The following is a 72,089-nucleotide window of genomic DNA, read 5'->3' on the forward strand; positions in this document are numbered from 1 at the left end:
TTAGGATATTTTAAATATCATCAGATAAAAAAAGAAAGCTTTGGAGCACTGCCAGGCTTTCAACACACTATGACTTTGTTTGGGCATCGTTAATGGGTTGAATGTAAACGGGTGAGGGGTGTTCAGGTCAAACAGACCTAAAAAGCCAGGCTAAAACCACACCTATTTCCTAAAGGTTGTAGCTGTTATTTTGCTGTTATTTTTCAATGTGTCTGGAAGAACAATGATTAACTGATTGCTGCAACGATAATAGACTGGCAGTTCCTTCATGTGGTGCAACCCACTTGCACTCCACACAATTGAATTTTATCTAAAAGCCCAATCATGTGTTTTGTGTGCATTACAGGAAAATCAATGAGGTCCTCGTGCACACAGCCAGTGTAACACAGTGCGGTTGCCAGGAATGTGTATGGTATGAGCACGTCGCCAGCAGAGTGCAGGCTATGGCTTTTCTCACACAAAATTCATTTGCATCTTCGAAGCCTGGGAACGATGCAGATAACTCACACCAAAGCCAGTCTTATCTGGACAGTCTGAAGAAGTATCGCAACACGAAACATCACCTATCCATGTTCTCCAGTGATGCTGCCTGACCTGCTCAGTTACTCCGGGACATTTGTGTCCTAATCTGGGCAGTCGAGGCTTACTTTGTCAATCATTAAAGAGAGTGACTTTACCTGGGTTGGTGCCAGAGGGGTTTTGAGGGATTGGCCTTCATTGAGGAAAGACCTTCTTTTGCAACATGTTTGATTTTACTTCTGCATTTGCTCATTGACTCCTTGGACAATTGCTAATAACTATCAACAACAGGTGGTCCATACCCTCTGCTTACCACCATTCCAATGTACCAGTTAAGGCACAGACAAATTTTGAGGCCATTAACTTCTAATGGGACGGCACAATGAGACCCGGGTTTGAATCTGACCACGAGTGTTTGGAGTGTAAGGATTTGTACATTCTCCTTGTGACTGCCTGGGCTTTCTCTGGGTGCACTAGTTTCTTCCCACAATCCAAAGACATCCAGGTTAATTGGCATCAGTAAAATTGTAAATTGTCCCTCGTGTGCAGGAGAGTACTAGAGTGTGGGGATCGCTTGTCGGCGCAGACTCGAGGGCCAAAGGACCTGTTTCCATGCTGTGTCTGTAATGTCTTTGGTGGCACAATGCTACAGCAGACTGTGCTGCTGCCTCACAGTGACATAGGTTCATCCATGACACCTGATGCTGTTACACATTGTCCTTGTGACTCCTTGGGTTTCCACAGTGCTCCAGTGTTCACACACATCTCAAAGACATGCAGGTTGGTAGGCTAGTTGGAGATGTGAAATTACCCCAAGTTTAAGTGGGTAGTTGGAGTGTTAGCGAGGAGCTCTTTGGCATATGAGAGAGAATAAGTTGCAGGAAAATAAATAGAGGAACAGAATTGCTCTGAGGATCAATTTTTACTTGATGGGTTGAATGACCTATCTTCTGAGAAATATGAGAATACATTTATTGCTCATTATTTCCATTTGAATTTGAAATGATTTATAATTTTAAGTTTACAGCTTAGAAATGGACCCCATTGGACCACTAAGTCCATGCTGACAATTTGACCATCTATTCCAATCGCATTAGGTTCGTACATGCCTTTAAATGATAGCTCACTCTTAAACATAGCAATGGCATTTGATTCCACCCTCTCCGGGTGCTCCGATTTCCTCCCCACTCCAAACACGTAGAGGTTTGTGGGTTAATTGGCTTTGGTAACAATTGTAAATTGTCCTTCATATGTAGGGCGGTGCTAGTGCACAGGGACCATTGGTCTGCACGGACTTGGTGGGTCAAATGGCCTGTTTTCACGTTGCATCTGCAGTCTTTTGTGTCTCTGTGCCTTTAATTATTATTTTCCTGGAAGACACTTTTACACAGATTTTTTTTTTACAATAATCCATTAGAATTCATCATTACTATATCCAATTTATTTGTTCCAAACTTGTTCCTTGAGATTAATTTCCTCATAATTCAAACTGATATTGCTAGATCAGTGGTCCAGGCCTAGAGGTATGAAACAAGTAAGTTAATCAGAATACTGTCTTTACGCGAGGTAGCACATAAATCTGCATATTTCCCTTTAATTTTTGTTATAAAATCCTCTAATTGCTCTGAGGTGATACAGGCCAATCGTGGTACAGAAATAGGTTGACAGAATGGGAGAAAGTATTTGAGAGTCTGAAGAAGGCTTCCAACTCGAAACTTCACCTGTGAACTTCTGTCCACCAATGCTGCCTGACCTGATCTTCAGCATTTTGGAGGTTTTCTGGCAAAAGGATTTGAATGTGTGTTAAATAGTCATGTACTAATATGGCTGTGGCAAATTATGCTGAGTAGGGGGCACTGCAGTGGCAGCAGCCAGTCAGCAGCGCGTTAGTTTTTTTTCAATTTTTTAATTTTTTTTTAGTATGTTTTAATGTATGTTTTTTTGTGTTTCTTTGTGTGCCTTGTGTGTGGGGGGGGGGGTGATGTGTGTGTGGGGGAGGGGTAAGGGGGAAAATATTTTGGCCGCCTCCTCCACAGAGAGGCGACTTTTTCCAGGTCGCCTCCCCCGTGGCCTAACAGCAAGGATCGGCGCGGCCTTTCCCGGAGACGCGCCCTGGGCTTCAGTGGCGGGCGCAGCATGGACTCTCGGCTTGGAGCAGGTGAGCCCTCGCTGGGGCTCGCTGGAGGGAAGCGCTCCATTTCGCTGGCCCGGGGCAGCCGGCAGCCTAAAGCCGCGGTCTGCACAGCTCCAGCTGGCACGGCGTCTACAGCCCGGGATCCCTCGTGGGGGACCCGGGGGAAGAAGAAGCCATCACTGCCGGCCCACGGCCAACATCTACCGTGGGTCCAGCATGAACTTACCATCACCCCTGGAGGGGAGCTTCGACCATCGGGTCTGCGGTCTGTGGTGCTTCTGGCTGCGGCGCGGCGGGAACCTTAAATCTTCGACCGCCGGCCTGCGGCCTGCACCAGCCTGAAGCCGCGGTCTCCGGTGGGGAAGAGCCGATCCTGGACTTACCTTGCCTTTGACTTTGTCCCTTACCATCTGGACACCCGCAGCAACGGCTGCGGAGGGTGGAGGTCCCGACCACGGGGGAAAATGGAGGAGGTCTGGCTAAGTTCTGTGCCTTCCACCACAGTGGATGTTTGTGTTACATTTTTATTGTTGTGTGTTCTTTATTATTGTACCACTGCTGACAACCCAAAATTCTACCGACCCTGGTTGTGTGGCAATAAATTCTATCAATCATGCCTTGGTGAATAAACCAACTCCTTTAATCTATGTGCTTTCCTGTGGTACAGAGTTTTAATTGATTTGATCGATGCTACACTTTGTTCTTCATCAGGCTGTATGCCAATTAAATTGGATAATGTGACTAATCTTCGTTCCCATCTCAGTATAAGTTTGACGATTTGTATCACAAATGAGAACGTAGCTCATAAGTAACTAGGCACTCACTGTATTTCTATGTTTGATGTTTGACAGGATTCTCTATTTTTATTCAACAAAGTTTCACTGTTAAAACCTATCTGTAGTCAGTAGGAACCTTGAAATAAATCCACAAAATTACCTAAATCATGCACACACATATTTAATATATCTCAAATCAGTCATACAATACCATTAAAATCAGCAAACATGCATAAACTCTGCATGAGATTACCAGAATAATACTTTAAATCTGTGATAACTAGAGCTAATGCAAGAATTGGATAATACATAAGTTTGGCCAACTGGATAATACAAGATCTTAACCAATACATTATGATGGAGCTATAAATTCCGGCACATTTGGAGGCCATTTGGAGGCCATTTGGACATCAAACTTACATTCACTTTCAGTGAAATTGATCAATGGCTCTTTCCACATAACCCAGCAAATTATTCCCTCTTAAGTCTCCAATTTTTTGAAGGCACCAATTACTTCTGTTTACATCACCTTTACAAGCAGTAAATTCCAGTTCACAACTGTTCTCTGAATAAACAAGCAGGCCCTCCAAATTGACTTGTTTCTTCTGCCCTTGAATCCAATTTACTGAGAATCAATACAATAGAGTTAATGATGCTAAACCGTGCACTTTGAAATTTTAAAACAAATTGTACAACTTTCTTAGCAGGAAATTGTAGATACAAGGACCTGCAGATACCGGTTTATAAAACAAAACCGAAGTGCCGGAGTAACTCAGCATCTATGGGGAACATGGATAGGTGATATTTTAGGTCGGGATCCTTCTTGAAGAAGATGTTGCCTGACCCGTTGAGTTACTCCAGCACTTTCTTATAAAAAGGCAGTTTGAAATATCCTGAGAAACTAAGAGACTGGGGTGCAGTTTTAGACACTAGTGCATTCGCTGTCGCTCCTGAAAACTTGCTGTATTTAGACAGTGTGGATTTCACATGCACTAAAATGAAATTGTCTATGATAATTTCATATCATAGATAATATTGGACTCAAGAGCCAGAATCCAAAACCTGAACAGCTGGTGGTAAATTGTAGTTAAAACATAGATTTTGCCTCTTAAGTTATTAGAATCATGATCAATGATAAATCTGTTGGAACATTTAATAATTCCATTTCCATATTGGATTCTTGAATACTCTTATTATTTGTTTCGGAGAAAACCAATGAAATACAAAAGAGAAATGGATTTTAAACATTTCTGACTTCTTGTTTTCTCAAAATCAAGCCAAGTTTATATTCTGGAATTGAATAATAAACTTTTTCCAAACATTTTGGTTGAATGACATATTAGGCATAACATTTGCACCATTGCTGATTAAAAAAAAAAACTCACATATTGTTTGAAATCCCCCAGAGCAGACAATACTTGACAGTATTTTCAGCCGACTTTCAAAAACTTGTGAGAAATAGTCAGAACCAGTGCCAAATGTTGTGTTTTTTTAATTTATCAAAGTGATCAAAATTCCTGTACACTGACATCTAAGGAAAGAGTGACGGAAAGACCTGAATGTTTTTAACATCATTCATGTCCCTATATGCTGTATATATGCTGTACAAACTTCAAAATACTTTTTAAGTGTAAAAATACAGGAAATGTGACTGCCAATTGGCACTTCACCAACCTCCATGAATGAACCCAAGGCCCAACCTTGACCCATAGCCCAAACTATTTCACTATTTCTAATCCTCAGCAATTAATCATAACCCTCTCACTTTCCACTCCATGCTTCATTGATTTACATTCTGGTGGCTTAGGCTTTTGACTGCCTGCAGTACAGTAAATTGTACTCATACTTCTTCACCTTTTCCCATTAATTTATTTAGTTAAAGACATGTGAAGGATAGAAAAAGTACTGAAATCCAAAATGCTGGTCATCCAGCCCTTTCTTTTATCTTGCCATGGGATCTTCTTTGAATATGGGGCAGGACACCACGATTGTTAGGCTCAACCTTAAAGTTGTGACAGTAATGAAAGAGAAGAGATGTATCTTGACTTCTACCTAAGCTCCGTAAATATTTAGCAATGGTGCCTTCAGACAAACAAAAAATCTGTGAGAAGCTGGAGGTGAGGCCACCTCAGATAAGAGCCAGCTGAATCTAGCAGTAATCGGGAGGAAAACTTTGAAGTAAGTGGGATGAGTATTGTTTTGCCCATATGATCATCAGGCCTTGGAATTTTCTTTTTGCTGTTCAAGGTGGCACAACAAAGAAACTGGACGCTTGTAATGTTGGGTATGGATTTTAACCCCAAGGAAAAAAAAGAGACTGGGATTTGAATACCAGATCCAGCAAATGAAGACTTGCAAGAATCTGAAAGTGGACCAGAAACAAACATTATTTGCCACAAATAGTCTGAGGAGGATCTAACTAGTTGGAAATGCTACCTTGATTGTACAGAGCAATAACTCTACTTGGAGAACAGCTGAAAACTGTACTTATCTATCTGGGCTGACATGACTGCATTGTATGAAATTATTCTACTGGTACCTACTGAATTATTTTTTTTGTGGTTTTTACTTTTTATGATTAGCACTAACGACAATAAACTGCAAAATTGAAAGTCGTCCATTGCATTAAATATCCTTCTGAATGTTCTGTAATCAAGAGATTTGAAATTCTAGTGCAACTATGTGACATGTAAACACAAATTAGTACTTAAAATAACGTTACCAGATGGGTTGTGATAACTATCATGTTGAAACGAGTCATTTTGTTTGTGAAGCTGTAAATAATACATTAATTCACTAAAAAAGTGATTTTCTTAGGATATATATAATAAAATGAGTTAAAATAAACTTCAGACACAATTATGATTTGTTAGTCTTTACCTAACTTTTTTGTTGGCGGATTCATAAATCATTGAAATTATAGATTAATTAGCGTCTGGTTTTCCATTTGATCTCAATTTTATCGCTTCATTATTTTCATCCTCTTAATTGCTTTTCGTTTTTTCTCTCTCCGACAAGCTTAATTAAGCATCTGCTAAGGCAATCCAATTGTTTCTGTAATAAACAGACTTTAACAAATGTAAATGAGTACTATGAAACATATGCTGTTTACTCTAAGTTAGAGGTTCACAATCTTCATCAACCACGTTTTTTTTAATAGTCTCGGCACAAATAAATAGTTTTGCAATCTCGATTAATCCATTGAGTTTCAGTTCATATAAGTTTCTAAAATCTCAATTTTGTGTTGGGATTTAATGCCCTATTCAATTTTCAAAAGAGAGTAGGATTGTATAATGTCTGACAGACTGATTAGTGAATAACATTTAAAAAAAAACTTAAATAATCCATCCTAATTTCAGTTTAGAGAATTGAAAATGACATTATTCAAAAAAGATAATTTATTTTGCACGCCTTGCTGATTTTGGCTTGTACTTCTGACTCAGAGTTTGAGCATGCCAGCAGGGCATTAGTTTCAGTCTTCACCCTGCGGATTCTGTACTCTCAGCAAGTAATTGATGGAGCAGTGTGAAATGATTGCATCCCTATTTCCCAAATGATCTGATGATCTTTTCAGCAGGGTATTTGTGTGAGCTCAGGTTGATGGTTCCTGCTTTTCTTGGTCTGACTAAGACTTTAGCCTTTACTTTTAGACTTTACTTTGGCTGCCTTTTTGAGGCAGTGACTTTTGTGGATCCATTTGATGGTGGGAATGACAGTACCTGTGATGGGATGAGCAGTGTTCCCCACTTTTTGCAATCTTTTTCGTTCCTGGGCATTCAAGTTGCTGAACCAGGCCGTGATGCAACCAGTCAGTGTGGTGTCTACAGTACACCTATGGAATTTCAAATGTATTTATCAACCTACCAAATCTCTTCAATCTTCTAAGGCGTTGATGGACTTTCTTTATGATTGCATCAATGTGCTAGGTTCAGGACAGATCTTCAGAGATATGCACGCTAAGGAATTTGAGGTTTTCCACTGACAATCTTACCTAAGATTACAGTCCTTTCCCACAAAACTCTGTGTTGTCTACATTATGATTTAATGTGTCCCTTAGAACATACTCAAAAATTGGTTATCAAACATTAGTTATCTGGTTGCAGCAGAATTAAGATTGGTTAAGCAGGTGGGTTGAGAAATGGTTAGTGGAGTTTAATAATGATAAGTGTGGGATGATGGAGTTTGGGAAGCCAAACCAGGGCAGGTCCTTCACTGTGAATGGCAGGGCTCTGGGAGAGTTGGAGAGCAGAGGGATCTCAGAGTGCAGGTACATAGTTCCTTGAAAGTGGTGTCACAGGTAGACAGGGTAGTCAAGAAGGCTTCAGCTCGTTGGCCTTCATCAATCAGAGTAATGAATATAGAAGTTGGGAGGTTATGTTACAATTGTACAAGACATTGGTGAGTCCACATTTTGAGTGCTGTGTTCCGATTTGGTCACCCTGTTATAGGAAAGATGTTGTTAAGTTGGAAAGGGCAGAGAAGATTTTCAAGATGTTGCCAAGACTCGAGGGCCTGAGCTACGGGGAGAGGTTGAGCAGGGTAGGAGTTTATTCCTTGGAGCGCAGGAGGATGAGGGGATGTCTTATAGTGGTTTAGAAGATAATGAGGGGATTAAACAGGGGAATTGTACAGTGTACTTTAACTAGAGTCAGGGAATCAAGAACCAAAGGTAATAGGTTTAAGGTGAAGGGAGAAAGGTTTAAAAGGAACCTGAATGGCAATTTTTTTTTCTAAACACAAAGGGTGGTGGGTGTATGGAATGAGGTGCCAGAGGAGGTAGTTGAGGCAGGTATTACCACAAAGATAGACACAAAATGCTGGTCTCGACCCGAAACGTCACCCATTCCTTCCCTCCACAGATGCTGCCTGTCCTGCTGAGTTACTCCAGTATTTTGTGTCTATCTTCAGTTTAAGCCAGCATCTGCAGTTCATTCCTACACATTATCACAATGTTTAATAAACATTTGGACAGATGCATGGATAGAATAGGTTTAGAAGGATTTCAGATAAACACAGGTAAGTGAGACTAGAGTCGATGGGGTTTGTTGGTCGGCATGGTAATAAACTAAACTAAACATCGGACAATCTGGAGATGTGTTAATCGTTTATGTATTATGAATTATGTATTTACGTGACAGATCCATGCAGCCCATTCATAATCCCATGTTTTTAAGAAGGAACTGCAGATGCTGGAAAATTGAAGGTAGACTACCTCCTCTGGCAGCTCATTCCATACACCCACCACCTTTTGTGTTTAGAAAATAAAATCTGCACCCTAGCGGCATAAACATTGAATTCTCCAATTTCCGGTAGCCCTTGCTGTCTCCTCCCCCTCTCAGCTCTCCCTCAGCCCTCGGGTTCCTCCTCTTCCTTTTTCCATTCTTCTCCCCACCCTACATCTGAAGAAAGGTTTCGGCCCGAAACGTTGCCTATTTCCTTCGCTCCATAGATGCTGCTGCACCCGCTGAGTTTCTCCAGCACTTTTGTTTACCTTCGATAATCCCATGTTTATTCTCGTGTTGGAAAAAAATCAACACATTCTTTGTGAAACCCCAGTATTTTATTCCTGGAGTAACTCAGCAGGGCAGGCAGCATTTCTGGAGAGAAGAAATGGGTGATGTTTCGGGTCGAGACCCTTCATCAGACTGGTTAGGGATAAGGGAAATGAGAGATTATAGATGGTGACGTGGGGAGATAATGAACAATGAATGATAGATATGCAAAAAAGTAACAATGATAAAGGAAACAGGCCATTGTTAGCTGTTTGTGGGGTGAAGATGCTAGTGCAACTTGGTTGGGGGAGGGATAGAGAGAAATGGAATGCCGGGGCTACCTCAAGTAAGAAAAATCAAAATTCATACCACTAGGCTGCAAAATGCACAGAGGCCAATTCTAGTTACAGTCCACAACTGTTGGATAAAAGAAGCAGGAAAATTATTTGTCTGCACAATGTTTTGAATTGAATTATGGTGTTCATAAAATCAAATTATAGATGAAAATGAAAAATGTTATTTGGGATATCTAACTTAGCCACCCAGCCAAGTCTAATGTGCCCTTTAACAATACATGGTGTTTTTTTAAGCAGTTTTGAAGTTGTTCTTTACTTGCAGGAATCTATTGTAAGTTTCATTCCAAACAATGTTCACTTCATGGGCAAAGATGAACTTTCTGATATGAGAGTTACATTTTCCTTTCTTGTGTGTCTCACTGACCTAAGTCACAATTTAGTTCAATTTTTTTCTGGGTTTACTAACAAGATTGTATTGTTATAATGTTGATTATAATCTTTTGCCTTTAAATGGATTCCCCGTGGAAAAATCTAAATCACTGTTTCTGTGGCATGAGAATGATTATGGCATGAGGTACTGCCTCAAAGTAAGCTTTTTTGAGATAAGACAACCCAGATCCCCATGACTTGGAAAGGACAAAAAGTGCTGGAACAACTTAACAGGTCTGGATAATATGGATAGGTGACATTTCGGGTCAAGATCCTTCTTCAGACACGGGTGAACACAAGAAAAGCTGCAGGCCCCGATGGCATCTCGGGGCGAGTACTCAAGTCCTGTGCTACGCAGCTAGCTCCAGTGCTCACTACATTATTCAACCTCTCCCTGGACAAGTCCGTGGTCCCTGCCTGCTTCAAAAAATCCATCATTGTACCGGCACCAAAAAATGCCTCCCCAGCCTGCCTGAATGACTACCGTCCGGTGGCCCTTACCTCGGTAGTCATGAAATGCTTTGAGAGGCTGGTGAAGAATCACATCTGCGCCTTCCTCCCTCGGAACATGGACCCGTTGCAGTTTGCATACCGTCCGAACAGGTCCACGGACGATGCGGTCTCCCAGGTCTTGCACACCGCTCTCTCCCATCTGGACAGCCAGAAGGGGGGCTACGTGAGGATGCTGTTCATAGACTACAGTTCAGCCTTCAACACGATAGTCCCCACCAGACTGGCCGGGAAGCTACTGGAATTGGGGCTCAACACCTCCCTGTGTGCCTGGGTCCTGGACTTTCTCACCGCCAGGCCCCAGGTAGTCAAGATGGGAGGGAATACATCGAAGTCCCTCACCCTGAGCACAGGATCGCCCCAGGGTTGCGTCCTCAGCCCCCTATTGTACTCCCTGTGACACACATGACTGTGTGGCTAGGTTCAGCTCCAATTCAATAATTAAGTTGATCATAATAATCAGCCCACCGAGTCTACACCGACCAGAGATCCCCACACATTAACACTATCCTTCACACTTGGGGCAATTTTTACACAAATATCAAGCCAATTTCCCACATACTTGTACATCTTGGAGTGTGGGAAGAAACGGAAGATCTCCGAAAAAACCCACGTGGTCATGGGGAGAATGTACAAACTCCGTACAGTCGGGATCGCATCCGATGCTTTAAGGCTCTACTGCTTTACTGCTCTAATGCTCTACTGTAATGCACTGTAAGGCTCTACTGCTGCGCCACCATGCCGCTTTCTTCAATATCATAAGAAAACTGATATTTTCTTTCAAAGATAATTCCCTTCATGATTTTATTCTTAGATTAGATCCTTTTAGCGTGCTGTGGCTTTTCAGAAACCTTATGTCTTGAGCCACCTAGTGGTGTTAATGTCAGTACTGGAGTATTTCCTTAATATCTTTGTTTATATACAACATGTTTTTCTTAAGTTAATCAATTGCAAACAGAAAGGTTGCAATTCCACTGACTGTGAATATTGAACTAATTCATGAAATAAAATCTTGACTCAAATATAAAGATTTGAACAATTTATTATTTTCCAATGTTGTTTCACATATGGGAATTGGGGGATGAATGCAAAACATTGCTAATCTTCAATGTGCCGAGGACACAAAATGCTGGAATAACTCAATGGGACAGGCAGCATCTCTGGATAGAAAGAATGGGTGACGTTTCGGGTCGAGACCCTTCTTCAGTCATTTTGCATCTAAAATTGAAACTAGCAGAACATTAAATTACAACTATATTTTTAAAAATGTCACATATCTGTTCAAATACAAAATTATGCCGGCTAGTTGCTATTATTGACAATGCAGCATTGCTTATTTGTAAGAGGTTGCAGAGGTCCATGTGTTGTGTAAACACTTTGTTTTTATTTAACAGATACAGCCCCGTTGCACACGCGTGCATCAAGTTAATATTTAACTACTAGAGTAAGTGGGACCTGTTGGGTCCCATGTTCACACGGGAGGGCTGGTCCCCCAATGCAATATTCCTCCTCTCCACCAATTCCACTTTTGTTGGCCAGTGGGGAGGGGGAGCTTTCTGGAGGGCTAGTATGGATATTGTGGGCTGAAGGGACTGATTTCCAGAGGGCTAGTATGAACATTATGGGCCAAACGGATTCTTGCGGTGGCAGCTCAGTCACTCAAGCCTGATGTGCTGGCAGCTCACTCACGGCTGGTGGGCTGGCAGTTGACTCACGGCTATTCTTTGAAATTCCATTTCAAGCAGGGTGCAAGGCCACCAAATTTGAATGCAGTTTCCTACCATTTCAAGTAGGGTGCAAGGCCACCAAATTCAAGTGCAGTTTCTTACCACTTCATGCAGGGTGCAAGGCCACCAAATTCAAGTGCAGTTTCATACCATTTCATGCAGGGCACAAGGCCACCAAATTCAAATGCAGTTTCATACCATTTCATGCAGGGTGCAAGGCCGCCACATTCAAATGCATTTTCATACCATTTCAAGCACCATAAAACCACACAAAACACCACATAAACACCACACTCACAGTTCTGTAGACATTCAGTGTGTACAGTTGATTGACAGCTCAGACACTCATGACATCTCCCTCCCCCATCTGGCAGAGACTGAGCCACATACACACTTCCGGGTTTTATAATCCCTTGCCCTTCCCACCGGAAGGGGCATAGCCTTCATGGTGTGATTGATAGGAGAGAGATTCTCAACATTTTTTTTAACACTAATAATACTTTTATTTTTCATTTATGGGAAGAATCCCCTGCACCTGATGAGCAGAAGGGGACTGAGTAAGATGGCCAAAAATCACAGCCGTAAGTGATAGTGTTTGAACTAAAACCAATATACAGTGCAAACAGGAAGTAGTCAAGTTTAGACCAACAACCAGTTGCAGTACAGTGTTTCACAGCAACCCTCACCAACAACCATTTGCAGTGCAGCATTTCAAAGCAACCCCCACTAACAACCATTTGCAGTGCAGCGTTTCACAGCAACCCCACCAACAACTATTTGCTGTGCAGCGTTTCAAAGCAACCCCCACCAACAACCATTTGCAGTGCAGCATTTCAAAGCAACCCCCACCAACAACCATTTGCAGTGCAGCATTTCAATGCAACCCCCAACAACAACCATTTGCAGTGCAGCATTTTAAAGCATTCCCCACCAACAACCATTTACAGTGCAGCGTTTCAAAGCAACCCCCCACCAACAACCATTTGCAATGCAGCATATCAAAGCAACCACATTTTCATTTTCAAACCACATTAAGGGCACTCACAGTTGAGTAGACAGTGTTATTCACAGATCCTAGAGATGTGACCCTCTCACTTCCTCCATCTTGCAGAGACTGAGTGAGGCACAACACTTCCGGGGTTTATAGTCCCTCCCCCTCCCACCAACAGGGGCAGCAGAGAGAATCTCAACATTCTTTAAACATTAATAACTCTTTCATTTTTCATCGATGGGAACAACACTCTTGTCCTGCACAGCGGAGGGGGACTCTGATTAAGATGGCCAAAAATCACAGCCGTAAGTGGCAGCGTTTTTTCTAAAATTATGAAACAGAAAAAAAACAGGAAGTGGTCAAGAACTTACTTTTAGTAATATGGATAACCATGCCGTTACTCTTGAGCACACACGAGTTAACCTCCAACTGCCAATTCCTTTGTTCTCAAACCCCAACGACGGCCCATCCCCCTGACCGCATGATTGGTCAGTCCAAATCACGCCTGGTCAACGTGAGAGTTCGAGCCCGACCAACGATGGTTCAATACCAAAATGGCTCCACCCACCACAAAGTAACTATTGATATATTTGGTTATTATAACAGTTGGAAAAATTATCTACTGACCTTACAGTAGACATCCCAAAGCTACACCAAAAAATAAATTCAGATTTACAACATAAACCAAAATCAACTGTAGTTGCAAAGGCTTTGCCAATTTTTTATTCACTCAATGTGGTCATACTGAGTGCCATTTCCGAGGCAGATTAAAGTTAATCAAGAAGTGATATAAATTGGTTCCCCTTTTCAAAAGGTGATATAATCAAATAAACTGTATTTGAAATTACACAATCAATAAATTACACTAATACACAGCAGTAAATTCAACCTGCTATGAATTCATGCAAACTATTACTCTTTTCCGCCATTAAACTGTTCACTGAAATCTCCATTCAACATATCTGGTCGCTATTCCAGTCATCAGCATTTTCAAGTACGCATCAAAGACATTTAGTCTCACGTTTCATTCCAAGCTGTTGCCAGAGCAAATTGTGCTTATGACTTTGAATATATTGTATTGTATATTCTGGATCAACATATGTGTCACCTGGATGTATGAATATCAATATATAACTTAGCACAGAAGCTAATGATATCAATATCTGCAATACATTGGTACATTGCTAGATACCATAAATGTAATTGCAATCACCATTAATTTGGTTCTTATTTAAAGCCCCAAATATTTGTGCAACAACTTCCACATTGCCTTACTTCCTGACTTCCAATTGGTTCACTGTTGACACCAGACTGTACTTCTTTTCCTGCTGTCATATTGGAAGTCTGTCATCTCCACTGACTTTTCCTTTCTTGATCAACCCAATGTTGTTGAACCATAATGTGTCTTTTTCAGTCTATGGAAATTTTGGCAATGAACAATGGAGGACCCGGCATAGGGGGAGCACCGTGAAGGAGTTTTGGGGGGGGGGGGGGGGGGGGGATGCATGAGCATGCAGGGAATAGAGGGATGCCTAAGCAGGTAAATTGGATTGGATTAATTTGTCATCATAATCGGCACAGGCATGTAGATACTTTTCTAAGTTGCTATGTTTTAACCAGTCAGCATTGTGAATCAAACCAGTTACGTGAATCAAACCAGTTCTTGAAAGTACCATGCAAAGAAGCACCACACTACCTATCCTTATGATGCAAGGTCACATATTGACATGAGGTACACTAGATCATTATATGGCATCTGCCAATGACATAAACCCCTACATACAACCAGCTTTATAGATTACAGATTAGTTTAATATAATATACACCAAGGTGCAATGACATCCCTTGACTCCTTTCTGGATTTTATCCTGAAGCCTTCTCTGCACTATTTGAATACATTTTAGTTTAGTTTAGTTTAGTTTAGTTTAGTTTAGTTTAGTTTAGTTTAGTTTAGTTTAGTTTAGTTTAGTTTAGTTTAGAGATACAACGTGGAAACAGCCATTCAACCCACCGAGTCCGTGCTGACCAGCGATCCCTGCACACTAACACTATCCCACACTCGGGACAATTTGCAATTTTACCAAGTCCATTAGCTTAGAAACCTGCATGTCTTTGAAGTGCGGGAGGAAACCGGAGCACACGGAGTAAATCCACGCAGGTCACGGGGAGAACGTACAAACTCCGTCCAGACAGCACCCGTAACCAGGATCGGACTTGGGTCTCTGGCGCTGTGAGGCAGTAACTATACCATTGCACTACTGTGCCACCTAATGTGATAACAACATTGGTCACAAGGTGTGGATGCGAACAGATCACCTTTGTTGAATGCAGATGTCCTTGTCTAATGTTCAATCATTCACAAACATTACATTCTGGACAGAATAAACCAATTTTGTATGTTAATTTTAATTTGCATTGATAAAATATCAGTAACTTTTTATTTGTTTGATTTAAATTTCATTTTGATCCAATTAAAGTTGTGTTGTAAGAACTCCCCCATGTTGAGGAACAAAACAATACAAAGTGCTGGAGGAACAGTCGGTTGAGCAGCATCTGTGGTGGGAAAGGATTGTAGACATTTTGGGTTGGGTCTCAGCATAAACTTTTATGGGACAGTTTTGATATCAATCAGGATCCTGGTAAATTGTTAAAAGGAGCACTTGTTTAAATATGATATTTTGTTAAATCAAGTGAAGAGATAAAAAGGAACCAAAATCAAGGATCCCAATTACTGAGTGTTGTTTGGTTTCGAGATACAGCGTGGAAACAGGCCCACCGAGTTTGCACCGACCAGCAATCCCCGCATATTAACACTATCCTACACAGACTAAGGACAATTTACATTTATACCAAGCCAATTCACCTACAAACCTGCAGGTCTTTGGAGTGTGAGAGGAAACCAAAGAGCCCGGAGAAAACCCATGCAGTTCACAGGGAGCATGTGCAAACTCTGTACAGATAGCACCCGTAGTCAGGATCGAACCCGAGACCCGGGGCTCTGGCGCTGTAAGGCAGCAACTCTACCACTGCGCCAACATGCAGGTGGCTGAGTGGGTTTATAAAAACTTAGTCCGGGGTATCCATGCAACAACGTTTAATCAGGAGAGGCAGGAGAAGGCTGACACCAAGTGGAAGAGGAACTGTACAAACACAATGGCAGTTGAGGGAAGTCAGAAGAAAGAGATGTCATTGTGAAGTAAATTGCAAACGAGAACTACCTGAGGAGGAAGCAAACCACAAGACTGATTCAGTAATGGGGATGGGGTGGGAAAGAGAGAATGAGCTGCCAGATGTAAGAGAGAAAGGAAGGGAAACAATGTGACAGGAAATCCATACTAGTGGAGTTTTGTGCAGACTTGAATAGCAGCCATGGGGAATATGCGCAAACCTGCACAAATTTACCACCTACACAGATGTCCTATAACGACAGGAAGAATTTTAATGCTCTGAAGAGCATGACAAGACATGATAATCAGGGCTGGTATGAAGTTTACCAACACTCATTAAGTAAGTCCCTATGTCCCTTTGTTGACTCATTCACTGTATCATGAAATCTCATGGCGTTGAAGAACGCTGTAGTCCTCTTTTTAAAATAACATGTTTGAACTACAAGGAAAAGTTAAAAGTATATGCTGGGCACACAAAGGCAGGGCAGATACCAAATGACCACCCTACCACTGCGGATTTGGAGGTTCTCAGTTATTGATAGATAGGACTATTAAAAAGAAGACACCCTCCATCCCCAGCACCATCACCGATTGTTATTCACTGCACAAGTTGTTGTGAAGAAGTTTTCAGAAGCAAATGTATATTCAGTCTCTGCCTGTCAACCCAGAAAGCTGCTGGGAGTGAGATTTATGAACAAACGTAATGAAGTTGATCACAAACCATCTCAAATTTGTTCAGCTCTGTTTAGTTCCAAAAATTAGACACAATATAAGTTTGTAATCAGGATTGAATGAGACTTGCTGTTTTCCAAAGCCTTCTTAATAGACTATTAATCAGAGTTACAGTGTTAACCTTTTAGTTTATCTGTTCTTAATGCACTGTGTAATTAAGGTTATTCCAGAAAGGTGCTTCCACCAGCAATACAGGAGTCATTGGACATAAAATATTTAATCGTAGTCTAAGTAACATGTGCAAGAACTACCATTGACTATCAATGTTGATAAGGGGCAACAGAGGTGAAGGCCACAATCAGCTTGACTAACATGGGCAAAGCAGACACTTGGATAGAGGGATCATCACATGAAGCCACGTAAACCCATGGCATCCGCAAAGACAATATTTACACTCTCTGCCCTTCAAATAGTTTCAAATGGTATCCAGAGCAATGAACTTTGTCCAATGGGTTGAACACATGGCATATCATATGTTTATCAATCATTGTCAAAGTAAGGAATCTTGGTGCTATTTTGCGCTGATTAGTTTGGTTTATTGTCACTTGTACCGAGGTGCAGTAAAAAGCTTTTGTTGCCTGCTAACTGGTCTGCGGAAAGAACATATATGATTACAATTGACCCATTCACAGTGCACAGATACAGGATAAAGGAAATCACAATTAGTGCAAGATAAAATCCAGTAAACTCTGATTAAAGATAGTTCGAGGATCTCCAGTGAGATATATAGTACTATAGCTCAGGCCGCTTGCTAGTCATTTTCGGATGATTCAGTTGCCAGATAACAGCTGGGAAGAAACTGTCCCTGTTTCATAGCCTAAGGACTCCTGAGTCACCTGTAAAATTAAGTAGAAGCTCTAATTTCAAAAAGCTGTTCCAGCCTGATTGTATAGATCCAAATTCCAGCCATTTTAATTTAGGAACAGTTGCTGCTAATTATAGCTGATTTTGTGCTTAGATTATCTTACAAGTTCAAGAAACTGGGTTGGATTTCTTTCCTATAAGACTGTTATTAACAATAAAGATATTTCTGTCTGGACTGTTGAAACATGATGCTCTGTGGTAAGCCACTGTCAACCCATTTTGATTAAAAAAAATACATCTATTGATGCTCCTGAACACATCATCAGTGATGTAACCTGGGGTCATTGGGTGTTTCGGGTCTTTCAACATCAGACTACCTCACCCAGGCGACCCAGCCGTGGTTGATCAGAGCACGATTTGTGTTCAGGTGGCATTCGCTCCTCCCCATGGACCTCCTCTCCTGATCTAGAGCCATCTCGAGGCCATCTCTGATGCCTCTGTGGTGTTCTGCCTCTGATGGCTCTTCTCCTCTCCATTCCGTTGATGCCCAGTGCACTCAAGGCTATATAGAGTGATTTCCCTGCAAAACCTCTGCAGCCAACCTCGATGGGCATACACCTTACCTTCCAGCCCTGCTTACAGCAGTCTATGACCAGCTCTTCATACTTGGTCTTCTTCCTCTCGTGAGCCTCCTCCAGATGGTCCTCCCACGGCACTGTCAGTTCCAACAAGACAATATTTTTGGTTGGCTCTGAGACCAGGAGGATGTCTGGCCTCCTGGTGGTCATGGCCAAATATAGCTGTCCAAATTCATATCTATAAACAAATTTCAAACCAGTCTGTTCAGTCATGTAAGAACATCATATGTGGCTGAAGGTAAAATCAAAGAAATCTGATCTCAGCTTTGTACCTCCTCTTATAGACAGCAACCTTGTGCAAATTTCACAGCGATGTGACTCAAACCATGCGACATGCACAAATCTCCAAAAGAAAATAGTTGCAGAAAATAAACAAACACAGTCATAAACATAGAAAATAAGTGCAGGAGTAGGCCATTTGGCCCTTCGTGCCTGCACTGCCATTCAATATGATCATGGCTGATCATCCAACTCAGTATCCTGTACATACCTTCTCTCCATACTCCCTGATCCCTTTAGCCACAAGGGCCACATCTAACTTCCTCTTAAATATAGCCAATGAACTGGCCTCAACTACCTTTTGTGGCAGAGAATTCCACAGGTTCACCACTCTCTGTTTGAAAAATGTTTTTCTCATCAGTCCGAAAAGATTTCCCCCTAATCCATAAACTGTTCCCCTTGTTCTGGACTTCCCCAACATCGGGAACAATCTTCCTGCATCTAGCATGTCCAACCCCTTTAGAATTTTGTAAGTTTCTATAAGATTCCCCCTCAATCTTCTAAATTCTAGTGAGTACAAGCCAAGTCTATCCAGTCTTTCTTCATATGAAAGTCCTGACATCCCGGGAATCAGTCTGGCGAACCGTCTCTGTACTCCCTCTATGGCAAGAATGTCTTTCCTCAGATTAGGAGACCAAAACTGTACGCAATACTCCAGGTGTGGTCTCACCAAGAACCTGTACAACTGCAGTAGAACCTCCCTGCTCCTATACTCAAATCCTTTTGCTATGAATGCTAACATACCATTCGCTTTCTTCACTGCCTGCTGCACCTGCACGCCTACTTTCAATGACTGGTGTACCATGACACCCTGGTCTCGTTGCATCTCCCTTTTTCCTAATGGCCACCATTCAGCTAATAGTCTACTTTCCTGTTTTTGCCACAAAAGTGGATAACATCACATTTATCCACATTATACTGCATCTGCCCACTCACCCAGCCTATCCAAGTCATCATGCAGCCTCCTAGCATCCTCCTCACAGCTAACACTGTCCCCCAGCTTCGTACCCTCCGCAAACTTGGAGATGTTGCATTCAATTCCCTCATCCAAATCATTAATATATATTGTAAATAGCTAGGGCCCCAGTACTGAGCCTCGCGGTACCCCACTAGTCACTGCCTGCCATTCTGAAAATGACCCGTTTACTCCTACTCTTTGCTTCCTGTCTGCCAGTCAGTTCTCTATCCACATCAATATTGAACCCCCAATACCGTGCGCTTTAAGTTTGTATACTAATCTCTTATGTGGGACCTTGTCGAAAGCCTTCTGAAATTCCAGATATAACACATCCACTGGTTCTCCCTTATCCACTCTACTAGATTTACCTTTCATAAATCCATGCTGACTTTGTCCAATGATGTCCCCACTTTCCAAATGTGCTGTTATTCCATCTTTAATAACCTACTCTTCATATAGCAGTTTCCCCACTACCGATGTTAGACTAACTGGTCTGTAATTCCCCATTTTCTCTCTCCCTCCCTTTTTAAAAAGTGGGGTTATATTAGCTACCCTCCAATCCTCAGGAACTACTCCAGAATCTAAAGAGTTTTGAAAAATTATCACTAATGCATCCACTATTTCTGAGGCTACTTCCTTAAGTATTCTGGGATGCGGCCTATCTGGCCCTGGGGATTTATCGACCTTTAATCCATTCAATTTACCTAACACCACTTCCCGGCTAATGTTGATTTCACTCGGTTCCTCCATCTCATTTGACCCCCGACCCCCTGCTATTTCCGGCAGATTATTTATGTCTTCCTTAGTGAAAACAGAACCAAAGTAGTTATTCAATTGGTCTGCCATGTACTTGTTCCCCATGATCAATTCACCTGTTTCGGGCTGCAAGGGATCTACATTTGTTTTATCTAATCTTTTTCTCTTCACATATCTATAAACACTTTTGCAGACAGTTTTTATGTTCCCTGCCAGTTTTCTTTCATAATCTATTTTCCCTTTCCTAATTAAGCCTTTTGTCCTCCTCTGCTGGACTCTGAATTTATCGCAGTCCTCTGGTAGGCTGCTTTTTCTGGCTAATTTGTATGCTTCATCTTTTGTTTTGATACTATCCGTGATTTCCCTTGTTATCCATGGATGCACAACCTTCCCTGATTTATTATTTTGCCAAACTGGTATGAACAATTGTTGTAGCACATCCATGCAGTCTTTAAATACCTTCCGTTGCATATCCACCGTCAACACTTTAAGAATCAATTGCCAGTCTATCTTGGCCAATTCACGTCTCATACCCTCAAAGTTACCTTTCTTTGAGTTCAGAATCCTTATTTCTGAATTAATTATGTCACTCTCCATCCTAATGAAGAACTCAACCATATTATGGTCACTCTTGCCCAAGGGGCCACACAACAAGACTGCTAACTAACCCTTCCTCAATACTCAATACCCAGTCTAGTATAGCCTGCTCTCTCGTTGGTTCCTCTACATGTTGGTTTAGAAAACTATCCCGCATGCATTCCAAGAAATCCTCTTCCTCATCACCCCAGCAAATTTGATTCACCCAATCTATATGTAGATTGAAGTCACCCATTATAACTGTTTTACCTTTGCTGCACGCATTTCTAATTTCCTGTTTGATGCCATCCCCAACTCCACTACTACTGTTAGGTGGCCTGTACACAACTCCCACTAGCGTTTTCTGCCCCTTAGTGTTTCGCAGCTCTACCCATATCGATTCCACATCCTCCAAGCTAATGTCCTTCCTTTCTATTGCGTTAATCTCCTCTCTAACCAGCAACGCTACCCCACCTCCTTTTCCTTTCTGTCTATCCCTCCTGAATATTGAATATCCCTGTATGTTCATCTCCCAGCCTTGATCACCCTGGAGTCATGTCTCCGTGATCCCAACGATATCATTATCATTAATTGCTATCTGCACATTCCACCTTATTACGAATGCTCCTTGCATTGAGACACAAAGCCTTCAGGACAAGAAAGTCTGAAAATATATTAGTGATGGAAGCAGTAGAATAGTAGCAGTATACATGTTGTTGAGATTAATTATGCAGACCATGAAAATGAGATCAGTACTAGAACTGAGAATATGTGAAAATCGGAGCAGGTCTCACATCCTTTAAGCCTGCCCTACTATTCAAGATGATTATGGATGATTTGTATCAGGCCTCTGACATTTTTGCACCAACGTGATCCCACCACTTGCCACATTTCCCATCTCCTCCCCTGTCTGCTTTCCGCAGAGACCGCTCCACCTATTCCTTTCTTCTTCCGGCCCCCTGCCCCTCCCCCCACCCTCACATCAGTCTAAAGAAGGGTTTTGACCCGAAACGTTGCCTATTTACTTTGCTCCATAGATGCTGCCTCATCCGCTGAGTTTCTCCAGCATTTGTTTGCGTGCTATCCAGTCAAATCATAGTATACTGTACATGAGCACCATCAAGCCATGCACATTACAACAAGTAGTATAAAGAATAATACTAGTGGGCAGTGGGCAAGTGCTATAGACCTGCACAGGAAAGTAGACGCTCCAGCCCTCGCGCGTCTCGGGTAGATGGGGCTCGTCAGCCTGGGAAGGCAGTCCATCTAGGAGAGGGAAAACTCTGATTTAAAACCTCCACTGCCTTGTGGCCATATCTAGTCATGGAAAAGGCTCCAGGAGTAAACCTCAAGAAAATCCGGAGCCCCAAAGGTAGTTCATCGTTGTCTACAACCTCGCTCTGGCAGCCCCGTAACGGCGCTGGTGCCAAGCTGTAACGGCCCTGCTGTTCCTTTGGATCGATCAGCGACGTGGAGAGGGCAGACATGCTGCATGGGCAACAGCCTGTCCTCCATACGACATCGCCCAGGCTAGTATCCAACCAGGATGCATCACCCATGGTCAGTCATGATCGATGGGGGCCTATTAAATACCAAAATGCAGGATATGGAGATACAACAACCTGCAGATGCTAGAATCTTGAGCAACACAAAAGGTTAGAGAAATTCAATGGGTCACACCTCTTCAACCCTCACCCTGAACACTAGCGTTCCACAGGGCTGTGTGCTGAGCCCCCTCCTCTACTCCCTCTTCATCTACGACTGCACACCTGTACATGGTACTCACACCATAATCAAGTATACAGATGATACAACGGTGATTGGCCTCATCAGCAACAACGATGAGTCAGCCTATATGGAGGAGGCCCAGCTCCTAGCAGCATGGTGCGCTGATAACAACCTGGCCCTTAACTCCAAGAAGACCAAGGAGCTCATTGTAGACTTCAGAAAGTCTAGGGGCGGCATGCACACCCCCATCCACATTAACGGGACAGAGGTGGAACGTGTTTCCAGCTTCAGGTTCCTGGGGTTCAACATCTCCGATGACCTCTCCTGGACCCACAATACCTTAACTCTGGTCAAGAAGGCTCACCAGCGTCTCTTCTTCCTGAGGAGACAATAGAAGGTCCATCTGTCTCCTCAGATCCTGGTGACCTTCTACCGCTGCACCATCGAGAGCATCCTTACCAACTGTATCACAGTATGGTATGGCAACTGCTCTGTCTCCGACCGGAAAGCACAGCAGAGGGTGGTGAAAATTACCCAACTCATCACCGGTTCCTCACTCCCCTCCATTGAGTCTGTCCATAGCAAGCGTTGTCTGCGAAGGGCGCTCAGCATTGTCAAGGACTGCTCTCGCCCCAACCACAGACTGTTTACCCTCCTACCATCCGGGAGGCGCTACAGGTCTCTCCGTTGCCGGACCAGCAGGTCCAGGAACAGCTTCTTCCCTGCGGCTGTTACATTACTCAACACTGTACCTCGATGATTGCCAATCACCCCCCCCCCCCCGGACACTCCTTCCACCAGGAAAAAAATAATAATTGCTCTACTATGACTGAATGCACGTAAATATATTTATTTATTGCTCATATTCTTTGTCGCTCTTCTAGGGAGATGCTAACTGCTTTTCGTTGCCTCTGTACTGTACACTGCACAATGACAATAAAGTTTGAATCTGAATCTGAATCTGAATCTGAATCTTTGGAGTGAATGGTCAGGCTGAATGAGAATCTTGGCCTAAAATGTTGTCTGTCCATACCCACAAAAGATGCTACCTGACCAGTTCAGTTCCTCCAGTACTTTGTAATTTGTTCAAGAATGAAGAATATATACTGTTACAACATTGTGGTTTTACAGTTACAGAGAAAAAATGCAAGGTCCACAATCAGGTAAATTGGAAGATCAAGATTACACACTAGTTTACGTGAGGGCCGTTCAGTAGTCTGATACAATGGGTGAGGAAGCTGTTCCTGAATCTGGTTGGACAGGTTTTCAAGCTTTTGTATTTTCTGCCTGATGGGAGAAAGGAGAAGAGGGAATGACCAAGGTGTAAAAGGTTCTTAATTATGTAGCCAGCTTTCCCCGAGATAGCCTGGCACAGAGGGTCAAATGTTGTGTCAGGCCTGTGTGATGGACTGAGCTCCATCTAAAATTCTCCACAATTTCTTATGATCTTAGACAGTTGTTGCCAAGCTGCAATGTGTCCTAATAGGATGTTTTATGTGGTCCATCTGTAGAAGTTGGTAAGAGTCATTGGAGACATGCCAAACCTCCTTAGCCTACTGAGGAAGTCGAGGTGTGATGTGTTTTTTGGCTGCAGCTTCAATATGGTTGGTCCAGGACAAATTGCTGGCGATATTTACGCCTTGAAGCCTGGAAATCTCAACCATTTCTCCTTTCACATCAATGGTGTTGATTGATACCTTGTTAATATGGGTTAAAATATCTGAAGTTGATAACTCGCTTCCTGAAGTTGATAACTAGCTCTTTCATTTTGTTGACATTGAGGGAGAGATTGTTGTCTTGTCAACCATGGTACTAAGTTGTCTATCGTCTTGCCCTGCTCCATGTCATCATTGTTCAAGGTCTGGCCCACCACAGTAGTCTCATCTGAATCCTTGTAAATGGAGGTGACTTTGGTCACTCAGTCATGGATGCACAGGGAGTGTGGTCTTCTTCTTGCGAATGAAACATAAACCAAAGGAATAGTTAGATCTCAAAACTGGTGCTGAGCAGTCAGGTTGCTGTCTCTGCGTCAATGTCTGCCAGGCCCTGAGCTCCATTTGGTGGGTGGTAGAGCGGGCACTCAGAGATGACATGGTTGGCTGTCTGTTGTTCTGCTCCGCATTCACAGGCTGGGCTCTGGCGGAGTCCCCATCTCCACATGCTGGCAATGAAACGCCCAACTCCAGTACAAAGTCTGTTGAGCTTCACCCATGCTCCTCTGGGGAGGTTGTAATTATGCTCCTAGAGCTAACCCCCTTAGTCTAGTTCAGTAAAACATTGAGTCAAGCATTGGACCACTAAACCTTTTATTTTATGAAACAATGACAAATTCCCTATACGCTACCTAGCTACCCTGCAGGACCGATCCTTGTCTCTGCTTGTCCAAATCCTTCAGCCTCCTGCAAGCAGACACTTCCAAAAGGTTATGCGTCCCAAACGCTCCTCTGGAAGATCGATAACGAACCTCGTGGGGGTTACCTTTTATTGGTCATCGAACCCTTTGAGGCAGATCTACATAGGGGTGGTTGCCCCTATAAACCAATCACAGATATCGATTACATTATGGTGTTATTGACAGTTCACCAACCCTATTACAAAGCATCCCATTATAATATTTCTACAGAAGCTTCTGGAAAGAAGTCAGTTGACCCAAGTAATGCAACAACACATTTTCCTGGGGAATATAAACAATTCAAACAAGGCTTCACACTTCAGCCAATCCTCAAACAGTAACATAGACACCTTGCAACATTATTAACAGTATTTATAATCCTCCTGCAGCCAGCCTATCATGCTAGTGCACTTGCAACACCTTTAGTTTTCTCTGCATACATTTTAACAATAGTGAGGACATCTGGACCTCACTTTAGCTGATAGTTCAATCTAGGACCTTCCTGGCACCGATTTGCAGCTCTCAGCTTTGCACAGAAATTGACCAAACAGTGCTGATTCACTGATTCTCCATTTTATGCATCTCTATTTTAGCCGATATTAACAAGGTTAGACACTGGACAGCTTTGATCAGGTAGAGGTTATGTGGTGAGAGGTTAAGAGTGCATTTCTTGTGGGACACCAATGTTAAGAATTATCAAGGAGGATGTTTTGTCACCTAATCTTACTGATTGGTGTCTATGGGTCAGGAAGTCAAAGATTGAGTTGCAGACTTAGGTCCCGCAGTTTGGAGATGAGTTTTGTTGGGATTATGGTGTTGAATATGGAGACACCGTCATTAAAGAGGAGTTTGTTTTTGTTATCTAGATTTCCTTGTTACCTAGATTTCCCAGCAATGAGTGTTGGGCCAGGAAGATGACCTTTGCCATGGACTTGTTGCCTGGTGGGCAACCTGCAGTGTATCAAGGCTGTCTGCGAAGTTGGAGATAATGTGTGCCATAACATGCCTCCTGAAGCACTTCATGATGGTGGATGTCCGAGCCACTGGAAAGTGGTCATTAAGGCTTTTTGTTTTTCTTTCGTTGCTGGTGAGCACAGACTCATTGGGTGGAAGGATCTGTTCCCATGCTGTTGACTCCATGATCATAACTAGCTTTCATCCACTATTGTGCATACTTATTCATTTGATTTTGGGTTTTTGTTTCAGTGAAAGAATAATCAGTTATTTGAAGCGTGCTGAGACCAAGATGCTTGCTGCAGTAAGTATATTAATTAAAGCACTGGCTGGTATTTACATAAATGCCAAATTTAATGAGCTAAAAACATTCTAAAAATAGCCTGGTACAGTTAATTAATCTTTGTAAATCACTGGTAATGTGCATATAATCTTAAAACTAATCAGGTCAAAGCTTCTCACATCAGTGGTTCTGAGTATGGCCAATGTTCTAATAGATGGAGCATGGAACAGCTCACTACATGATGCATCTGATGTTAGAAGAACAGAGAAAAATCAAAGTTGGGCGAACATTTCACACTGCCTCCGTGATTAGTCAGGAGAGCTGATGTAAACATTGGCAATGAAATTTCTGCTATCTGAGTAAGTCATTGCTTTCAGGAGACAAGAAGGCTTGGGAAAAGATCAAATAGAAAACTGGAGAGGTGGAGAAGTGAATACAAATGTGCCAGATGACCTCCATCTGTGCTGTATCACTCTATTTCTTTATAAAATTCAACACTGCTGGGGTACTGTCCAAAGAAACAACTCCTCGGTTTTAATTTATATGCCAGGGAATTGACTTCATTCGACGGATTAAATAAAGTCTTTTGATGTTTGGATCCAACAGTAACAAAGCACTGTTGCGAAAGTTGCACAATAATTGTTGTTATCGGTTTATTATTATCATGTGTACCAAGATACAATGTTTTGTATGTCATCTAGATAAATCATACCATAGGCTACGTTTTGGGTTGAGACCCCTCATTCCCTGACTCTCAGATTGAAGAAGGGTCTCACCCGAAACGCCACCTATTTCTTTTCTCCAAAGATGCTGTCTGACCTGCTGAGCTACTCTAGCTTTTTGTGTCTATCTTTGGTTTAAACCAGCATCTGCAGTTCCGCTTTTCTTGTGCGGCACGGTGGTACAGCGGTAGAGTTAGTGCCTTACAGTAAATGCAACACCGGAGACCCTAGTTCGATCATGACTACAGGTGCTGTCTGTACAGAGTTTGTACGTTCTCCCCGTGACCTGCGTGGGTTTGCTCCAAGATCTTCGGTTTCCTCCCACACTCCAAAGATGTACAGGAATGTAGGTTAATTGGCTTGGTAAATGGAAAAATTGTCCCTAGTGGGTATAGGATAGTGTTAATGTGCGGGGATTGCTGGTTGGCGCAGACCCACTGCGGTTTCCATGCTGTGTCTCCAAACTAAACGACATAAATCATACCATGGACGGTTACATCAGGTCGTGCAAACAAGCAAATAAAGAGACAGCAGAATTTAACCTTAGAGCTAGAGAAAGAGTGCAGATAAAAATAAAGTGCAAGTACCACAATGAGCTACATTGCAAGACCAGGAATTCATCGTGCATACAATGCGACACAGCATTGTATTGTGTTATCAATAACAGAAGATACTATTTTAATTGGAACTAGACATTGGCTGCCTTGTGTATCTTATGTGTTGTGCTGCATTTTGATGGAAGCACCATCTGCTAAATTAGTTCTGAGCTTGGAAGCAATAATTTTCCATTGGAGGGAGAATGTTGCATACTTCCATGTGTTCCTTAGGCATCCCTCGTTGCCATATTTCATGTGTTGGCTCTGCTCGATTGCAACAGATTGGATGATTTCCTTTGTGATGTAGCTGTAGCAAAACCAAATTGATTTATAGAAGAATGCATTTATAATGTAACTGCTGAGATTCACTCCTTGACTGGGGTGGGGGGAGTGGGAGGGTGAGAGGTGAGGAAAAAATCCAGAGGCCCTGCATTTTATTTGGATGTCAGGATGCACCATACTTTTTCATGCCAGTATTCACAAGGTTATGGACCTGATCATGGCAGCAAGGATAGATATTTAGTCCAACTTTTCTTTAATTTTCTCCTTTCTCCAGTTTTCAATGCCTCAAGGGCATGTCCCACTTGGGCGCCATTTGCGCGTCATCTACGCAACATCATTTACGCGTCACGACGTATGACTCGCGCGTCGTGACGCGCATGTGATGCGCATATGGCGCGCATTATGTGCATGGCATGCATTACACGCACGTGGTGCATGGTGACGTAGGCAGTGATGCGCGGTAGCACGCGACGCCCCAGGATTTTGGGATGTACAAAATCTTCGTGCACCTTCTGCGTGACGCGAAAATGACACCCAAGTGAGACAGGCCCTTCAGTCTCGCATGCTACTCCACCCGGATTTTCTTCTCACAGGACATGCTGCCCATTCCAGAAGTTCATCTAATAAACAACATGCCTGAATTCATCTGGGCTCTTGGAGTACTTTTTGTTTATTGTTCATTGTTTAGAGATACAGCGAGTAAACAGGTCCTTCGGCCCACCGAGTCCACACCGACCAGCGATCCCCGCACATCAATAGTACCCTACACACACTGGGGTCAATTTTACATTTTATACATTTCTACCAAGCCAATTAACCTACAAACTTGTATATCTTTGGAGTGTGGGAGGAAACCGAAGATCTCGGAGAAAACCGATGCAGGTCTTGGTGAGAAGGTACAACTTCTGTCAGACAGCACATGTAGTCAGAATCAAACCCAGGTCTCCGGTGCTGTAAAGGTCCTGCCCCACTTGGGCGTCATTTGGATGGCGCGCAAAGATTTTATGCATCCCAAAATCCTGAGGCAGGCACCGAGTGTGACCGCGCATCACTGCCCACGTCACCATGCACCATATGCGTGTAATGCGCACCATGCACACATCATGTGCGTCGTGAAGCGTAAACAATGTTGCATAAATTACGCGCAAATGACGCCCAAGTGGGACAGGCCCTTAAGGTAGTAGCTCTATTGTTACGCCACAGTGCTGTCCAATATTGATAGTGATACCACCCAATTCTTTCTTCAATACTGGAAATCTTTTCTGTATTAACTTCACGATCTCCACCCCGTAATAAGAAAGTCAAATATTACAAGCCAGATCTTGTTTTCTATACCTCTGATGGTTTGTTTTCATAAGACCACCAATGTTGTTGCTACTTCCATTTGTGGAACCCTTCAACCCAAATGTGGACACACCTTGTTAGCTGTGGAGAGGTGCCACGTAATATTATTTATCAGCAAAAACACATTTAAGTGGAGGGGAAGTGAAATACAGTCAGGATATAAAATAAATAAACATTAGAAGGAACAGAGCCAAAATCTGGAGTTAATATATGTAGTATAAACAATTACTTCTCCACCCAGATAGGATTGTTAGATTTAGCCTTTCCTAAATAAGAACTTTTTAAAAATTGAACTCCAAAGTTGTATGATGTGGCTTTGAAGTTGGTAGAAGACACGCACCATCAATTTTCAGTTCAGCTGCAATACTGGCTGCCCCAGTGATCTTATTGGTGATACACAAAAATGCTGGAGAAACTCAGCGGGTGCAGCAGCATCTATGGAGCGAAGGAAATAGGCAATGTTTCGGGCCGAAACATTGCCTATTTTCTTCCCTCCATAGATACTGCTGTGCCCGCTGAGTTTCTCCAGCATTTTTGTGTACCTTCGCTTTTCCAGCATCTGCAGTTCCTTCTTAAACACCAGGGATCTTATTATTATCCAGTGGGCACACAGCCTTTCAACCCCTTATTACTGTAGGTGGTAGTGAGAATGGGAAGGAGCAATGGGATGTTCAAGAATACACATCCAAAATTACATGTTGTGTTCCCAGTTCTGAGCTGTGAATTGTTCTTGCAGACTCCCTTTAAATTGAGCTATAAAAGTCTGAAAGCACTTAAATTTAACGCACTCTGATAAAACATGCCATGCTTTCTCAGTTTCAGTTGCATTTCAGTTTATCACATGATACCGAGGTACAGAGAAATGCTTTTGTTGCGTGCCATCCAGTCAGCAGAGAAACAATATGTGGTTACAATCGAGCCATATACAGTGTATAGATACATGATAAGGGAATGATGTTTAGTGCAAGGTAATGCCAGCAAAGTCCAATCAAGGATAGTCCGAGTATCACCAAAGAGGTAGATAGTAGTTCAGCACTGTTCTCTGATTGTGGTAGGATGATTCACTTGCCTGATAACAGCTGGAAAGAAACTGTCCCTGAATATGGAGCTGTGTGTTTTCACACATCTATACCTTTTGCCTGATGGGAGAGGGGAGAAGAGTCAGTGGCCAGGGTGCGACACGTCTTTGTTTATGCTGCTGGCCTAACCGAGGCAGCGTGAGGTATAAATTAAGTCAATAGAAGGGAGATTGGTTTGTGTGATGGTCTGGGCTGCGTCCACAATTCGCTCTTGGAGTGGTTGGAATAACCACTGCAGCAGGAGAAATCATCGTCATACACTCATCCATGCAAGTCTGATTCATCATAGGAAGCGCATAGTCACATTTCTTCTTAGCTGTAATTCAACATGGAAAGCAGTATAATCAGGTTCCTGTGTTGGGAAAATCAAGTTTCACCCATACAGCACTTAACAAAAGCTAATTTGATTTGATTTGGTTTGATTTGATTTAATTTATTGTCATTGTCTTCGATTAAGAGACAACAAAATGATTTTTCCCTTACAGTCATACAAAAAAATAAAATAAAAAAACCACCAAAACACAGAACACAGTCAGTCCACAACACAAACATCCCCACAGCAGCACCAAAGTTCCCCACTGTGAGGGAAGGAACCAAAGTCCATTCAACAAAGTCCATGTTCCCCAATGTTCACCCGTGGCCGGGGCCTCCTGAGCCCCCCGCAGTCGCCGCTACGGGCGGCCCGATGTTCAGGTCCTCTCGCCGGGAACGATGGAACCCTGACGTCGAACGAGAGAACACCCTCAGCGGCCTGGACCTCTGAATCGGCCACCTTCCACTTTCCACCGGAGTCCGCGGCTCCCGATGTCCACAGGCCGCGCTGGGCGGAGATTCGCGCTGGCGACCCCCGGCAAAGGGTCCCAGGACTCCGTGATGTTAAAGTCAGCGCCACCCGCGTTGGGAGCTCTGCACCCACAGCTCTGCGATGTTGGAGCAGCAGCCCAACACTCAGGAGCTCCAAGCGGCGATCCCAGGTAGGGCCTCGCCCACTCCGCAATGTTTCCAGCGCCTCCCCTAACCGCTTCCCCCACATAAAATACTGGAAAAAAAAACCTAAAAGACACGCTCTAAACATAACAAAATTAAAAAGACAGCCAGACCGTGGGCGGAGGCAGCTAGGAACAGCATCACCGGATGTCCAGACCTCTTTCCAGAGGTCTGAAGAAGGGTCTCGACCCGAAACGGTACCCATTCCTTCTCTCCAGAGATGCTGCCTGTCTCGCTGAGTAGCTCCAGCATTTTGTATCTCTCTTCGGTTTAAACCAACATCTGCTGTTCCTTCCTACACGAGAATGATTCCCTGCTGAGTTGTTCAACTCCAGATCAACCTGAACCTGAGCAGTGATAATAGATAAGAGCCTTGCAATTTGGGAAAGTCCCATTTTACAACATTTTTTTAAGTTTATAGAAAGGACGTTGACCTTCCTATCCATCAAATGAATACATTGCTCGATATTTAACATTTTAACGTAATATATTCTCCAGTCATCAGTCATGAATTATATATTATAAATCATTTCGACAATTCACACTTGTGGCATTGAATATCGAGTAATGCTATTAAAATGAATGAATAGGGGATAAATTTAAAACAGCCCAACTCCAATGTTTTAGCATTGGTTTTTGCTCAAAGTGTATGTACTGTTTAGTCAATGAATGGCCATTATTGATTTTTTTACAATTCAAAAGTTATTTTCAAAACTGATGAAATGTTGACCATGAGTTAAGACATTTCTCAGGCTGTCTGTAACATCAATGCACAATGAAAGTAAAGGCACTGATGGCAAACTTGGTTCTGTTAATCTTTTACGCTGCAGGGTCAAACAAATTGCCACATCAGAGAGTATGCAGCAGCATTTTTGTACTATCCCAATGTGGTTTCAAAGCACCAATCATAGATTTGTGGAACTATGTTGACCTTTAAGATCGCCCGATCACCCAGGAGATGCAAGCACCATCCAATCTGGCAGAGAGGCGGAGGATGTCATGTTTCATTAACCATCTGTACACACTTTAGCTGAAATGATGGCATTAGTCACAGTATCCAGTTCTCAGGAAGAGAAAGAATAATTCACTGCCTGCAAATTGTACGTATTAACTCTCGATGGGGAGTTTTTATGTGTAGGAATTGGGTGGGAACCGGAAGGTTTTTATAATCTCCATACCTGACCAGGTCATCAAGCAGCTAATTCATGACCCATTGTATGAGGCACCAGAATGTTATTAGAGGTCATCTTAATGTACATCTTGGCCTTATATCATCTGATCTATCTCCTAATGAGGCTGGGGGAAGACAAGATAAAATGATATAAAATTATGAAAGGCATTGATCAGGTAAACAGTCAGAACCTTTTGCTCAGGGTGGAAGTGTCAAAGACTAGAAGGCATTGCTGTAAGGTGAGTGCGGGTGAAGTTTAAAGGAGATGCGCGGGGCAGATGTTTTTTCATTCAGAGAGAATTGAGCGCCGGAACGTGCTGCCGGGGTGACGGTGAAGGAAGACACAATAGTGCCATTTAAGAAACATTTTAGGCAGGCACATGGATATGCCTAATAGAGGGATATGGAAGATAGACACAAAATGCTGGAGTAAATCTACAGGACAGGCGGCATCTCTGGAGAGAAGGAATGGGAGACGGTTTGGATCGAGACTCTTCTTCAGATTGATCAGACCCCAGAGATGCTGCCTGTCCTGATGAATTACTCCAGCATTTTGTGTCTAACTTCGGATTAAACCAGCATCTGCAGCTCTTTCCCACCTACTGTGGGATATGGATCACGGAGGAATATGGATCAGGAGAATGCAACGGTGATTAATTTAACATAGCATCATATATGGCATGAACATTGAGGGTTGAAGTGCATCTGCCTATGTTGTGCTTTTCCAGGTTTAGTGTTCTATACTACAAAGAATAAACTTTAAAGTATTAATAAGACAGAATTCCTCCTCATAGGCTCCAAAGCCACACTCAGCAAAATCAATAACCCCACTCTCACCATCGACGGCACCACTGTCTCCCCAGCTCCCCAGCTCCCCAGGCCCGCAACCTTGGCGTGATCTTTGATTCCACCCTCTCCCTTGAGCCTCACATCCGCCATGTCATTAAAACCTCCTTTCATCACCGCAACATCGCCAAACTCAAACCCTCTCTCACACCGCCCGCTGCTGAAAGACTCATCCATGTCTTCATCCCCTCCCGACTGGACTATTGCAACTCACTTCTCCTTGGCATCAGCTCCACCTACATGAACCGACTCCAACTGGTCCAGAACGCAGCCGCCCGACTCACCACCCACACCAAATCCTGGCATCACATCACTCCAGTCCCCAAACAACTTCACTGGCTTCCCATCTCCCACCGGATCACCTACAAAATCCTGATCCTCACCTACAAAGCCCTCCACCATCTGACCCCCCCATATCTCACTGACCTCCTCTCCCCCTACCAACCCTCACGGCCTTTTCCCTCCCATCCCTGACTTCCTAGCTGTCCAAAGATCTCACCCTTGTCATTTATTGATTCAGCTATCTCAGGTGGCAGCACTTGCAAAGAATTATGGTCGTAACATATAATTTTGGTTTGTCAGTGTCTTATCATTTGCCATATGTTGAAAGAAATGGCTGAGAACGCTTGATACACAGAGTCTGGGAGAATGGAGCATTCCAGCAGTGATACTGCAGACACAGCACTCCAGAAGTAGTTCTGGCCAAGTTGCTTTCATACAGTAAAAGCACAGGTATCTCCTAACCATGTGAAAAGGTATGGCTTTTTTAGGCATGGTAGTGCAGTGGTATGGCACCAGAGACCCAAGTTTGATCCAGACTATGGGTATTGCTGTATGGAGTTTGTATGTTCTCCCTGTGACCATGTGGGTTTTTCTCCAGGTGTTCCGGTTTACACCCACACTCCAGAGACGTACAGATTTGTATGAATTAATACTTTATTGTCACATGTGACAAGTCACAGTGAAATCTTTTGCACCCAAGGTATGCAAATAGTCACCACATAAAGGACTTTTACGAAGTTACAAAGTATCCCTCTCCAGGTTCTCACCCCCCCTCTTCCACCCCCCCCCCCCCCCCCCCCCCTCCCCCTCCCCCCCCCCACCCCCATACCAGGTCCCCATAGTCCATTGTTCTACCACCCCCCCCCCCCCCCCCCCCCTCACGGTGGTCCCCCCCCCTCCCCCACTTCCGTGCTTTATCTCTAAAACAAAAGCTAAAAGCCTGTTCACATGGAGCAGGATGAATACCATCCAGCTAATTACCAACTGGTCGATCTACTTTCAGTTGCCATTCATCTATTAATCTGCTTACCAAAACCCCCTTGATGTTCATCAAGACTACTCAGCTCCAGAGATCAACACAGCTTTGTCTCAAAGGTGGACAATAGAGCTGAAATCCAGAGGTGAGATGAGAGTGACTATCCCTTGATGAAGGTAGCATTTGATGGAGTGCAGCATCTAGGGACCACGGTAGAGCTGGCATCAAAGGACATCAAAGATGGAACATCCAGGGAGTCATGCCTTGCACAGAGGAGGAAAGCTGTGGTTGTCAGAAGGTAATCTGTCCCAAGGCGACTTGCAGAACTTCCTCACGGTGTATCTTAGGGCCCAACCATCTCTTGAGAAAGCAAGGGACCATAGATGCTGGTTAACAAAGGAAAGATACACAATGCTGGAGTAACTCAGTGGGTCAATGTAAACCTCATCAATCTGCTAGCTACCTATTTCACAACTCTCAAATCCTTTGTCTCAGATCTTGTGTGTGTTCATCTCTGCCCTTTGTCCAACCATTTGCATATCAAATGGTTGCTTCATGTTCACCCTCACGTACGTTCACCTATGACCTGCCATGCTTTGTCCTGCCCATTCACGCTTCTCAGTGTCTTTCCTCCCACCCTTGTAATCGGTCTGAAGAGAGGTGCCGCTCCAAAACATCACCTACCCATGTTCTTCAGGGATGCTGCCTGACACGCTGAGTTACTCCTGTACTTTGCATGTTAATGAAACACTGGTTTAGTAACAGGTGGAATATTGCCTTCAACTCTGGTCAATAGACTTTAGGAACGATGGAGGCAGGTGCTGAATAGATTTTCCAAAATTAATCCAAGATGAAGGAATGATGTTATGCAGAAGGGTTAGAAAGACTGGGATTATGCTCAGACTGGAGCAAAATGAGAGCAACCATGATAGAGATATCTAAAAGAATAAAAGAAAATGAGTCTAAGCAGGGTAGGTGGGCAGAAACTGCCACCATTAGTGATAGAAAATTGTATATTCTGCCACTGAAATTCATTGCGTTATCTTTGGTGGAGTATATTTCCGAGAAAGAGCTCAATACTCTGAAGCTGCAACATGGCCCATTTAGTGTGACTAAATGCCAAGGCACCAATCTTCATAAAGATTGATAACCAAATACCACAACCAGTATGGTCCAAGTTCATTGAAAGATCAAAAATAAATCTTGCTTTTTAAGTCCAGCCTCTGATTGTTCTTGGTTTTTGCCTCCGGCTTTATTGTTCCTGATGGGCAGGAAGAGAACGAGATGATCTAACACTTTATTTTTACACGGCTTGCTCCAGGTGTAGTCTCTCAAGTGGATTTTAAAATTGGCTACAGGGGCCGACACGTTCAATTTGTGATTTCTTAAAAACCTGAGAGCTGTAAATTGGATACCACATCCTCTGTGGTGCATCTTTGAATTTATGCTTCCTCACAGTCAAGCTTGAAAGAAAAAGCAGAGAAAAGCACCCCATGCTTTAAATGGGTAAAATCTGCAGTGCCAGTATGATAGCTGTAGCTAAACAATGATTGTATCAGTGCCTCTTTCATGTTATACTCTGTAGGAACTGGTTTAAACTGAAGATGGAATAACTCAGCAGGACCGGCAGCATCTCTGGAGAGAAGGAATTGGTGCCGTTTCGGGTCGAGACCCTTCTTCGGGCTGAAAACTGAAAAGGGTCTCGACCCAAAATCTCACACATTCCTTCTCTCCAGAGACGCTGCCTGTCCCGCTGAGTTACTCCAGCTTTTTGTGTCTATCATTGATGATATACTGACAGGGTTTCAAAGGTTGTGATCTCCAGCCCCAGATTTCTGCTCAATCACCTCAACGTGCGGCTTATCAAACAGCATAACACATGAACCTTGAGCCCCCAGGATGTAACTTAACCTATACTGCCCTTTCTGCACTGGAATCTGTTAAAACAAGGCTGCATATTGTTGAGACTGTCAGCTGTGATACGCACTGGGTTGATATGCACCGTGGCTTGAAAAGTCTATTGTGTTGGGAGAGTGTACAGTGGACTCGCATGTGCTTTATGTCAGGACCAGGCAGTGGAGTCTATTGTTCGAGATCCAAAGGGTCACAGTTCAGGCCTTGTACATTTAAAGTGCTCAAGCATTCTGCTTGCTCCAAGAACTCAGAAATCAGTAAAGGAAAACAGGTTGCAGGAGGAGTGATTGGAGTAGGAGTCGGTGTCTCTGTGGGTGGGGAGGGAGTGGTTTTAACAAACTGGTATTAACAGATGCCACAGTGCAGATCAGGTGAAGGCAGTTATATTCTGAGGGCTCAAGATGTATGTGTTATGCTGGGAGCAGCTCCATCCAAGAGTGCACAAAATCACAGAGAATTGTGGACGCAGTCCAGACCATCGCGCAAACCAACCTCCCTTCCATTGACTGCATCTACACTTCATGATGCCTCGGCAAGGCCTGCAGCATAATCTCACTTCCTCTTCTCCCCTATCCCATCAGTTGCAGAAGTTTGAATATAAATACCTCCAGATTCAGGGAAAGTTTCTTCCCAGAGGCTATGACTGAAACATCCTATCACCAACTCGAGAATGGCCCTGACCTGCCATCTACCTTATTGGAGACCCTCGGACTATCTTCAATCGGGCTTTACTGGACGTTATCTTGCACTAAACGCTATTCCCATTATACTGTATCTGTACACTGTGGACAGCTTGATTGTAATCATGTATAGTCCTACAGCTGACTGGATAACATGCAACAAAAAGCTTTTCACTGTACTTCGACACACGTGTGTTGAAATGATCAGACGCACACATGGAGGTTAGAACTCATAGTCTTTAATGCAATACTAATGGAGGGTACACACCGTGCTTTCATTTCCGTGGTCTGCATCTAAACTGAGAGAGAGAGAGAAAGAGACAGGCTATAAGCCGGCCCAGGGTATGGATAAAGATCTAGACTGGAGTACATAAGGAATGTGTAACATGCATAATCTGTGTGGTGATCTATGTATATAGTAAAGAAATACTAATCTACAACGTGACAATAAAATAAACTAAACTAGTTTGCTGAAGATAGCAAAGGCAACAGGTGGGGAAGTGGGAATTGGTGGATCAGATTGGGGAATTAAGGTGGGGAGAAGAAATGATGAGGTTACACCGAGGTGAGGGGGTAGTTGAGTTTAAGAACTGTTATTTTGGGATGGGATGACAATGGAAGGTTGGGGTTGACTAGTGCCTGAAAGGGTGCCACAGCAAGGTGTAAGGACATGATCATACTGGAGAGGCGATTCCCATCAGGATGAATGAACATTGGAGTTATGTGAAAAGACTGGGTTTGCTTTCCTTGTAGCAGAGTGGGCCAAGGGGGACCTGATTAAAGTACATGAAATTATAAGGAGCAGGACAGATTAACAAAATCACCAGAACAAAAGTAAGACTTTATTCTCCATAGCAGAGGCATCTAAAAATAGAAGACATTAGATTAATGCAAGTGGTAGGAGGCCTAGAGAATATCTGTAAAATAACTTTATTGCCTAGAGAGTGGCTGAAATCTGGAATGTACTGAATAAAAGGATGGTGGATGTAGGCCTGTCATAGTATTCAAGATCTATGCAGATGAGCATGTGAAATGTTATGGCTCTAGGCTAACTGCTGACAAATAGGGTATTTTTTAAATCTGGTAACACTAAATTATCTGGGTTTGGTCTGAATGATATGGACCGCTGCCTGCTATTCCTCTGCACCATTTTTGACGCCTTCTGTTTAATTTAGTTTTTAATTTAAAGATATAACATGGTAACAGGCCCTTCAGCCCTCCGAGACCGCGCCGATTAACGATCCCTGTACACTAACACTATCCTGCACACACTAGGGATAATTTACATTTATACCAAACCACCAATTAACCTACAAACTTGTACGTCTTTGGAGTGTGGGGGGAAACCTCCGGACAATACCCATGGTGAACTTACAAAGTCCATCCAGACAGCACCCATAGTCAGGATTGAACCAGGGTCTCTGATGCTGTGAGGTAGCAACTCTAATGCTGCACCACCGTGCCTTGTCTTTTTGCTTTTTCACTCTCCTTAGTGTTTTATTTCATAATGGCTGCTCTTATTTTCATATTAACTGGGTCATTATCTTGTTCCTGTAGAGACTAAGTAATTTGCACAACATGGATTTGCCCTTTGTTCACTGGTTGGCAACTTCTGATGATCATTTTGATCTTTGTGAGCAAAATTACTCCATCAGGCCCCATGTTTGTTGTGATTGCAGGTTTTGGTAAAACATACCTGCCATCATCTTGCAATTTAAACAAGTGATAACTAGTCGATTCTTTTTTTTTCCAGTCCATTAATGTTAAATTGCACTGTTTTTCAGTCATATTCACCCATAGGCTGAAATGTGTCATTCTCTTAAGTTCTTAATAACTAATTAAACTGAAGATTCTGTTGGAACAAGATAGATTTATTCCAGACTAACTAACCTACCACATAATATAATCTCTTCCGCTATTGAAAACCACAACATTCTATTGCTACTTAGTAATCAAAAAATCGAAACAAATTTTCCAAAACATGTTGGTGGATTTATTGGGATCAATTTAAATACTCAACATGTATCCTAAATTCTAATTTCCACATCTTAATCATCTGAAAAATATAAAAGAGAACATTATATCTTGACAATCATTTAACAAAATCAATATTCACGATCATACCTTCAAAGATATTAAGAGATCTTTCCTTATAAATAGAGTGCTGCCTCGGAAAGGTTAACATGTTTGAACTGAATACTAAAATGTTGTGCTTACAGAATCTTAAGTATTTGATCTAATAGCAAAGTGCCATAAAGGTGCTGAGAATCAGAAATTAAACAGAAAATGCTGGAATGTGGCTTTGTAGGTTAACTTGTCTCTGTAAAATTGCCCCTAATGTGTAGGGAGTGGGTGAGGAAAGTGGGATAACTGAACTTGTGTAAATGGGGAGACAAAAATGCTGGAGAAATTCAGCGGGTGAGGCAGCATGTATGGAGCGAAGGAAATAGGCGACGTTTTTGGGTCAAGACCCTTCTTCAAGCTGATGTGAGGGTGCAGAGGGTGGGGAGAAGAAAGGAAGAGGCGGAGACAGTGGGCTGAGGGGGAGCTGGGAAATGGAGGAGAAAGCAGGGACTACCTGAAATTGGAAGTCAATTTTCATACTGCTGGGGTGTAAACTGCCTAAGCAAAATATGAGGTGCTGCTCCTCCAATTTATGGTGGGTCTCAATCTGGCCATGGAGGAGGCCCAGGACAGAAAAGTCGGATTCGGAATGGGAGAGGGAGTTGAAGTGCTGAGCCACCAGGAGATCAGGTTGGTTATTGCGAATCGAGCGGAGGTATTGGGCAAAACGATCACCAAGCCAATGGTTGGTTTCACCGATGTAGAGTAGCTGACACCTAGAGCAGCAGATGCAATAGATGAGGTTGGAGGAGGTGCAGGTGAACCTCTGATGCACCTGGAAAGACGGCTTGGGTCCTTGAACTGAGTCAAGAGGGGAGGTAAAGCAACAAGTGTAGCATTTCTTGCAGTGCATGGGAAAGTGCCAGGAGATGGGGTGGTTTGGGTGGGAAGGGACGAATTGACATGGAGTTACGGAAGGAGCGGTCTCTGGGGAAAGCCAACAGGGGAGGAGATGGGAAGATGTGGCCAGTGGTGGGATCCCGTTGGTAGACAAAGCTGGAGTAAGTCAGTGGGTGAGGCTGCATCTATGGAGTGAAGGAATAGGTGACATTTCGGGTCGAAATCCTTCTTAAGACTGATGTCGCGGGGAGGTTGGGTAAAAGAAAGGAGCTACCAGCTACCAAGCAAAATATGAGTTGCTGTTCCTCCAATTTGTGGTGGGCCTCACTCTGGCCAGGGAGGAGGCCCAGGACAGAAAGGTCGGATTCGGAATGGGAGGAGTAGTTGAAGATCTGAACCACCGAGAGATTAGGTTGGTTATTGCGATCTGAGTGGAGGTGCTGTGCAAAGCGATCGCCAAGCCTGCACTTGGTCTTACTGAGGTTGATCATACACTTAATCAACCAACCAGAATTTTGTTTGGAAGTGGAAAGAAATAATAGAAATTGCAACGTATAAAAGGAGATGAGATACTGTATTGTAAGTTTGCTTCATGTTATTGTGGTATATATCATGTCTTGATCGGTGAATATGTTTAGTTTGGGACTTTATTTGAAGCAGAATGTTTCATTGACCATAATTCTGACTGGTAACTACGCACTTCGTCCAAGCACATTATCGCATGTGTCATGCAAGCCGTTTTAAATGACCACCTAAACTGTCATTTGGCAACCTAAAATGCTGCCTAGGTTGCCCGGCTGGCAACAGGGAAAAAAAGTTAAGCGAGAACCCTGACCTCCCCCCTCGACTCCATTCAAGGACCCAAGCAGTCGTTCCAGGTGCGACAGAGGTTCACCTGCACCTCCTACAACCTCATCTATTGCATCCACTGCTCTAGATGTCAGTTGCTCTACATCGGTGAGACCAAGCGTAGGCTTGGTGATTGTTTCGCCGAACACCTCCACTCAGTCCGCAATAACCTACCTGATCTCCCGGTGGCTCAGCACTTCAACTCCCCCTCCCATTCCGAATCCGTCCCTTCTGTCCTGGGCCTCCTCCAAGGCCAAAGTGAGCACCACCAGAAATTGGAGGAGCAGCACCTCATATTTCCCTTGGGCAGTTTATGCCCCAGTGGCATGAACATTGACTTCTCCAATTTCCAGTAGCCCTTTTTGTCTCCTCTCCTTCTCAGCTCTCCCACAGCCCTCTGGCTCCTCCTCTTCCTTTGTTCTTCCCGCTACCCCCACCATACATCAGCCTGAAGAAGGGTTTTGGGCCGAAACGTTGCCTATTTCCTTCGCTCCAAAGATGCTGCCTCACCCGCTGAGTTTCTCCAGCACTTTTGTCTACATCCACAAACACCAGCATTATCCTATACATTAGGGACAATTTACAAATTTAACCATAGCCAATTAACCTACAAACCTGTACATCGTTGGTGTGTGAGAGGAAATTGGAGCTCCTGGGGAAAACCCACACAGTCTTGGGTGGAACGTACATACTCCGTACAGACAGCATCCGTCGTCAGGTTCAAACCCAGGTCTCTGGCACTGAAAGGCAACAACTCTACTACTACGCCACTGTGCCGCTCTAGTCAATTGCCCTCTGGTCTGGCAATATCTGTGGAAGGAATGGACAGACATCATTTCAGACTAATTGGAGTAGGAAGAAAAATCTGGAAAAGAGAGGTGGGGGAGTGACAAAGGGTGGCAAGTAATAGGTGGATAGAGGTGAGAGTGGTTCAAAGTTGATGAGCATTCTTCAGAACCGGTAAAACATAGAAATAAAAGAAGGCATAAGGAGCAGAGAAAATGGGGAAATGTGGAGAGTGCAGAACTGTTTGGTTGGCCAGAGAGAAAGAGTCAACGGAGTCACGCCAAGAGTGTTTTATTGTCATATGTCCCTCCCAGATAGGACAATGAAATTCTTACTGCGAGAATGACACACATTGTGGCAGTGGTGACTAAAAGAAGTACCTGTAGTAAATTCTAATAAAGAAAACAGCAGATGTCTGTAAAAGGCAAGTGTCGGAGAAGATGGATGAAATTTTAAATTAGCGAAGGAGAAAGATGATGTCAGTTTAAAATGATGTTTGGTGTAGGATGCAAGTCTGAAATGGCTACTCACTTGAATTACAAAAAAGGTGGTTTTACCACCTCAGTGAAACCATCATCCCATTCTGCTTCCAACAAGTCTGAAGAAGACTCTTGACCCAAAGCATCACCAATTCCTTCTCTGCAGAGATGCTGCCTGGCCCATTGAGTTACTCCACCTTTGTGTCTATCTTCGGTTTAAACCAGCATCTGCAGTTCCTTCCTACTCATCTAATTCTGCATATTGTTATTGCATGTTAAGTTGCCCTTATTTTCAAAATAATGTTTTAATGAGGTTCTCTGTTTACAACATTGTTTGCCACATACCTGTGGTATACAGTCATAGAGTTGTACACCACAGAAACAGCCCATCCTAGTTGGCAATACTGAGATAGTTCAATTTGCCTGTATTTGACCCATTGGCCTCTCAACCCTCTAATCTTTCAGTGGTACCACCCAACATTGACACATTGGATCTATTGCCCCAGTGAAATTTCGCACTCAATTTCATACTAATAGCACATCTTTAGCACAATAGCACATACATTTGTCAACTCAAAGTCAAAGTATCCTTTGTTTTCATTCAGCTGAACAAAATTTCGTGCCTTGCAGTCATACATATAATAAAAATAACAAAAACACAAAATAAACTCAAATTTAACATCCACCAGACAACTCCTCACTGTGATGGAAGGCAAAAGTCTTAAAGTCTTTGGCTCTTCCCTCCTTGTTCTACCTGTGCGCTGAGGCGATCCAGGCTTATGATGTTGTGACCCCGCCTGGTGATGATAAATAAGTCAGTCCCATGGCTGAATCCGAGCTCCACGAACGGGCCGGTTTAAACTCCGCGGCCTGGGGTGGTTGAAGCTCACCAGCCCACCAGTCCAGCGGATGAAGCTGTTGTTGCGGGAGCTCCGGAAAAACAGGTCACCAACCTGTGACCTGCGAGCTCCCGATGATGTCATCCACTGGGCCCGCGGCAGAGCCTCCGAGGCTCCGAAGTCGAGTTGCCGCCGCCAGAATGCCGCCTCAGCAGAATTTTGGTGAAACCTCCAACATCCTTATCATAATTTCAGCAATGCGAACTGAAATGTATCTAGGTTTTCTTCCCAGCACACAGAAAACTTCACATAAAAGAAAACATGTAAAATAAAACACTTCACATAACCAAAGTACACACGTTTTCCTCCCAGTTTATCTAATGTAGCAAGAGCATCAGTGTAGTCGAGAGCTCACTGTCTCGAGAATCTATGGCTTTTTCTTAATTTGGCCACTTCTACAGATGTGATTATATACTAACAAGCTAATAAAGAGAGGTAGTGTTCTGCATGATATACCCTCAGTGCCTTAATTGTACTCTCTGTATTTGATTAAATGCTCATGGGGAGCTTATTTGATTTTACTAATCTTGTGCATTTAACCAAACAGTTCTCACCACGTTATATGTGTGTAACTGGATCACATAATGCATCTGAAAGTAGATTGCAAAACAAAGATTTAATTCTCCCTCTCCCTCCCCCTCCCCCTCCTGTCCCCCTTCCCCTCCCCCCCCCCCTCCCTCTCTCCCTCCTGCCTCTTCACCCCTCCCCTACCCCCTCTCTCTCTCCTTTTCTGCTCCCCCTCCCCCTCCCCTGCCATGCCCTCCCCCCCCCTCCCATTCCCCCTTCCTCTCCCCCATTTGCCTTCTTTTCCTTTTACCAGCACAGATAGATGTATAAATTACAATGTTTTAAAACTAAATTGATATTTGCAAATGTTAATTGATGTTTTCACTTACTAAACCACACCTGTTGCTCTACATAAAACATGTTTTAACCATACACATTTCTGAAAATAAAATAATAAAATCCATGCCAATTAACACCAGGTTGAATTTAAAATCATTAAAGGAAGTGAGTAACAAAAGCAATATAACCATTCAGGATATTATTTGCTACATATACATCTTTATCCTTCCACAAAGTCTCATTGAAGGGAATTGAGTTCCTTTGCAAAATCTTCTAACTCAACATTGGCATGAATCCATAAGTGTTTATTTTAATCTAAAGCCATATCATAAAATTATTGGCTCTGTGTCTTTCCATCGCATTTGGAACACCACATTTTCTGTGTCACTTTCAGCTGTGGCTCAGCAGGAACACATCAGAGCAGCAGATCATGGCTTCCGTTTCAAAGGCCTGGTTCCGTAATTTGTACTGATATTTTTAATTTATTATACATGCCTCATTTTGCTGCAATTTTAAAGGTCACCTGCGTTTAGATGGGACAATATCCTGGAAAGTAGGAACAGAAAACCTTGGAAGTATTCATACAAAAAATTTGGAGTAACACAGCGGGTCAGGCAGCATCTCTGGAGAAAATAAATAGGTGACGTTTGAGGTCGAGTCCCTTCTTCAGACTGAGAGTCAGGGGAGAGGGAAATGAGAGATATGAAAAGGTATAGAAAACAAATGAATGGTAGGTATGCAAAAGGACAAATCAAAGCCAGCAACAATGATCAAAGAAAGGTGGAGCCCTCAAATGATCCATTGCTGACTGTGGAGAGGGTGATAACGAGTGATACAAACAGGACGGCAGTGAAACTAGTAAATATTTTGCAGGTCAGGTAGCATCAGCAGATGAGAAACAGAGTTAATGTTTCACGTCAAAGATCCTTCATCAGAACCTATTCATCTGCTCTATCAGGTGGATGGTAAACATGTTTCAAGTCATGTTTTTCCTCGGCCAAGATCTCCTTGATGCTTTGCTCAATAGTATTCTACATGTAGCAAAAGATTTTCTGTTTATTTTTACATTAGGCTTTGTGGATTTTCTTTATAACCTTTTCTATTGCGTATCCTTTGTCACCACAACGACTCTAGTTTTAAAAAAAAGCATAACCAATTGTATATATTTGGGTTGTTGTGTGGTCATGAATGGGCAGCATAGAAATATCGGTTCATATGTGTGGACAGCTCGAGTGTAATCATGTATTGTCTTTCCGCTGACTGTATAGCACGCAACCAAATCTTTTCACTGTACCTCGCTGCATGTGACAATAAACTAAACTAAACTAAACTATCCATTCTGTATTTTACATATACTTCCATATTTCATTGACAAATTGACAAAATTATTCTAGAAACACACCCCAAACTGAATCATCCAAAATAGAGGGTCTAGTTATTATAGTTAAGGTATAACATTTAACATTTTACCCAAATTGGCAATTTGCAGATTAAAATTAACATTCATATTAAAAAGTATTGAACAACTGTTATGTGGGCAGTGAGGGGTTGTGGGGGGTAGGGGTTGGGGAGGGGTGTGTGCGTGTGAGGGGTGTGTGGGAGGGGGTATGTGTGGGCAGAGGGGTTGTGGGGGGGGTGAGACGTGTGTGTGGCGGATGTGTGGGCAGGGTGGTTTGGGGGAGAGGGGTGTGTGCGGGGGTGGGTATGTGTGGGCAGGGGGGTTGTGGGGCGGAGTGGTGTGTGAGCAGGGGGGTTGTTGGGGGGAGGGGGTGTGTGTGGGGGAAGGGAGGGGTTGTGGGGGCTAGGTGTTGTGGAGAGGGAGGGACATGTGGGAGGGAGGGGTGTGTGGGATGGTGGTATGTGGGCAGAGGGGGTTTTTGGGGAGGGGTGTGTGGGTGGGGGGGTGTGGGCAGGGGGTGTGTGGGAGGGGTGTGTGTGTAGGCCGTGGGAGGGTTGTGAGGGGTGTGTGCAAGGGAAGAGTGTGTGGAAGGGAGAGGTGTGGGGGGGGGGGTGTGGGGGCAGGGGGTGGGGGCAGGAGGGATGGGTGTGGGGGGCAAGGGGGGGGAGGGAGCTCAGAGTAAAGACAGGGGAAGAGCCATGGGGGGGAGTGCGGTATTACGGGGGAGGGGGGCTGGAGCCAGCAATGGATGACCAGAGGGGAAGGGTTTGTGGGTGCGATGGGGACTCACAGCGGGCGGTGGTCACTTCGCTGGCTGCTTCGCTGGTCGTTCTCCTCCGCACGGCTCATGGACTCAAACAGCACGGCTTACAGACTCAATCAGCGCGGCTTGTGGACTCAGCCCCACCTCCGGGGTTTTATTCTCCTCACCCCGCCCAGTGATTAACAGCGGGTGCCAGAAGGGGCATTACCTTCATGATGACTGACAGGTGAGAAGACCAATCTGCTGATCTCACAATTTTCTAAACCTTCAAAACTTTTGTAATTTTCCACCGATCAGAACAAAACTTGGTGGTCTTGGAACAGAGGATAGCGGTGAGTGAGGTGGAGAAAAATCCCAGTGATATAAGGTAACGGTTTTGCGCAAATTTAAAAGCAAATTTAGAAAACTGGAAGAGGACAAGATGAGAATTTTAATAATAGTATAGATGGCAGCAGTGATGTTCCCCTCACCGACAGCAAATTGCCGACTCTCTGCTGGATTCATTATCTCATTATCAGGATATGGACCACACCAGCAGAAACAATATTTATTATCCATCCCAATTGTTCCTGAACTGGGAAGTTAAGTTTCAACTCCTTATTGTGGATGTGGAATTACACATAAGGACTGCAGATTTCCTTCAATGTAGGACATCAGCTAACCAGATGGGCTTTTTACAATAATGCAGTTGTGTTGTGCTCGCCATTACATAGACAAACACTTTTTTTAAACTCCAAATTTGCTTAATTGCTTGGACTTAATTTTCCAGCTGTCTTGGTAGGATTCGGATAAATGCCACTTGATCAATTTTCCACTACATTGGCTAAAATCCTGTAATTAAGCATGTTACTAGGATGTACTAGCTAATATGTTCACAGCCTGATCTAGGTCTTCAACGCCACCAAACAACTTTGGACTGTTGTACGCTGCCGAATCTCTCAGATCAGGAGTACAATGGTGGCTTCAGTCACATTCACTGTTCCTTGCATTGGCTCCTCACCATTTAGAATTTGAGGCATTTTAACCCATCTTCAGTTACTAGTAAAATGGTAAAACTTTACAGCAGCCCATGAAAATATTTGGGACTTTTAAGCTGCATTAAAACATATCCACACTTAACTGAGAATACTCTTAGAAGCAGTCAGTTTCACACAAAGTTTATTTTTCTCTGCCAGTCAAACCAGTCAAATCAGGAGAGTTCTCGTTTGTTAATGTTTATGCGTCCTCGCTCTGCAGAAATAAAAAAACAAAGCATCTGGATTTATTAAGAGAGAGTGACTCAAGTACGTACAGATGTTCGGAGCTTTAGCAAAGCACAAAGTGCTGCAAGAACTCAGCGGGTTGTATCTTTGGAGTGAATGGATAGACAATGTTGTGGGTCAAACCATTCTTTTCACAGCTGTTGCTGGACCTGTTGAGTTCCTCCAGCACTTTGTATTTTGCATCTGGATTTATTACATTGCTGTCTGCGGGAGTTTACTGTGAACATATTAGCCGCCTAGTTTTCTACCTTTCAACAACAACTACGGTAAAAGTAAAAGGACACTAAGTGCTAGAGTATCAAGGGGCATGCAGCATCACACATACTATCCACCCCCCCACACACACACACACTAACTACCCCCCTTGATATTATATTAATATTATTAATTTGCTCCTTTTACCCCATAACCCTATCCACTGACGCATAGCCCTCAACTTGCAGGTGCGTCTAGAGAGGGAGGGGAGGAGGGGGTGGGTAGAGAGTGAGGGCAGTGAGAGAATGGAGAGAGACAGAGAGAGAGGCAGAGACAGAAGGGCAAGAGACAGAGGGAGGAGGGGTGAGGGAAGAGCGTGGGGGAGGAGGGGAGAAAGAGATGGGAGGAGGGGGGAGAGAGAGGGGAGGAGAGAGAGGGGGGGGCTGTGAGAGAGGGGGGCTGAGAGGGGGGGAAGGAAAGGGGGGTGGGGTGGGGGGGAGGGAGGGGGAGAGGTGGGGGAAGGGAGGAGGAGGAGGGGGTAGGGGAGAGGGAGTGGTGGAGGGAAGGGGTAGGGGAGGGCATGGAGGGGGAGGGGGTATGGGGAGGCATGAGGGGAAGGTGTGGAGGAGTGGGGGGGGGTTTAGGGGAGAGAGGTGGGGAGGGCAGGGGGGGGGGGTTGGGGGGAGGAGGGAAAGAGAGGGAGGGGAGAGAGGGAAGGAGAGACAGAAGAGAGAGGGGGAGGGGGAGAGAGGGGAGAGAGAGAGAGAGAGAGGGAGAGAGAGAGAGAGAGAGAGAGAGGGGGGAGAGGGATAGAGAGAAAGGGGGGGGGAGTGGAGGGAGAGGGGTGGGGTGGGAGTAGCTCGCAGGGGCTCGATCTGAGGATGGCCAACGTACCTCGTGGAAAACTGCTCATGCATGTTGACAGCAGCTGCATTCATCAACAGCGGCGGGGGGGGGGGGTGGTGTCAGAGGGCAGGTGGGCCTTGATTGGTGGGCATGTAGGCATTGTGACATCAGCAACTGGCTAGCAGCGATTATTTTTAAAAAAGTGAGTTTTGTGAACACCTTTATTCACAATCTGGGGGAATAATTGAGCAAATTTAGAGAGGAGTGGATTTCTGAAATTATAAATTAAATCCCTCCCGAAATATGTAAAAATCTCTGCGTTTTTGCGTCTGGTTTTCGAGGAGATACGTTTCAAAGGCAAAATGACACACACACACACACACACACACACACACACACACACACACACACACACACACACACACACACACACACACACACACACACACACACACACACACACACACACACACACACACACACACACACACACAGTTCTAAAAGTATATAGATGGTTTCCATACGTTGGGATAGTCTGAGAGGGAAAACAAATCTAATTACAAGTCTTACCTTTCTTTCAATCTCAGTTCATGATATGAATAATTATCTATCTACTGCCATTTCATTATGTGTTCATCTGAATTGTGATAAATAAAATTATGCAATATTCTGAAAACATCACTGAATAAACACTCTTAACAAATTATGGACGGTTAGATAGGAATTGGTTAGAATGTTGTCAGACACTGAAAATAGTAAGATTAAACGAGAACTTACCAGTTTGAAGTTTGATCTGTATTTTATGAGGAGGAACGTTGAGGGAATACGTGAAGAACCCGCTTCCAACGCATGCGTGTCATTCTTCAAAGCAGCGGTGTGAGGTCACAGAAACCTATAATGACCTAACATAGTAAGATTATCAAAGAGATACCAGTTTTTGATATGATCATAGGAGGGTGGGAGCGGAGGGCACGCATTCCCTCAACGTTCCTCCTCATAAAATACAGATCAAACTTCAAACTGGTAACTTCTCGTTTAATCTTACTATTTTACTTCGGAGTCACGTGAGTGACTACGTGAAGATTTCAAAGCTCTGTGACCTCATGCTGTGGAACGAGTCCATGCTTCACAACTGCCTTGGGTATTGGGAGAGAGTATCATTAGTAATTTTAAAACACACTTATACAAAGAGTTGTGTGGTATAACGAAAAAATAAATTAATTGAAAATCATAGCCCTGTAACCTTACGGGCAAATTATATTGTTGAACGTAAAATGGTTTCCGAACACGATGATGGCTCCAAAACTGGTTTATTATAAAACCTTTGGAAAGTCCTTTCGGATGACCATCCTGCCATTCTGAGGATTTGGTCTGTGGGTACCTCTAGAATTTTTTCTGCGGATGTTGCTGCAGCCCTGGTGGAATGAGATTTAAAAACATTAGTGTCTATTCCTGCCATCTTTAGGACATATTTGAGCCACCTTGATATAGTTTGGGTCGTGACCCTTTTGTGCGGTTTCTTGTAAGAGATTAACAACGCCATTTCCTGACCTCGAATGCTCTTAGTATATTCTATGTATAATTGGATGTGTCTTGCTATACACAGTCGTTCGTCATATGGATATGCCATAAATTCAATCACTTGACCCGATGAACCTGGTCTTTTTTGTTTTATTAAATCCTGTATGACAAACACCAGTTTCTCGGGTGAGATGATCAGGGAGTCCAGGCTCAGTTTGCTTAATGACTGGACTCGTTGTGCGGTAACTAACGCCATGAGCATAACCATCTTCATGGTCCGTTACTGAAGTGACAATGCTGTTATGGGCGACCAGCTCCTCAGCATGTTTAGAACGACACCCACCTCCCAGATTTTGGAGTACCTGGTTTTAGGGGGATTTGCATTGAATATGCCCCTCATGAGTTTTGTTACCAGGGGGTGTGTTCCCACCGTGTGCCGCTCCGTTCCTTGTGATAGGTAATTGGAGAGTGCACTTCTGGCACTATTGATGGCACTGTAGCCCAATCGATTATCATAATGGAGGCTTGTTAAAATTCCAATACGGCCGGAATGTTCTTGGCCTTTTGGTCGAGGTCGTTGTCCAAGCAGTATATGCCCCATTTCTTGATGTGTCCAAGGTACTGCTTCCGTGTTGACAGTCTTTGTGCAGATGAGATGAGATTCATCGTCCTGTCTGACAGCCCCATGCCGTGTAGTGGGTCTTTCAGACTCTACAAATCAACAAATCCCTAGTCTTATGGCATGGATGACTGCCCCCAGTCACTGGATGAATTAATAAATTTGGGCTATGTCCATAAGGGAACATGGTTCTAACACCATCCCCTGTATGACCGAATACCACGGTTGAGTAGGCCAATCGGGTACTATGAGAATCCCAGATGCCGAGTCTTGTTGAATTTTCCTTAGTACCCGATTGATGAGGCAGAACGGGGGAAATGCATTACCCTATGGCTTTGTTTACGTAACAATGCCAAGCTGGTTTTAGAATTTTAGTAAATCTTCTGGGGGCTGATGTTTGCCCCTTTTGGTAAAGCTCTATATTGCCAAAGTTCCCCCATCCAGTTAAATTTCAAATACCGTCTGTGATCCCCTCTGATGGGTACTGTATAGTATGCATCTTTTGAGTCAATGCCTGCCATATAGAAACCCAGCTGACACTAATTCTTTAGCAGTAATAAGAGTATCCATCTTAAAATGAACATATTGAACGAATGTGTTTAGGGTTGAAAGGTCAATGATAATCCTGCAACCCCCATCTTTTTTATTTTTAATAAATATGTTTGATACAAATTCTAATTTTTTCATGAATAGTATGCTCAATCACACCTTTTGTGTACAATCTTTGTAGCACCATGTGGGCTTTAGATTGTTCGGTTTTTTGTAAGGACAAAATGCCTTTCTGGTGTATGTTGTACTGGGGGGTTATTGGGATAAGTAAATTCTATCAGATAACCCTGAATACTGCTTAGAATATATGAGTCTGTAGTGATTTTACACCATTCATAACTGTAGTATTGCAACCTCCCCCCCCCCCACCGTCGTGGGTCCCTTTTTTACAGAAGAACCACACCCACCTACCTCCATGGTTACTGGTGGTTGTGTTATTTCCTTGGTTTTTTGAAAAGGGGGGTTCTGGTTTGATATCTCTTGTTCGGGGTTGTGTGGGAGGTTGAGGCTTCCGCATCTTCCAGGGTGGCCGTCCCTGGCCATACCCTAAAAAAGGCTGCTGCGGGTAATATTGATTTCTGGCACTGCCACTGGTATGAGCCACATTTTTATGGTCTTGCATGTGGCTGGTATCGTGCTCCAAAATAGGCCTTTGCGCTGGCCTTGATGAGCCCCAGTGTCTTGGCTTCGTCATCCAGTTTTTTGACTTGTGCGGTCAAGTCTTGTCCAAACAAAAGGGTTGAGGTATTTGCGGTTCTTTGTTTGCAAATGGTAGCATATTAGGGGTCCAGTGCTGGCTGAATGGCAGCCTTCCGCATGTAGTTCAGCTCATATTGCACATTGCAAAACAGAGCTAGTGCGTCTTGATGGTCTTTGGTTAGCTCTGTTTTGTCCAGGGTGCGGGTGTATGCTGTGATCCCTGCCGTCAGTCCCTTTAAGGTTTTCTGGATCTTGAGGTCCTGGTTCCTGATGTTCCTCCCCATATGCTGCCAAATGCATTGGTTTACACTGGGCACCTGTAATGCCTCACAGTTGCCAGGTGGCAGATGTCTGGCCAGTCTCTGTAAATATTTCTTGTTGGAGTTTGTGGCCAGACATATAGTTAATACTATTGCCATCCTGGGATCCAAGTCTACCCCTGTTTGACTTGGTTTAAAGTAATCAGCCACCATGTCCAGCAGAGTCCCTGCTGTTTTAGGATCATGGGACGCTGTATTACCAGGCTCTGGCCCATCAGGGTCCTGCCTACTCTTTTTTATAGAGTTAGAGATCTCTAGGGGTCCCGCACGGGGTACCCATGTGGGGCTTACCTCCTGCCCACTGTGGCTAGTCTCCACATCCATGTGACTGCTACTGTGAAGGAGCTCCTTTTTTCCCCCGCTGTTTCCGTCCCCCGTACACACGGGCACTGGTTTGCGGGTTTTCCTCGCCCCACCGCTGACCGCACCGGTCTTGTATGTAGGTCCACCTCTCCACACGGTCCCGGTACTCACAGGCACCTGTGCTGGCTGCTGTCATGCTGCAGCCACTCGTACCGGCTTCCTCCAGCGTGGGCTAGCGGGTCCACGCCGTCTCCGTACTTCCAGCGCCCTGGACCCATCTAATACTTTAACCAAAGGATTAACAAACAGATTTTTATGAAAAAAAACCCCTATTTTTAGGTCTACACCATTTTCCCACATACCTATAATAAGGGTCATAGTAACATAGAAAAAACATAGAAATTAGGTGCAGGAGCAGGCCATTCAGCCCCTCGAGCCTGCACCGCCACTCAATTCAATGGGGTCCGTGGGGTTGTACCCGATTCTTCGGGATTTTGCTGTGTAGCCCGGTCAAAACCGGCTCCAACGCTCTCAGCGCTCCTGGCTGCTCGTTTATCTCAGACCGCTGGGACCGACCCCGGTACTCACGGTACTGGTCCCTCGCGGTCGTTGCAGCCGGTCAACCCCACCCCAATGCCCTCAGCTCTGGGCGCTCCCGCTCTCTGTAAACTTAAACCGCTGGGACCGACCCCGGTACTCACGGTACTGGTCCCTCGCGGTCGATTGCAGCCGGTCAACCCCACTCCAATGTCCTCAGTTCTGTGAGCCTCGGCGCTGGCCGCTAGCGCTGCTTCAAACCAGACTCGCTTCCAAAGCGAGACTGGCATACTTTGTACTTGCGTCTTTGCTTTGCTGCCCGCCCGGCCGAGAAGTGAATTTTTCCCCCCCCTGGTGCGGGAGCGAAGTCGGGCACAGGTGTTTTCCTCTTCGGAAATCGGTGTGCCGTTGCTGCTCCTGCCGGCTGCCCGCACTCCGCGGTTCTCCCCCGCCAGCTTTCTGCAGCCTTCATGGACCCGGTCCATGTCTGCACCTAAAAGGTAAGTGGAAGGAACGCAGAGTCTCTTACCTGCTGTTCCCGACTTTCAAATTCTCCCGCTGGTGAACGTCGTTCCCTGCGTGTCGGGTTCGAACCGCTCGGACCGACCCCGGTGTTCACGGGACTGGTCCCTCGCGGCAGTTCCGCAGTCGGTAAAACCGGCTGTTCCCTCAGCCCTGGCCGCTCCCGGCTGCTCGTAGGGACCCCTCGGACCAACCCCGGTACTTACCGTCTGAAGAAGGGTTTCGGCCCGAAACGTCCCCACTTCCTTTGCTCCATAGATGCCGCTGCACCCGCTGAGCTTCTCCTGTGTACCCCCGGTACTTACAGCACTGGTCCCTCGTTGCTCTCTGTCCTGCAGCCTCGGCGCTGGCCGCTAGCGACTGCTCCAAGCCAGTCTCGCTTGAGACTGGCATACGGGACGTCTTTGCTTCGCTTCCCGCCCGGCCGAGAAGTGAATTTTGCCGGTGCGGGAGCGAAGTCGGGCACAGGTTTTTCCTCCAGGAAATTGGTGCCGTTGCTGCTGCTGCCGGCTGCCCGCACTCCGCGGTTCTCCCCCGCCAGCTTTCCGCAGCCTTCATGGATCCGGTCCATGTCTCCACCTAAAAGGTAAGTGGAAAGGAACGCAGAGTCTCTTACCTGCTGTTCCCGACTTTCAAATTCTCCCGCTGGGGAACGTCGTTCCTCCTGTGTGACTCGTTGCAATGCGTGTAGCGATATGACACGCATGCGTTGGAAGCTGGTTCTTCACGTAGTCACTCATGTGACTCCGAAGTAAAATATATTTTTCATTCAAACCATCACAACTAAAGTGGCCAACAAAAAATAATTGCCCACAGAGAGATATCATTCTGTTAGATGTAAAGTGAAAAATTATTTTTTTTATTTCTGGCAAACTAGTAAAAGCTGTACTAACAAAATAATAGCAGATGAATAATGAATATTTATATAATTCGGGCATCATAAAGTACCTTGCACATTATTTTTGAAGTGTATGTCATGTTTTTAGGAACATTTTGCAATCTATTTTCACATGCTGATCCTAAATAATTTATGCTCCAGTTTATTTGTGGAGGTTTGAATTTCCCACAAATACTTTATTGGGTCTGTTGAGTCTATATTAATGGTTCATTGCTGTATCAGTTTTATACTTTGTCCAAATTATAGCACATAGTGACTATTCTGTATGCGTTGAAATGCACAATTCACATTTCATAGCACAATGCAATGATACATTTTTGTCACATGTATGGCATGTGGCGGCATGATGGCGCAGCAGTAGAATTACTGCCTTACAGCGCTTGCGGCACCAGAGACCTGGGTTCAATCCTGACTACGGGTGCTGTCTGTACGGAGTTTGTATGTTCTCTCCATTACCGCATGGGTTTTCTCCGAGATCTGCGGTTTCCTCCCACATTCCAAAGTCGTGCAGGTTTGTTGGTTAATTGGCCTGGTGTATGTGTAAATTGTCCCTAGTGTTAGTAGGATAGTGTTAATCTGTGACGATCGCTGGTCAGTGCGGATCCGGTGGGCCGAAGGGTCTGTTTCTGTTCTGTATCTCTAAACTAAACTAAACTAAACTAAACTAAACTAAACTAAACTAAACTAAACTAAACTAAACTAAACTAAACTAAACTAAACTAAATGTGAAATGCTTTGTTTGGCATACAACACGGTAAAATCATATAACAGACCTCACCTCGGCAGTACACAAGTGTCGCCATGTTTCTAGCGCTGACAAGGTTACAAAAGTTCATCAAACAGGCCTATCTTCTGCCTGCCATTACACATGGCAGCATGCACCTGGAGGCAGGTCTCCCCTTTGTGCTCATCAGCCCCCCTTCATTCTCAGCGGTCCCCCCAAACCTGCATGGTCCCCACTTTGCTCTCTGCAGCTCACCACCGGGTTAGCCCTCGACAGTCCACCACCCTCTCGGGTCCCTCCTCCCTCTCGATGGTCCACCATCTCCTCCCTCTCGCGTCCGTCCTCTCTCTCGGCGGCGCGGGTCCCATCAACGCGGGTGGCTCGGGGCTGAGATTGGAGACCATGATGGGTGAGCCGGGCCTACTAGGCGAGTCCTCTGTTCTCCATGAGCGAGTCCTTGGCCCGCGCTGGGCAAGCCGGGTCTGCTGGCAGCTTGGCCCCAACCTCGCACGTGGCTCGCCGGGATACGTTCTTAGATAGACACAAGAAGCCGGAGTAATTCAGCGGGTCAGACAGCATCCCTGGAGAAAATAAATAGGTGACGTTTCGGGTCGAGACCCTCGTCAGTCTGAAGAAGGGTTTCGTCCCGAAACGTCATGTATTCCTTTTCTGCAGACATGCTGTCTGACCCGTTCAGTTACTCCAGCTTTTTGTGTCTTACTTTGGTTTAAACCTACATCTGAAGTTCTATCCAACACATACTTTCATGGATAAATGCTTTCTTAGATATCCTCCTTTGTCATTGAATGGGCCGTGATTCTGAAATCTTCTGTCCAATTAAGAGTGCATTAATGCTGCTGTTTCCAGCCATCTGACCTAATATGAGCTGTTTTGTTGGTTAATTTGCCAGTGACTGCAAAGTTTCATCCCAGCTTGAGTTTCACCTAACAGCTATAAAACATTCATACATTACTTTTCCACCTCATATCATCATTAAAATCTTTTAAGAAGCTTGCTGTTTAATAATCCCTTCCAGATGGCTTATGTTTTCTGTTTTCTCTTTTTTTGTCAAACTTTTATCATAATTCCTTATCCCATCTGGAGACTGGCTCATTATTTATTAAGTCAATGCCTCTTTCATTACAAGGCAGTACCCCATCACATGTTACGGTACTGTACCTTTGAAAACTAACCATTATAACATTCAGGGGAGGTACACACAAAAATGAAACGTGAACATCATTAATTTTAACAAGGACTCAATATATAACGTGGCAGTTTTGGTCAATATTTGGAAATGTCAGCTACTGGATTTTAAAAATGATAATTTTGCAAGATATCGGCATCTCTGGTGAGGCCTGAATATCTTTCCCACATGTGACTGTTATTAAGAAAGTGGTGGTGAACTGTGGGTTTGAACTAATTGAGTCTCTTTAGTGTCATTGAGAAAGATGTTTCAAGTTTTATACTCAGCAACAGTGAAGGAATGAAGTTTAGGTTTATTATTGTGGTGTGTATTTGTCACTTGACGTATGTTTCCACTGGTGGGAGAGTCTAGGACTAGAGGTCATAGCCTCAGAATTAAAGGTTGTTCCTCTAAGAAGAAGATAAGGGGGGATTTATTTAGTCAGAGGGTAGTGAATCTGTGGAATTCTTTGCCACAGAAGTCTGTTGAGGCCAGGCCAATGGATATATTTAAGACAGATAGATTCTTGATTAGTACAATTGTCAGTGGTTATGGGGAGAAGGCAGGAGAATGGGGTTTGGAGGGAGAGATAGATCAGCCATGATTGAAAGGTGGAGCAGACTTGATGAGCCGAATGGCCTAATTCTGCTCCTATCACCAAAAATAAAGTATTGAGTTAAAATGAAAATCTTTGTTGTTGCATGCTATTCAATCAAAGACAAAAAATATGATCAATCCAAACTCGTACAATAGGTAGAAGAAAGGGGAATACACAGAGTGCAGAATATAGTTCTCAGCATTGAAGCACACCAGCTCCAGAGACAAAGTTCTATGTCCGCAATGTGAGAGAGGTGAATCAGAGAGCACCTTAACTTGTGGAAGGACCGTTCAGAAGCCTGATAACAGAAGGGAAGAGTGATATCAGGCTGATGTGTGACTTAGTAAACAACTTGTACCTGCTGCCATTATCCTTCTTGGGATCAAAACTCGGTTTGGAAGGTTCTGTTGGAGTTGCCTTGGCAAATAAATCCAGAGCATTTTGTAGGAGTCAGATATTGCAGGAGTTGTGCATTAGTACCCAATCCTTTCCACTCGTCACTTTAATTTCATGTTTCATGTATCTTGTGTTTTATGACAGTTGACAGATCAATTTCCCTCTTGGGATCAATAAAGTTCTATCGTATTGTATTGTACGTATTGTAAATGCTTGGCTGGATGCTGCGTCAATTCTCTTGGACGGTATCAAATTCCTTGAGTATTGTTGGAACTGCATTTATCAAGACAATATGAATGGTTCTAAACATTCCTGGTTTATGCCTTGTAGGTGATTTTAATGAGTCACTCGCCCCAAGTCTCTGACTTCTCTTGTGGACATTTTATGTATCTGGCTGGCCCAATGTCTCCTTCAATTACGATATGAATTGGTGAATTGCTTTCAGGTATGGCATATCATTTTAGACCCTGTTAGGGTATGTCTGAGGTGCACCCAATTCAAACAAGAAACGACACATAATAAGTTTACCTGATGCTCATCACAATATACTTGGTTGATAGTGAACACCAGCTTCCTGGCCACAGTGCTGGTATCTAGTGAAATTCCCCTGCCAAATTTCTCCTCCTTCATCCGCACCCAATAAGAGATTACACAGTTGAAGCAAATCAAAAGCAATCTTTGCTTTTCTGCTCTGATTGATGAGTTAGGAAGGCAACGGAAAGAAATGATGGACTATAATCATTGCAAGCCTCTTAACGCTTTCAATCTGCAATTTTCACCAGGCACTAATGGTCTTAGTCCACAATAACTTAAGGGCCACTGTGAAGTCAAGATTTACTTACTATCTGGGTTGTCCGAGTACAATCTGTTAATGGTAATAGTGCTCTATGTGTTGTTACTTTATTAGTTATTATTTCTCAATTTTTCTTAAATCTCCAGTTGAACAGAACCTGTGAGTGTAAAAAAACTATGTATGTAGTACTTTTCAAATTTCTTTCAAGATGTCCCCGAGCATTGTACAGCCAATAGATTACTTTTGAAGTATCGTGGTTGATTTAACACAGGAAATATAACAGCCAATTTTCACAGCAAGCTCCCACAAAAGGTAACGTGATAATGACCAAATAATCCGATTTGTTTTTGCAATGTGGAGTGAGGGAGAAACATTTGGCAGAACACAATCTTCTTTGAATCTGTGCCCTCGGATTTTTTACATCCACCTGAACAATGGGTCTTGGTTTGATGTTTAATTGAAAAATAGCAGCTCCAACAGTGAGCCAGCCCTCTGTTGCATTGGATTATTAAATGAAGTTACAAACGAATTCAAAGTAACAAAATCATTGAGAATGAACTTGGATAGACACAAAGTGCTGGCGTAACTCAGCGGGTCAGACAGATCTCTGGAGAAAAAGGATAGGTGACGTTTCAGGTTAGGAATCTTTTAAGGATCCCAACCCGAAACGTCACCTATCCTTTTTCTCCAGAGATGCCGCCTGACCCGCTGAGTTACTCCAGCACATTGTCTCCATCTTTGGTATAAACCAGCATTTGCAGTTCCTAGCTTTCTGGAGAATGAGCTTGAAGGGTGTGGGGGCATGGTTAACCCATGCTTGGCTCTGTGTGAGAAATGTGGGCTGCCTACTGTTTCACATTACTGTCCCAGCCAAGATCACCCACATACGTGGCTGCATATAGCAATAGGTAGCCTGAAATGCAGCAGGGCCGACCACAATGGAAGGGAGACTGATGGTGTAATAGGAGAGACCCAACCCGAAATGTCATCTATGTATGTTCGACAGAGATCCTCCCTGACCCCTTGAGTTACTCCATACTTTGTGTCCTTTACGTGTTAAAGAAGCAGGGTGGCAAAGTTGCACAGCGGTAGAGTTACTGCCTTACAGCGCCAGAGATCCTGACTAAGGTGTTCTCTGTTCAGTTTGTATATTCTCTCTCGGTTTCCTCCCATATTCCAAGAGACATGCAGGTTTGTAGGTTAAACTAGCTTCTGTAAATCGTTCCTAGTGTTTAGGATAGAACTAGTGTACAGGTGATTGCTGGTCCACTCTGTATCTCTAAATTAAACTAAACTATACTACACTAAACTGAACTAAACCAGGAGTTGTGTTAAAGCTGCAAGTCACATTGGGAGATTCCTACAATCTGCGTCAGAGTTGTGATTCTTTGAGCTATGTTTGGACTTTTGAAAAAGTGAGTACCAAGGCTTCCAAACAATGCAAAGAACAAATATCAAGTGGATAATTTTCTTCGCATAACTTTCTACATTGGTCACAATCACTAATGCTGGCTGTTGTGATTGTTTTTTCCTCTCCTTCAGGTTTAATGGGCATTTGGTGGTTGGTTTGTACTTGTTGGTCTAAAGGACCTGTTTCTATGCCGCATATATCTGTGACTCAATACATTTTTGCTCGAACTCCAACCCTAAAGCCCCTGTCCCCCTTAGGAAACCTGAACGGAACCTCTGGAGACTTTGCGCCCCACCCAGGGTTTCCGTGCGGTTCCCGGAGGTTGCAGGTGGTTGCCGGAGGTTGCAGGTAGTGGAAGCAGGTAGGGAGACTGACAAAAACCTGCGGGAACCGCACGGAAACCTTGGGTGGGGCGCAAAGTCTCCAGAGGTTTCCGTTCCCGTTTCCTAAGTGGGACAGGGGCATAACTCTTTTGCATTGCAGGAAACAGAAAATCAACCTAAAACATCACCCCTGGGCAGCATCTTGTTTCCGAGAAAAAGATATTTATTTTATCAAGGTATGACATTTATTGCCAGTGTTACACTCCCAACTCTGGGTAACCCTGTTAAGGATCAAGTAAAACATCTAATGCAAAACCAGCAAAATTCTGGACTCGGGTGCTCTCTGTGCGGAATTTGCATGTTCTACCGTGATCGCGTGGAGTTCTCTGGGTGTTCCAGATCCTCGCACATCCCAATGACATGCAGGATTGTAGGCCACTGTAATTTCTTCTAGTGTGGAGCGAGTGGATGAGAAAGTGGGATAACAGAGAACTAGTGTGAATGGGTGACCAGTGGTCAGTGTGGACTCGGTGGGCCGAAGAGACCATTTCCATGCTGTTCCTCTAAACTAATAGGAAGTTGTTGGAGAAGGATATTGAGAAGGGAGGGTGTAGGGGGCATCATTCTATTCAATGTCATATTAGACTTTCAAAGAATAAGAAATGGTACTCAGTGCAAATGGAAAACAGCAGCAGAGGCAATGACCCAAAAACCCAAGACCTATTTTGAGTTTAGTTTAGTTCAGAGATACAGCATGGCAACAGGCCCTTCGAACTACCAAGTCCATGCCGACTAGTGATCCCCACACGCTAACACTATTCTGCGCACTAGGGACAATTTACAATTTTACCAAAGCCAATTAACCTACAAACCTGCACGTCTTTGGAGTGTGGGGGGAAACCAGAGCACCTTTAAAAAACCCATGCGGCCACAGGGAGAAAGTATAAACTCCATACAGACAACACCCGTGGCCAGGATCGAACCTGGGTCTCTAGTGCTGTAAGGCAACAATTCTACCACTGCGCCACTGTGCTGCACCAAATCTATTTTCCATCTCCTATTAGTTCTGCATATACAAAAGTCCTTTACCAACAGAAGTGTGAGCAGGCAACTCTTTGAGACCCCATTTTTCGCCGTTAGCTGATTGTATAGCTCCTGTAAACAGACATCCGCTGATGGTACATTGTCACCTTGCCTTAGTGATTTAACATTCACTAGTGCACAATTTTGGCCAGGTAAAGTTCTGGAGTCCTGATTCCTATTTCCTCCAGAGACGGCTCATTGGAAAATAAATCATTGGTTGTTTTTCTCATCCCCTAAAGCCACTTTATACAGCTGGCAAAATTACCAAATATTACAGTTAGAAAAATGTTTATGCAATAATAAGAAACTTATTCCCTGAAGCCACCAACACTCTAGTGGAAATGATGACTATCTTTGAATTCATCAAGCCAATCGTGCCTGATGCACCATCTAGACAAAACAAATTTCCTGGCCAACTTTCATAAAAAAGTGTAATTTATATTGTCATAATAGATTTTTGTTTAGACTGTTTTCCTCTAAGATTATGACTTTCTGAAATTCACATGTTAATTCTTATTGTTTGAAGTTAAGTCATCACCAGAGTAGGTACGGTCTGTCAGTAATGTTTCTTTTAGCAATAAATGCTTTGAAATTGTATGGAACCGGTTATTGGAGTATATGATAGCACAAGGAATCACATTTACTTTCCTTTCGTGCAGTGTTATTCCCAGCTATTAACTCAAAATAAAAGCAAAATCTGATTTCATTTATTTGAAAAGTTAATGAAGTTAATAAAGTGATAATTTCATCCGGCCCCACTACCATATGCATATATTTCTCCCACCATCTCCCTACCAGCCCCATCACCCTGTTCCTTTCCCCTCCTCTTTACGCTCATCTCCTACCCATTTCTTTTCAAACGGTAAATGGGTCGAACACTTGCACTCAGACTACCAAGGCATACTGGATTTCCCGGTTGCTAATCATTTTAACTTCCCATTCTTCCCATTCCTGCACTGGCCTTAGATAGACATAAATTTTGCAGTAACTCAACGGGTCAGGCTGCATCTTTGGAGAAAAAGAATAGGTGGCTTTTCAGGTCGAGACCCTTCTTCAGACTGAGAGTCATGGGAAAGGGGAAACAAGAGATATAGACAGTGATATAGAGAGATATAGAACAAATGCATGAAAGATATGCAAAATGTAACGGTGATCAAGGAAACATAGAAAACATAGAAACATAGAAATTAGGTGCAGGAGTAGGCCATTCGGCCCTTCGAGCTTGCACCGCCATTCAATATGATCATGGCTGATCATCCAACTCAGTATCCCGTACCTGCCTTCTCTCCATATCCTCTGATCACCTTAGCCACAAGGGCCAAGGAAAGGTGGAGCTCACCATGGTCTATTGTTGGCTATGGGCAAGGCGATAATGAGTTATACCTTTCTGTCCTGGGCCTCCTCCATTGCCAGATTGAGGCCACATGCCAACTGAAGGAACAGCACCACATACTCCATGTGTAGGAAGGTACTGCAGATGTTCGTTTAAGCCGAAGATAGACACAAAAAGCTGGAGTAACTTAGAAGGTCAGACTGCATCTCTAGATAAAAGGAATAGGTGGTGTTTTGGGTCGAGACCCATCTTCAGACGGAGAGTTAGGGGAAAGGGAAACGAGATATATAGACAGTGATTTCGAGAGATGTAGAACAAATTAATGAAAGACATGCAAAAAAGTAACAATGATAAAGGAGACAGGCCATTGTTAGTTGTGGGCATTGAGTCGGAGAGCAGGAGGAATCACAGAGTCCGGTATCATAGAAACATAGAAACATAGAAATTAAGTGCAGGAGTAGGCCATTCGGCCCTTCGAGCCTGCACCGCCATTCAATATGATCATGGCTGATCATCCAACTCAGTATCCCGTACCTGCCTTCTCTCCATACCCCCTGATCCCCTTAGCCACAAGGGCCACATCTAACTCCCTCTTAAATATAGCCAATGAACTGGCCTCAACTACCCTCTGTGGCAGAGAGTTCCAGAGATTCACCACTCTCTGTGTGAAAAAAGTTTTTCTCATCTCGGTTTTAAAGGATTTCCCCCTTATCCCTAAGCTGTGACCCCTTGTCCTGGATTTCCCCGACATCGGGAACAATCTTCCTGCATCTAGCCTGTCCAACCCCTTAAGAATTTTGTAAGTTTCTATAAGATCCCCTCTCAATCTCCTAAATTCTAGAGAGTATAAACCAAGTCTATCCAGTCTTTCTTCATAAGACAGTCCTGACATCCCAGGAATCAGTCTGGTGAACTGTCTCTGTACTCCCTCTATGGCAATAATGTCCTTCCTCAGATTTGGAGACCAAAACTGTACGCAATACTCCAGGTGTGGTCTCACCAAGACCCTGTACAACTGCCGTAGAACCTCCCTGCTCCTATACTCAAATCCTTTTGCTATGAAAGCTAACATAGCATTCGCTTTCTTCACTGCCTGCTGCACCTGCATGCCTACTTTCAATGACTGGTGTACCATGACACCCAGGTCTCGCTGCATCTCCCCTTTTCCTAATCGGCCACCATTTAGATAATAGTCTGCTTTCCTGTTTTTGCCACCAAAATGGATAACCTCACATTTATCCACATTATACTGCATCTGCCAAACATTTGCCCACTCACCCAACCTATCCAAGTCACCTTGCAATCTCCTAGCATCCTCCTCACAGCTAACACTGCCCCCCAACTTAGTGTCATCCGCAAACTTGGAGATATTGCCTTCAATTCCCTCATCCAGATCATTAATATATATTGTAAATAACTGGGGTCCCAGCACTGAGCCTTGCGGTACCCCACTAGTCACTGCCCGCCATTGTGAAAAGGACCCGTTTACTCCTACTCTTTGCTTCCTGTTTGCCAGCCAGTTCTCTATCCACATCAATATTGAACCCCCAATGCCGTGTGCTTTAAGTTTGTATACTAATCTCTTATGTGGGACCTTGTCGAAAGCCTTCTGGAAGTCTAGATACACCACATCCACTGGTTCTCCCCTATCCATGCTACTAGTTACATCCTCGAAAAATTCTATAAGATTCGTCAGACATGATTTACTTTTCGTAAATCCATGCTGACTTTGTCCAATGATTTCACCACTTTCCAAATGTGCTGCTATCCCATCTTTAATAACTGACTCTAGCAGTTTCCCCACTACCGATGTTAGACTAACTGATCTGTAATTCCCCGTTTTCTCTCTCCCTCCCTTCTTAAAAAGTGGGGTTATGTTTGCTACCCGCCAATCCTCAGGAACTACTCCAGAATCTAAAGAGTTTTGAAAGATTATTATTAATGCATCCACTATTTCTGGAGCTAATTCCTTAAGTACTCTGGGATGCAGCCTATCTTGCCCTGGGGATTTATCGGCCTTTAATCCATTCAATTTACCCAACACCACTTCCCGACTAACCTGAATTTCACTCAATTCCTCCAACTCCTTTGACCCGCGGTCCCCTGCTATTTCCGGCAGATTATTTATGTCTTCCTTAGTGAAGACGGAACCTAAGTAGTTATTCAATTGGTCCGCCATATCCTTGTTCCCCATGATCAACTCACCTGTTTCTGACTGAAAGGGACCTACATTTGTTTTAACTAATCTCGTTCTTTTCACATATCTATGAAAACTTTTGCAGTCAGTTTTTATGTTCCCTGCCAGTTTTCTTTCATAATCTATTTTTCCTTTCCTAATTAAGCCCTTTGTCCTCCTCTGCTGGTCTCTGAATTTCTCCCAGTCCTCTGGAATGCTGCTTTTTCTGGCTAATTTGTACGCATCATCCTTCGCTTTGATACTATCCCTGACTTTCCTTGTTATCCACGGATGCACTACCTTCCCTGATTTATTCTTTTGCCAAACTGGGATGAACAATTTTTGTAGTTCATCCATGCAGTCTTTAAATGTCTTCCATTGCATATCCACCGTCAACCCTTTTAGAATTAATTGCTAGTCAATCTTGGCCAATTCACGTCTCATACCCTCAAAGTTACCTTTTCTTTAAGTTCAGAACCATTGTTTCTGAATTAACAATGTCACTCTCCATCCTACTGAAGAACTCAACTATATTATGGTCACTCTTGCCCAAGGGGGCACGTACAACAAGACTGCTAACTGACCCTTCCTCATTACTCAACAGTCTAAAATAGCCTGCTCTCTCGTTGGTTCCTCTACGTTGATTTAGATAACTATCCCGCATACATTCCAAGAAATCCTCTTCCTCAGCACCCCTGCCAATTTGATTCACCCAATCTATATGTAGATTGAAGTCACCCATTATAACTGTTTTGCATTATCCTTTATCATCGCCCCCTCTTTTGAAGTGGCTTCGGTTTCTGGTTCAATGGATTAGTGTATGTGGTAGAGGTAAATGAACAGAGATTTTCAAGCTAGTGACAAAGATTTCATTCCCTCAATTTCCTTTTGGCCACTCATTGGAGGGAGGGGAAGAAAAGAGCTTGAATCATTCACTAGATTTTCTTGTAACTATGAAATGTTACAAAACACAGAAATTTGAAATTTGAAATAGAAACTGAAAATGCTAGAAAACTGAGCAGGCTATGCTGAATTTGATGAAGGAGAACAGTGCAGCAGCACAGTGGTGCAAGGGCTACAAGATGGCATAGAGGTAGAGTTGCTGCCTCACAGTGCTGGCAACTTGGGTTTGATCCTGACTACGGATACTGTCCTTACAGGGTTAGTATGTTCTCCATGTGACCGCATGGGCTTTTTCTCTGGGTGCTCCGGTTTCCTCCCACATTGCAAACACGTGCAGGTTTGTAGGCTAGTAGGCTACGGTAAAATTGTAAATTGTCCCTACTACGTAGGATAGTGCTAGTATACGGGATGATCACTGGTCGGCGTGGACTCAGTAGGTGGAAGGGCCTATTTCCGCACTGAATCTCTAAATTCTAAAGTCTAAAGAGAAACGACCATGGTTTCAGGTCTGCAACCCTTTGTCGCGGTTTTGTAGAGTTAGATAGAGCTCTAGGGGCTGGTGGAATCAAGGGATATGGGGAGAACGTAGACACGGGTTATTGATTGGGGACGATCAGCCATGATCACAATGAATGGCGGTGCTGGCTCGAAGGGCCGAATGGCCTCCTCCTGCACTTATTTTCTATGTTTCTATGTTTCTATGTTTCGTCAGTGCAAATAGCTAAAACAGAAAATTGCAGTTATCAGACAAGGTGGAAGAACATCACATTAAACAGGTGGAGACAAGTACAGTACTGATTCTGAATGACGACTAGCCCATCCAGAGTAGACTGAGGGTGAGATCACGGACTGGAATGTTAAAGGAGTGATTATTCAAACCCAAACTTTAGTTTTATTTTCTTCTCTCTCCCATTTTCACGGCTACTTTAAGCAGATTTAGCTCCAACTCCCGCTAATTCTTGTTGAGCATCTCCAATCTGAAACATTTGTTTTATTTCACTCACCGTAGTTGGTGCTTGTATGCTTCCATTACCTTCTGTCTGCATTTCTGCATTTCAACATCTGGAATATTTTCTTTTTGTATTCGAGTTTAATGTGGATGGAGAGAGATTTCAAATACATGCTAATATGTCTTCTCTTCAAAATGTGTACAGAGTTCATTTCCATTTTACTTCCAAAATAATCAATGATATTAAAATAATCAATTCATCAACATGATTTTCAAAGCTTCAGGATGAGTATGGCAGTAAAAGCTGTCAAGAGTTTGTCATGTTAATTCACAGGCTTTTAATTTCAATCGAATAAGTTCCCAGACATGTTGTGTTCAGTAAGTCCTGCAAAGTATCCATTATTTAAACAAAAAGACAATTGAGAAAGATTTGAAATAGACAAAGCAAACTTGCACAAATTTACTTTTTAAATAATTGGTACACTCGAGCAATTGGGGAAAAACATCTCTAAAACTAGTGATTCCCATTAAAGGAAACTTTGAGAATAATGTCTCCTGATATAAACTGGCAATTAAAGAAACAGAATCAGCATTTTAAATGGTGGCCAGTATAATGTGTGTTTAATGAACTTGTGGTTATATTTTTTCCATAGAACACAAGAATAAAATTATTATGGACCTTCTCGGAATGATTCTCTTACAAAACTTCAATTTTCTTTTAACATTTAATTGTTTTTCCACATGTTAAGCTCGAACCCATTTCTGGACTGGGGCACATACTGAACAAAACCCACCAAACCACTGCAAACAAAGTCAACTTTGCGGAGCCCTTCCCAGCACTTTATTTTCCAATGAGGCAATAATGTGCTTCCTTTTATGTCAGCAGCAGCTTGGTATTTGGACAAAACATGAAAAAAGGAACAGGAAATTGCAGCTTGAGATCGCAAGTGTGATCAGATTTATAGGATGCTGACAAGAATCAAAGCTCCAAGTGTTGGGGTTTTTCTCTCACTGGAAATTTTTCATAATTAATTTCTCAGACTTTTTGATTATTGCTGTCACAAGAAAAGTGAAAGTTTGTTTCTGTTTGTATTTTCTAGTTCATCAAGTTATACCTGAGCTCTGGCCATTTATTGTGGCCATTTGAGCCATCAGATCAGAAGAGACTGACTATGAGCCCGGATTAGGAACTAGAGAGTACTGCAACATCTTCTCTGTGGTCACGGTTGTGTGACTGATAAATAAATTGTGACTGATAAATAGTGATGAAGCCAGACTTGAATCTCCTTATTAGCGCCAATTATGTTTCCACTAATGGGAGAGTCTAGGACCAGAGGCTATAGCCTCAGAATAAAAGGATGTACCTTTCAAAAGGAAATGACGCGGACTTTCTTTGGTCAGAAGCTGGTGAATCTGTGGAGTTCATTGCCACAGATGGCTGTGGAGGCCAAGACATTGTGTATTTTTAAGGAGCAGTGTGACAGATTCTTCATTAGTAAGGGTGTCAGGGCTTTTGGGGAGAAGGCAGGAGAATGGGGTTGAGATGGAAAGTTACATCAGCCTCGATTGAATGGAGGAGTAGACTTGATTGGCCGATTGGCCTAATGGGGCTCCTAGAATTTATGAACTTGTGAACTGTGCTGTCATGATCGCGAAGTGTAATTCATTGAGTCTCATTCCAGACCACCCTCCAACCCATCTTCCACTGCCTTTCTTTATCACCATTTTCATTTGTCTGAACTAATTCCCAGGAAGATTGCCAGTATTAGAAATGAAGGGAGCCTTTCATTTTCATTTATTTGTTCATGCAATATGGATGTATTTGGAACTACTTGTTTTGTTCTCCATCCCTAAGTGACAGACTGTATTGGTTCTGAAGAAGGGTCCCATCCCAAAACGCCACCTATCTGTGTTCTTCAGAGGTGCTGCTTGACCCGTTGAATTACTCCAGCACTCTGTGTCTATTTCGAGATTTGGTTCTGTTATTTACGAATGAAATATGCCATTATAATCAGCAATCCATCAATTGGGTACAAAATTTCCAACACGTGGTGGCACAGTGCCACAGCAGTAGAGTTGCCGCCTTACAGCACCAGAGACCCAGGTTCATTCCTGACTACGGGTGCTGTCTGTATGTAGTTTGTACATTCTCCCTCTGGCCGTGTGGGTTTTTCTCGGAGTGTTACAGTTTCCACCCATACTCCAAAGACCTACAGGTATGTAGGTTAATTGGCTTTGATAAAATTATAAATTGTCCCTCATGTGCAGGATAGTGCCAGTGTAGCAGATGATCGCTGGTTGGCACGGACTTAGTGGGCTGCAGGGCCTATTTCCCTGCTGTATCCCAAAAGTTAAGCTTAAAGTCTAAAAGGAATTGTGTTCGCTTGTGGACTAGGAGCAAGAGTCCTTTTGTCCTACTCTGGACTTGTTGCTTCTTTACATTGTGAGATCCACAATCCTACACTGAGTGGCTGACTGATACAGCTAGATGTTCTACTCACCTACATCTTCAGTGAAGTTGATACAATTTTAACTCTGGCATACAGAGTTTGCACATTTTGCCTGTAGCCTCTGGATGCTCTAGTTTCCTCCCAAGTCCCAAGGATGTAAAGGTTGGTTGGTTAATCTGTGTGTAAATGAATGGTAAAAAAACTGGCTGTCGTGTGATGGGAATTCCCATCTACTGACTGTAGATGTGAATTCCAGCCTTCTTCCCCTCTACAATCAGTCTAATGAAGTTTCCCGATCCAAAAGATCACCTATCCATGTTCTCCAGAGTTACTGCCTGACCCGCTGAGTTACTCCTGCATTTTGTGTCTTTATTTATTAGCGTGCTGGAAAAGGATAGATGGTGCAATGAAATAGTTCAGCTCTATCTGAGTGATGAGATATCTACCCGTGTGGCTGAAGCCTTTGGATTGAATTCAGCAGAGAATTGATTGTCTCTCATTCCAATGCAGTGCTGAGGAAGTTCAACATGCTTGGAGATGCTATTTACAGATACATCCTGAGCTCATGCAGAGTGTTATATTAATGGAAGCCTTTTACATAGTTTGAAGAAGAGCAAATGAGTCTTTGGTAATGTGTAGGAAGGAACTGCAGATGCTGGTTTAAACCAAAAATAGATACAAAAAGCTGGAGTAACTCAGCGGGTCAGACAGCATCTCCGGAGAAAAGGAACAGGTGACATTTCGGGTCGAGACCCTTCTTCAGACTTTGATAATGTTCTGCTCAACACGTATCCTTGTTAAATTGTGAAAGCATTTCATCTTGAAGTTATCACATCGCTCTTTGTAGGACCTTATGTTGTGTAAAATGGTTATTTCCATAGCAAAATATCAGCTGCAAGATCAAATATACTTAATGAGCTGTAAAATGCCCTGGGATATTCTAAGTGTGAAAGCAATTACATTTCCAAGTGGACTCAAGTGCACCTGATTGCATGCTGTAATATCCGGTGAAAGATCTGCCCATTCCTTCTCTCCAGAGATGCTGCCTGTCCCGCTGAGTTACTCCAGCATTTTGTGTCTACCTTCGATTTAAACCAGCATCTGCAGTTCTTTCCTACACATTCTGTTCATTCCTAGTTTCCTTATTTAGCTTGTGATAATCATATCGGAAAACTAACAGTACATTTCAATAAAGAGATCTGTTTGTACTTAACGGGTGTTAATGCTGAATTTATGACTATTTGAGATTGCACGAGGCACGTTCCAGAAGAGCGCGTTGAGCAGGAAGTGTGCCTTCAACTTCCAAGGATGTGTGAATTTATCATAAACTCTCTGGAGCTAAAATTTACCCCATAATTATAGTGGATTCAAGTGCCATAGGTGGGAGCAATGAATGGGTGGCTGATGTAAAATAACAAGGTGACCATATCAGTAGGGGTAAAACTTTGGCACCTGCATGAGGGTGGTGTAAACGTCATGTGGGAACAACAGCCAGCGAGAGTTGTTTTAAATCGTGCAAATGGTCATATTTCAATGTCCTTTCCAAGTGGGTTGAGAACAATTGCAAGCCTGCTTTTTTTCAATATGCCCTGAGTGTGGAATCAAATCCTGTAACATCCTCATTTTCCCTGTCGACGTGGGATGCTGGTGATTTACTGCTACATCTATGACCAGGCTATTAAAGAACATAGGGGTGAGGGATCGCTCCCTCCAACAAGCAATCAAATCATGATCAAATTCTGCAGAACAAAGCAGCAATTGGATTTGGATCAAAAGGAGAGACAACAATTGGGCTGCAAGATGAAGACAGAAGGGTATGGAACTGAGGGGGGTGTAACTGGGACACTAGGTATCACCGTTGAGCCCTCCGTAGATGTTGTGAGCTTATCAATGAAACATCAACGAAGGAGATGACCCCGATGATGTACCTACCCTACCTTTCACCACTCCAATCCCACTGCAAATAGCAAGAGTGCTGACATAACAGGGATTGAAACATCAAACCCTATTAGCTCTACTGTGATAATTATGCCCCAACAGATCTTTCACCGGAACTTGTTGCAAGCAATCAGGCCAAGTAATTTTAGCAAATGCAAAATCACATGGGGATCAAATTTGGTCAGGGCAAAAACTGAGGGTAAATTATCCTAACTGATATCAGGGCTCAACTGTGGTAGACAGAATTTAAAGTCTCTACAGAGAGAATAAATTCCCATTCTTGTATTTTTGTGAGGAGATTTTCTTTTTGAGGTCTTTCCCAATTTCCTAATCTACTTGGCCTCACTCACATCTTTTTACCCCAAGTTTCAAGAAAAGAAAAAAAAAATAGACTTTCATTACAACAAGCTAGTAATGTTGATTATTCTTATTCTTTGAGAGGGTTAAATCTTATAGTGTAAATTAAGGCAGAATGTTGACCTTGGTGTCAGAGATCAAACACCAAGCTAATCGGTTAATAAGGGTATCATTCTGGCCACAATAGGAAGTTTAGTTTAGCTTAGCATAGTTTAGCTTAGTTTAGTTTAGTTTAGTTTAGTTTAGTTTAGTTTAGCTTAGCTTAGCTTAGCTTAGCTTAGCTTAGCTTAGCTTACCTTAGTTTAGTTTAGTTTAGTTTAGTTTAGTTTAGTTTAGTTTAGCTTAGCTTAGCTTAGCTTAGCTTAGTTTAGTTTAGTTTAGTTCAGTTTAGTTTAGTTTAGTTTAGTTTAGTTGTAAACACTGACCAGTCCATCATTGGTTCTGACCTCCCTTCCATCAAAGGGATTTAACACAGTCGATGCCTCAAAAAGGCTGCCAGCGACATAAAGGACCCACACCATCCTGGCCACACACTCATCTCTCCGCTGCCATCAGGTAGAAGGTACAGGAGCCTGAAATTTGCAACATCCAGGTTCAGGAACATCTACTTCCCCACAGCCATCAGATTATTAAACACAACTTCATACAAATTCTGAAGTATAACAGCCTACTGCACTTTATCTGCTTATTTACGTGTGTGTATATATATATATATATATTCTATGGTATATGGACACACTGATCTGATCTGTATTTATGCCTACAATATTCTGTTGTGCTGCAGCAAGCAAGAATTTCATTGTCCTATCTGGGACACATGACAATAAACTCTCTTGAACTCTTGAACTCTAGTTTAGTTTAGTTTAGTTTAGCTTAGTTTAGCTAAGTTTAGCTTAGCTTAGCTTAGTTTAGTGTAGAGATACAGCGTGGAAACAGGCCCTTCAGCCCACCATTTCTAGGCCGACCATACACTGGCACTTCATACACCAGATTTCTATATACTAACACTTTCCTACCCACTAGGGACAATTTACAATCTTTACCAAAGCCAATTAACCTACAAATCTGTACATCTTTGGAGTGTGGGAGGAAACAAGAGCACCCGGAAAAAATCCCCGCGGTCACAGGAGAACGTACAACATAGAAACATAGAAACATACAACTTAGGTGCAGGAGTAGGCCATTCGGCCCTT

This window comes from Leucoraja erinacea, chromosome 19 (assembly GCF_028641065.1).
Source record: "Leucoraja erinacea ecotype New England chromosome 19, Leri_hhj_1, whole genome shotgun sequence".
NCBI classification, from domain to species: Eukaryota; Metazoa; Chordata; class Chondrichthyes; order Rajiformes; family Rajidae; genus Leucoraja; species Leucoraja erinaceus.